Source organism: Hevea brasiliensis, chromosome 5 (genome assembly GCF_030052815.1).
Source record: "Hevea brasiliensis isolate MT/VB/25A 57/8 chromosome 5, ASM3005281v1, whole genome shotgun sequence".
In the NCBI taxonomy this organism is placed as follows: Eukaryota; Viridiplantae; Streptophyta; class Magnoliopsida; order Malpighiales; family Euphorbiaceae; genus Hevea; species Hevea brasiliensis.
This window is the reverse complement of record NC_079497.1, coordinates 103,489,940-103,562,028: the sequence shown is the minus strand read 5'-3', so window position 1 is coordinate 103,562,028 and position 72,089 is coordinate 103,489,940. Positions and strand designations below refer to the sequence as shown.

At 33.4% G+C, this 72,089-nt stretch overlaps 1 protein-coding gene across 1 annotated transcript; it reads right to left on the bottom strand.

Moving 5' to 3' along the window:
* Positions 1–26,785: 26,785 nt before the first annotated feature.
* On the bottom strand, positions 26,786–47,439 carry LOC110649610 (S-formylglutathione hydrolase). Its single transcript, XM_021804256.2, has 7 exons — positions 47,111–47,439; positions 46,403–46,520; positions 45,018–45,065; positions 31,765–31,961; positions 31,241–31,339; positions 31,095–31,160; positions 26,786–27,240 (listed from the first exon to the last, which is right to left on the bottom strand). The coding sequence occupies exons 1-7, from the start codon at positions 47,402–47,404 to the stop codon at positions 27,061–27,063; spliced, it is 1,002 nt and encodes a 333-aa protein (XP_021659948.2). The 5' UTR covers positions 47,405–47,439; the 3' UTR covers positions 26,786–27,060.
* Positions 47,440–72,089: the final 24,650 nt, after the last annotated feature.

Here is a 72,089-nt window from a genome sequence, read left to right as displayed (position 1 = left end):
GGAGGATTCGGATGCCTTGTCCTAATGCCAAGTAAACCTACAATACGGAAAAAAAATGAGGTGGATGGCCTTCTGGTAGGCCACTTCGACGCTTAAGTCAGAGAATTACTTTGGAGAATGTTTAGAGAGCCAGTAATGAGAATTATAGAATGAGAGTATGCTACCTATTTTTGGTCACTTGATTGGTATTTATAGGCCTTTTAAGGAAATAGATGTTGCTTCTTTTTATGGAGGTGATCTTGGCTAAATTTTTGAGATTTTGTCCTAGAAATTCGCTTTTTGCTTGATTACTGGTGTGATTATTACTCGGTTTGTGAGATCCAGGCTCTGCTTGATTATTGGCATGGTTGCTACTCGATATAACTTTTGTTCATGTTGTTGGGCAAACGAAGGTTTTGTTCAGTTTGGTTTTTGTTTGGCTCATTTGACCTCTTGACCATCTAAATATTGTCCAATTTTTTGACTGCCACGCTGGACACGGAGGTTTGAACATTCGATCCTATGGTTTTGCACAAAAATAAATGCGATAGTATATACAAAAGGAACAAACTTTCATTCATAATAAAAATTTTACTAAGTTTTTAGGTAGAGTGGCCTATATCATTGCTTGCACCCCCCTGCCCATCCTTTTTTTCTCCTTCTCCACCTCTAAGTTTTTCTAGCCAGGAGAAATCATCTTCTGGGTAGCACTTATGCAACTCGATGACCATGTTATTTTGGGATTTAACATAAATTTCAGCTATCTGGTCATTGGTTATAGCCATCTCCCCCTTTAACACCTCAATCTTTTTTGTTAAATCAGCTTGCATGGACGAGTGACTCTCCCGAGTGGTAGCCAATTCATTCTAAAGAGCAGCAAATTATTCTTTCATCTGTTGAAGTTTGCCCTCCAAGTCTTTAGCTCTCTTCTTTAAAGCAGCCATAGCATTAGCAAGCAAATTCAACTTGGTCTCCTAAGAACTGATCTGACCATGCAATGCCCAGTTCTTTTCCTGCAAGATCTAAGTACACGCCAGTTGCTCCATCAGTAAAGAAACCAAGAGAAGGGTCAAGTCATCATGATGCTCCCCCTCCAGCCAAGCTATCTGCGGATGGGCTAAGCACACTTAAATCTTAAAAAGATGTCCAAAGAATTCTTTTATTGATAGTATTTATGAAGATTACAGATATTCCAAGTTTGGGGTAGTGTTTTCGCACTTGCCTAGGCTGGCTTGTAAGTCCCTGGGCAGATAACTTTAAAGATAATACAAGGTCCAATCCAATTGCATCCTAGCTTTTCTGCTTTTGCTAGTCCTCCTACGACATCATCTCTTTTAAGGACTAAGTCTCCCACCATGAATGCTCAATTTTTTACTTTCCTATTATGCATACTAATCATTTTTTACCTATATTGTGCCATCCGAATGAAGGCTATTTCTCTCAGCTCTTCTGCCACATGAAGATTAAATCATAGATCTTCCTTTTACAAGGCTTCCTAGAGGTGTTTTGTTTGGGTTGATGGAACGTTGACTTCTGCTAGTATTACTACTTTAGAGCCATATGCAAGTGAAAATGGCATTTCTCCTATTATCAATCTTGGTGTAGTTTGATAGGCTCATAAGACATTCCATAGATGGTTGGGCCATGCTCTTTTTGCTTCGACTAATCGTCCTTTAAGTCCATGAAGAATTGTGTTGTTCGTGACCTCGGTCATTCCGTTCATCCGAGGGTGGTAAGTTGAGGTGAAGTGGAGGTTGATCCCCCATTCGGTACATAGCTTTTTGAATTTTTTGCTGACAAACTATGTGCCATTGTCTGTTATGATGACTTTGGGAACTCCAAACCTACAAAAATATTTTCTCTGATAAAGGTGATTGCTCAGTTTGCTGTTACATTCTATGATGTTTCTACCTCTAGCCATTTAGTGAAGTGATCAATGGCAACGATGATGTATTTGCGGGATCCTAATGCCTTGGAAAATGGTCCGAGGATGTCTATGCCCCATTGACAGAAGGGCTAAGGGCTGTCGATGGCTGAAAGTTTTTCTGCTGGCTGCCGAGGAATATTACTGTGTGCTTGGCACTTCTTGCATTTCTGAACAAACTCTTTGGCATCCTGTACTATGGTGGGCCAGAAGAATCTTTGCTTGAATGCTTTCGTAGCAATCATTCTTGCTCCTTCATGGGCACTGCATAAACCTTCGTGAATCTCGAGTAAGATTAATAAATCGTCTTCTCTGCTGATGCATGTTAGTCATGGTTAGAGATAGGACATTCTTTATAGCCAGCTGTCGAGTATGTTGTATCTTGCTTATCTTTGTACTATCTTTTTGGCTTCAAGTTGATCTTCTAGAAGTGTGCCTTGGTCGAGGCAGAGGAAAATTAGCATCATCCATGTCTCTCCAATTTCAATTAGGAAAGCTTCTTCCTTTCTATCTACAGTTGGTGTTGTTATCTCTTCTAGAGGGATTGGTTGTGAGAAGTGCTGCTTGCCTACTATCGCTGCTTTAGCCAAACTATCAGCTTCTTGATTTTCCTCCCTTGGTATCTGGAGGATATTTACCTCCTCCATTTACTTGGATTTGTGCTAGCATTTCTTGTATACATAGCTCGTATTTTCCTAAGTTATTGAAGGAACGGAAGCGTGAAAAACACAAATTTATACCATTGAATTCAAAAATTTTCACCTAGGGTCACATGCATCATGCAAGATTTATTTTATCTATTTGATTTCAATGATAAACAACATAATAAAAACTCTTTCAATATGTTTTTGGATCTGTATTTTCCATTTAAGATTTTAAAATTAATCAGATTAATTTTAGAACCCTAGATTAAATCAAGAACGATTAGACTAACCTCTTGATGCACTGCAATGTGTCTGCGCCTTTGAGATTCGTCTTCAGGACACCAGATGTTGTCCCTCTAGCTTGTCCACACCAAGAACACCTATGGCAGCCCTTGAAAAGCTTCTAAAGCTTTTTCTATTAATTAGAAATTCAAGTTCTGCCTTTTAAGAGATTAGAGATGTAAACAGGACACTAGAAACAATTTCTAGTGTTCTTAATTCAAGAGATTGATGGCTAATCTCTTTGAATTGATGAGAGATGAAGAAGAATAGATGAAAAGCCTTAAGGTGGCGTGACAAAGGAGAGGAGTGGCTGCTGGTTATTTTTTCTTTTCATAACCACACTTAAATAGCTAGGTTAACACATTAAACCCTTGCCACATGTCACCCTTTGATTAGCTCTAGGTTTAAGTGACCCAATCACATTATGCCAAGTGTCAAACCTATATTTAATCTTGATTTTAATCATCTTACATGATTAAAAAATATTTGGCAAGTTTACGTGTAATCCCATGTGTCACCATCTCATGGTGCCACGTGTCACACTGTGAAATGACCAAAATACCCCTGTGTCTTAATTTTGAGTTCTTAACCCAAAATAATTATTTTTCTTCTTTTAATTAATTTATATCAAATATAAATTAATTAATTAATCTCTATTAATTAATTTCTCATTAATTAAATTCATATTTAAACACTTTAAATATAAATTTAATTTATACTACACATCCAATAATCTAGATTTGGTTTCAAGTCATGCTAGGGACTTTGCAATTTAATTGCAAACCAAACATATTTAATTAATCAATTAAACTCTTTAATTAATTAATTAAATCATATTTAAATAGGTGATAACTTGTGTATGTGTGTGACTTACTAGGCTCATCACTAATTGGCAATGAGACATGATATCAACTCTTAATATCATCAGAACTCTTTCTTACCATAACTGATTTCTCTAAATCATTTTATGAACCTCATAGACCATGGTTAATACCTAGTATAGCATGCCATGGCCACCCAATTAGTAATAAGGTTTATCTTAAATGAACCTATAATCATATGTTACCATGCACTAGAATCTCTCTGTTACAAAATCCCAACTCAAGCTGGAGTCATGGTTTATGTCAAACTCCATTTGCTATGAATATTATGTTCTCTTTTAATTCCAGTTCTTGATTAAAAAGATTTTCTCATCAGAAACTCTTTTCTGAATAAATCTATCTGTCTCGGCCAGGAACTTGAAACATCAAGAACAATTAAATGAACATAGGATTTTATCTCTATTTACTTAGAGGAACAGATTCCATCTTGATCAACACCAACCTCCATATATAACTAGTAGGAGCCAACACATGCCCATATACCCATACATAGTACAAGTATGAAAGCAGTATCAAACTCAAACTACCTATATACAAGATAAGCGTGCTATCTCGTGTCTAAAGATTATATGCCTCGATATAATTTATGACAAAACATTGACAAGAGTAAACTCCATGTGCTTGTCATAAGTGTCACTGGTTCGGCCTACTTATCATTTATAAGTGCCTATCATGTTTGTTATATGGCATGAGACTCACCATTCCATCTTATTTATATCTCATATAAATAACTTGGGAACAAACATGAATACAATCTTTCTGGATAAGTCATGTCCTTATTATGAAGTATCCTCGATTGTGAACCTATTTATGATACTTTATGCTAGAAATATTGTCACTCATATTCTTAAAAACTTAAGAATAATATTTCTAACAAAATATCAATGGACCTTTTCTATTACACATAAATATATTATGTAAACGGAAAAGTGGAAATGCCTTTTATTAATAAAAATATGTACAAGATACATACTAAATGATATGCTCTAAGGCATACTACTAACAATCTCCCACTAGCACTAGAGCCATTCATTACAATATCTTAGACCTATCTTCTCAAGATCTCGGTCTAACTGAGTCTGTGACATAGGCTTAGTGAATGGATCAGCTAGATTTTCAGCTGATGCTATTTTCTGCATGGCTACATCGCCTTGCCCAACTATTTCTCTGATAATGTGGTAGCGCCTTTCTATGTGTTTGGATTTCTGGTGAGACCTTGGTTCCTTAGCTCAGACGATTTGCTCCATTATTGTCACGGTGTAGTGGGCTGACTCAATGGAAGGAACTCTGTAAGTTCTGTCACAAACTTCTTTATCCAAGCGACTTCCTTTGCAAAGATTCGATGCGAAGAATATACTCGACCTCTGTAGTGGAATCTGCAATGTGCTCGCTTGGAACTCTTCCAACCGATCGCACCTCCATTACAGATGAACACATATCGGTAGACTTTCTATCATCGATATCGATTGGAAATCGAATCGATAACCATCCAATTGCAAGTCTCCACCTCCATAAATCAAGAATAAATCATTAGTTCTTCTCAAGTACTTAAGGATATTCTTGACTATCGATGTTCCAAACACGATTGGATTGATACCTGCTAGTCAAACTAACAGCATATGCGATATCCGGCCTAATACACAACATTGCATACATTAAACTTCCAATAGCCGAAGCATATGGAATCCTGGCCATCTTATCTCTTTCTTCAGGTGTCTGTGGCGACATCTCTTTAGAAAGGTGGATACCATGTCTCACTGGTAACAATCCTCTCTTGGAATCAAGCATGTTAAACCTCTTTAACACCTTTTCCAAGTATAGACTTTGAGATAAATCAATTATTCTTTTCGCTCTATCTCTATAGATGCGAATCCCAAGAATATAGGTTGCCTCCCCTAAGTCTTTCATGGAGAATGTATTTGACAACCATACCTTTATAGTCGTCAACATACCTGTGTCATTACCCATCAACAGTATGTCATCCACATATAAGACAAGGAAAGTGATAGCACTGTCACTAACCTTCTTATATACACATGGCTCATCCTCATTTTTGATAAAACCAAAGGATTTAATGGCTTCATCAAAACGGATGTTCCAACTCCTCGAAGCTTGTTTTAACCCATAAATGGATCGCTTTAGCTTGCATACCTTGGAACCATCTTGGGATTCAAATCCCCTAGGTTGTTCCATGAAAATGTTTTCTTCAATGTATCCATTGAGAAAAGCTGTTTTGACATCCATCTGCCAAATCTCATAATCATAGTATGCAGCTATTGCTAATAAAATCCTAACTGATTTAAGCATGGTAACAGGTGAGAAAGTCTCCTCATAGTCGATTCCTTTCCTTTGGCGAAACCCTTTCGCTACTAGCCTTGCCTTATAGGTCTCTACCTTTCCATCAGAACCAATTTTCTTCTTGAAAACCCATTTGTTCCCTATAGGTACAATACCTTCAGGTGGGTCAACAAGATCCCAAACTTGATTCTTATACATGGAATCAATCTCGGATTTCATAGTATCAATCCATTTTGAAGAGTCTATATCTGATATAGCTTCTTCATAAATAAGTGGATCATCTCCATGATCTACTTCTTCATGAGTAGACAACTCTTGTTCTTCTTCATGAAGAAAACCATATCTCACTGGTGGGTGAGATACCCTGGTTGTTCTATGAGGAACAGCTGTAGATGTTTTATCAACGGGTATAGGTTGACTAGATGGATCTACATCCATCTGATCTGTTGGTTGGTCAGAATTCTCCAATTCTAACTCTATTTGCCTTCCTTTGCCTCCTTCTTGAACAACCTATTGTTCAAGAAATGTGGCATCTCTACTTATCACAACCTTTTATGAAGTAGGCAAATAAAAATAATATCCAAAACTATCTTTTGGATATCCAACAAATCGACCTTTTTCTGATCTGGTCTCCAATTTATCAGTGTTCAGCTTTTTAGTATAAGCTGGACTACCCCAAATCTTAACATGCTTAAGACTTGGTTTTCTTCCATGCCATATCTCATAAGGTGTGGAAGAAACTGATTTTGATGGAATCCTATTCAGAATATACAAAGCTGATTCTAATGCAAATCCCCAAAAGAAGATTGGCATATCAGTATAGCTCATCATACTACGTACCATATCCAATAGGGTACGATTTCTCCTTTCAGATACACCATTCAGCTGTGGCGTTCCTGGAGGAGTCAGCTGAGAAACAATGCCATGCTCTCTCAAGTATTCATCAAATTCAGTACTCAAATATTCACCTCCACGATCTAATCGAAGAGCTTTAATACTCTTTCCTGTTTGATTTTCTACTTCAGATTTAAATTCTTTGAACTTTTCAAAAGATTCATGCTTGTATTTCATCAAATACAAATACCCAAACCTTGATTTATCATCAGTAAAGGTAATAAAATAATGAAAACCCCCTCTTGCCATTTCTTTAAATGGACCACATACATCACTATGTATTAGCTCCAAAATATTTTCAGCTCTTAGCCCTTGTCCAACAAAGGGTGATCTAGTCATTTTGCCTTGAAGGCAAGATTCACAAGTTGGAGTAGGCTCAGAGCCCAATGAGGATAGAATCCCCATTTTCTCCAGTTTTGCAATCCTATCTTCTGCAACATGATATAACCTTAAGTGCCAAATATATTTTGAACTTGAGTTAGTTTTCACCATGGCATTGCATTCTTTTAGATCACTTGCATTCAATTTGTGTTTGTCATTATTATCCAAATAATAAAGACCATCATTCATATAACCCGAACCAACATATTTATTTCCAAAATAAATATTACAAACATCATCTGTGAACTGAAATTCATAGCCATTTCTAGTCAAACTAGATATAGAAATGATGTTCTTAAAAGCATCAGGTACATATAAAATATTATCTAAACACAAAACATGTCCAAACATATAAAAAGATTTAGATCCTATGGCTAAAGCTTCAACAGTTGAGCCATTGCCAATCCGGACTCTAATATCTTGAGAACGCAAGCTGCTACTATTTGCTAGTTCCTGCATATCATTAGAAATGTGAGAATCGCACCAAGATCTAAAACCCAAGCTGTAGATGAACTATGAGTATCATCAGAATCTAAATAACAAGATATGGACATACCTTCCGAAGGTGTATCCTTCTTGTCCTTCAGAGAAGCAAGATACTCTGGGCAGTTCCTTTTCCAGTGCCTATCCTTTTGGTAGTGGAAACACTTTCCTTTGCCTCCATCAACTTTAGTCTTCCTTTTCTATTTAGCTATTTTCTTGGAAGGACTAGGAATCTGAGATTTCTTTTTCTTATTGCCCTTCTTCTTGTTGGACTTTCCAGTAGAAGAAGATGCAACCAAAGCTACCTCTTTTCCTTTATTGCCTGACATATTCTTTTGGGCAATAACCAGCATGTTGAGTAAACCAGCTAAGGTGCATTCCTGTTTAGTCATATGGAAATTTGTCACAAAATTCCCAAAGGACTCAGAAAGGGACTGAAGGATCAAATCCGTCTGTAGTTGGAAATCCATGTTGAAGTCAAGGTGTTCCAACTGCTCAATCAGCCGAATCATCTTATGGACATGATCCCCAACATTTTGTCCCTCAGACATACTCATACGGAATAGCTGTTTAGATATCTCATACCTAGCATTCCTGCTGTGCTCACCATACAACTCTTGTAGGTGAAGGAGGATCTCACTCGCACTCTGCATGTTCTCATGTTGCTTCTGTAACTCATTACTCATAGAAGCAAGCATGTAACACTTAGCTCTCATATTCATGCTCCTTCCACTTGTCCAAAGTTTCATGTTCCTCTTGTGTGGCCTCTAGAGGTAAGGGACCAGGAACATTTGAATCTAGAACATATCCTATATGTTTAAGGTTCAGGACAAGTTTCAAATTTCTTAGCCAATCAGACAGATTAGGTCCTGTCAACCTATTGTGATCAAGTATGCTTGCAAGGATATTGGATGGTGGTGGTTGTTTTGTGCTCATTTTTATCAGAAAATTAACTGCAGAAAATAACCAGATTTATTAGTAAATGTATCATGTAATTAACCAAAATGATTATGGTCTTTTAATCAAATTGGTCCTCCCACTAACTTAGCGAATCCTACACTTCCAAAGTAGAAAACGGAAATCCTAGTTGGATGGATTTCTAGTGGGTGATTGAATTCTTATAATTCTATTGATCATCCTCAGGTACATCCATTATTGGAATTACAATAAACTATAAGTGAGCAACTCCTTGCCCATCACATCTCATGTGAGGTTAAATCCTTTACCTAGCCCCTAATACTCAAAATCTCAGGTACATCCATTATTGGAATTACAATAAACTATAAGTGAGCAGCTCCTTGCCCATCACATCTCATGTGAGGTTCAATCCTTTACCTAGCCCCTAATGCTCAAAATCTCAGGTACATCCATTATTGACGTATCTTGCATTAGTTAAGTTGATCCCATTGAGCCAGTAATTATGCAAATAATTTTAATGTCCTCAGGTACATCCAATATTGGCCACTAAACCATTTACATATTTACAACATGCTTAACAATTATTCTTAAGAAAATCTCTTAAATTAATTGCATCTTATGCAACTATTTAAAATTTCTTAAAATAACTGCCCTAATGGAGGGCCTATGTTATAATTACTTTAATTATAGCATTTCCAACTTAATCATTTGTTTGGAAGATTTTATGGTCATTCTAATTACTATTAAGGTCTCACTTTGCACATTATCCAATTAGCATGCATATATTATATAATAGCATACATTCCCATACATCTCATGCATTCATGGATAAGCAATAAATATGGTATGATCATGGACTTTCTAAGGGATTCAATTCTGAGCCACTAAGAATTGAATCATAGCATTCCTAGGTGCATTTCATTCATTCATTCATTTTACAAGAGTTGCTGAAGGAGTACATAATCAACACTTGATCTTGAATTCCTCCCACTGGTCCCACCAATGCTCTTGACCTCCTTGAACTTCTTGCAATCCAATATTACATGGTAATCCTTGGCATACCAAGGCGAATTTACAAGAACTTAAATAAATGAAATTACAATCCAAAAATTATTACAAACTTAATAATACATGCCCAAAATAAATTAAAATAAATTAATTAATTTACAATCCCAAAGAAACATAAAAGAAATAAATCCAATCACATTGGTCTTTTATAGTCCATGATCATCCATCATGCATATCACAATTTAACAATTAAATAAAACATACATACTTAAATTAAATTGAATATCTCATATTCAACTTAAAAATCCAGATTTGAATACGATTCAAATAAATTTAAAAATTCATATTTGAATCTCATTCAAACAAATTTAAAAATTCATATTTGAATCACATTCAAACAACTTTAAAAAATTCAGATTTGAATCATATTCAAACATTTTTTTAAAAAATCAGATTTGAATCACATTCAAACATTTTTTAAAAAATCAGATCTGAATTTTATTCAATCAATTTTAAAAAATCATATTTAAATATGATTCAAACAACTTTAAAAATTCAGATTTGAATCACATTCAAACAACTTTTAAAATTCAGATTTGAATCACATTCAAACAATTTTTAAAATTCTGATTTGAATCATAATTTAATTTTGTGATTAAAATTACTAATTAAACACTTTAATTAGTCAAAGAATAGGCCTTAGATCATACAACAATTGCAGAATTAAAAGCCAAACCTTGAACCACCCATGGTAGCCAAACCATGCGCACCATTGATGGTGTTTTTTTTAAATATGCCGCCACCTTGCTTTGCAACCAGCAATGATCTTTTGATCTCATGATCAAACACACAATTAAATCATATAATCAACAATCTAAATGGCAAATATAGTGGCTCTGATACCAATTGAAGGAACGGAAGTGTGAAAAACACAAGTTTATACCATTGAATTCAAAAATTTTCACCTAGGGTCGCATGCATCATGCAAGATTTATTTTATCTATTTGATTTATTGAATGAACGGAAGCGTGAAAAACATTTGGCAAGTTTATGTGTAATCCCATGTGTCACCATCTCATGGTGCCACGTGTCACACTGTGAAATGACCAAAATACCCCTGTGTCTTAATTTTGAGTTCTTGACCCAAAATAATTATTTTTCTTCTTCTAATTAATTTATATCAAATATAAATTAATTAATTAATCTCTATTAATTAATTTCTCATTAATTAAATTCATATTTAAACACTTTAAATATAAATTTAATTTATACTACACATCCAATAATCTAGATTTGGTTTCAAGTCATGCTAGGGACTTTGCAATTTAATTGCAAACTAAACCTATTTAATTAATCAATTAAACTCTTTAATTAATTAATTAAATCATATTTAAATAGGTGATAACTTGTGTATGTGTGTGACTTACTAGGCTCATCACTAATTGGCAATGAGACATGATATCAACTCTTAATATCATCAGAACTCTTTCTTACCATAAATGATTTCTCTAAATCATTTTATGAACCTCATAGACCATGATTAACACCTAGCATAGCATGCCATGGCCACCCAATTAGTAATAAGGTTTATCTTAAATGAACCTATAATCGTATGTTACCATGCACTAGAATCTCTCTGTTACAAAATCCCAACTCAAGCTGGAGTCATGGTTTATGTCAAACTCCATTTGCTATGAATATTATGTTCTCTTTTAATTCCAGTTCTTGATTAAAAGATTTTCTCATCGAAACTCTTTTACAATAAATCTATCTGTCCTGGCCAGGAACTTGAAACATCAAGAACAATTAAATGAACATAGGATTTTAACTCTATTTACTTAGAGGAACAGATTCTATCTTGATCAACACCTACCTCCATATATAACTAGTAGGAGCCAACACATGCCCATATACCCATACATAGTACAAGTATGAAAGCAGTATCAAACTCAAACTACCTATATACAAGATAACTATGCTATCTCAGGTCTAAAGATTATATGCACTGATATGATTTATGACAAAACATTGACAAGAGTAAACTCTATGTGCTTGTCATAAGTGTCACTGGTTCGGCCTACTTATCATTTATAAGTGCCTATCATATTTGTTATATGGCATGAGACTCACCATTCTATCTTATTTATATCTCATATAAATAACTTGGGAACAAACATGAATACAATCTTTCTGGATAAGTCATGTCCTTATTATGAAGTATCCTCGATTGTGAACCTATTTATGATACTTTGTGCTAAAAATATTGTCACTCATATTCTTAACAACTTAAGAATAATATTTCTAACAAAATATCAATGGACCTTTTCTATTACACATAAATATATTATGTAAACGGAAAAGTGGAAATGCCTTTTATCAATAAAAATATGTACAAGATACATACTAAATGATATGCTCTAGGGCATACTACTAACAGTTCTAGTCTTGTACTTGGAAATTTCCCTGCAGTTGATTAACGATAAGTTGTGAGTTGCAATAAAGGTTAACCTTTTGGGCTTTTACCTCTTTTATGATTTGGAGGGCCATGAGGGTAGCTTCATATTCGTCCACATTATTTGTTGCTTAGAACATTAGTTTTTCCATGTACTTCAGCTTTACTTTGTGTGGTCGTTCTAGTATCACTCCTATCCGATGCCAAAGGAGCTTGATGCTCTTTCTCACCATACATTTCCATTGTTCATTGAATTTATCTTCTCTTTCAGGAATTGGAGTTAGCTCAGCCATAAAATCTATGAATACCTTTGCCTTTAGTGCTATCCTCGGCACGTATCTGATATCGTAAGCTCCTAAGATAACTGACCATGCTGCTAGTCATTTGAATGTCTCTGGTCTATGTAAGATCTTCCATAGTGGGTAATTTGTTCATACTTCAACAGTGTGGGCTTCGAAGTATGGCTTTAATTTGGTTGCTACTGATAAGACTGCATAGGCGAGCTTTTTTAAGATTAGGTAATTTAGTTTTGACCCTTTCAATATTTGACTGGTGTAGTATATCGGTCTCTGCTAGCCTTCTTCTTCTCTTACAAGGACCAAGCTGATGGTCTCTTTAGTGACTGCAAGATAAAGAAAAAGTATCTCATTCAGTTTTAGTGAATGAAGTAATGGGGGTAAAGATAAAAATTATTTTAGTTGGTCGAAGCTACCTGGCATTCGTCAACCCATTTGAAGTTCATCCTTGTTTTTAGAGCTTAGAAGAATGGTAGACACTTCTTAACTGAGCAACTTATGAATCTGCTAAGTGTCGTGATTCATTCGTTTAATCGCTGTACTTCCTTAGCTCAGAGGCTGCATGTTGAGGATTGCTCAGATTTTTTCTGGATTCGCCTATATCCCTCATTCAAAAATCATGAAATCGAGGAACTTCTCTGATTTTACTTTAAATGTGCATTTGTCCAGATTCAGCTTCATTCCTACTTTGTCTAGCACATGAAATGCTTCGGCTATGTCTTTGGCATGATCCTCCATTCTTTTTGATTTTATAATCATGTCATCAATGTATACCTCCACTGTTCTTCCTTTTGATTCTTTGAACATCTAGTCCATGAGCCTCTAATATATTGCTCCAGCATTTTTTAATCCAAATGGCATTGCTTTGTAGCAGAAAACTCCCGATTCTATAAAGAATGTAGTATTTTCTTCATCTTTTGGGTCCATCCTTATTTGGTGATATCCTGATATAGCATCGACTAGGGACACCACTGCGTGCCTAGCTATTGTATCTACCAGCTTGTCAATGCTTGGCAGTGGGTAATGATCCTTCGGACATGCTCTGTTGAGGTCTGTGTAGTCGATGCACATTCGCTATATTCCGTTTGCCTTTTTCACTAAGATGACATCGGCTACCTAGGTTGGGTATTTAACTTCTCGGATTAGACCTACATCTAATAATTTAGTAACCTCAATTTTGATTACCTGTTGACGCTCTAGTGTGAAGTGTCTCTTCTTCTATTGGATCGATTTTGTTTCTGGATCAACATTCAGCCTATGAGTTATTATGGTTAGATCTACTCCTTTAATGTCCTTTGCCTTCCAAGGGAACATTGCAATTCTATTTTTTAGCGTTAGGATGGCTGCTTCTCTACTTGCTTCGCTGAGTGTTGCTCCAAAACATACTTTCTTTCCCTCTTCTAATTCTTCTTCTGTTATTGGATCAACCGATTCAAGTGAAATTAGGCTTTTTGGCTTCTCCAGTAACTCAATTGGTAGGGTAACTTCTATAACTACCTCTGTTGATTTTTTGTAACATTCTTGTGCTGATTTTTGACTCCCTCAAACTCTGGCTATCCCCCCAAGAGTAGGCAACTTCATACATAGCCATTACATGCTGATTACTATGTTGTTATCATTTAAGACTGGTCGGTCGAGGATAATGTTGTATGATAAAGGAATATCTATTACTGCAAACTCTATGTAAATTTCCCTCTTGTATTTTTCATCACCTAGAACCACGGTTAAATTTATAGATTCGAGTACTAGAACTGTCTTGTTGCCTAGGCCGACCAGGGGGTACATGACTTTAGTTAGGTTTTCTGTTTTGTGTCCGAGTTTCTCCATGACTTCTTTCATCAGGAGGTTTACCGAGCTGCCTGTGTTAATGAGCACTCTCCGAACTATATGCCTGTTTATCTACACAGATACAACCAAAGGATCAAAATGCGATTGTTTTATCTCATAATCTTTCGACCCTACGGTGATGGCTTCCTTACTTAATTTGTTTTTGTCAACCGAGAGGATTAAGCCTCTAGCATTGCTCGATTCAGTTAGCCTCTTATTGCTCACCTTGCCTGTGTTTGGACCACCAACGATTACATTAATTATTTCAATCAGACTTTCGTCCTTCTCGATGATGATTTCCTTATTTCTAAAAGTGGTTGCTCTTCTCTCATCCCGACCATCCCTAGCAAATTTTCTGAGCCGATCATCTCTGACTAACCGCTTTATTTCATCTTTGAGTTGCCTATATTCATCAGTGGTGTGGCCATGATCCTCATGAAACCTATAAAATTTTCCCTTCTCTTTCTTTCCTGCTATATCAGGGTTAAGCTTCTTTAGCCATTTGACCTGTTCACCATTTTTTTGTATCCATATGAGTACTCTGGACCTAGGCTTGTTCAAAGGCATATAATTATGGAATCTTATTTTGCTTCATTCTTCATTTCTATCTGAAAGGTAAGTCTAATCCGAGTTGTAGTTTTTCTTATTTTGTCTATTGCCATTGTTTTGCTTGGATTTCCTCTCTTCCCTAAGAGCTTGTCATTCATCGTCCAATCTGATGTACTTCTAGGCCCTCTACATCAACTGGTAATAGTCTACTGCTAGATTTTTTATGAGTGGGTCTAAAAATTTTACATTACTTGTGCTTTTCTTTAAAGCTTCACATGCTATTTCATTGTTTAAATTCTCAATTTGTATTGCTTTTGTGTTAAATTGGGCAATATATTCTCTGAGAGATTCACCCTCATATTGCTTGATTTTTTGAAGGTCTGAGGATAGCTTCTTTAGAGGGATGGAAGAGATGAACTTATTCTTGAATTTGGTGGTGAGCTAATAGAAGTTCTGGATCGATCTAGGCCTGAGGTGTTGGTACCATTTTTGTGCCAACCTAGTCAGCACTGTTAGGAACACTCGACATAGGCAGTAGTTATTCACATTTTGGAGCATCATTGTTGTTCGAAAATTCACCATGTAGCTCTTCAGGTATGTTCTTCCATCATATTTGTCTAGCACAAGCAATATGAATTTCGAAGGGAACTGCTCGACTAAGATTGGCTCTAATAATGGAGATTCATCTCCCATTCCGAAGTTTTCCTCCTCCACTTGTTTGTGGCATTTCTAAACTGCTCTTATCAAACCCCAATTTACCTTTGGTTGGGTTGATTCATCAGACTGCTCCTCTAGTTTGCTCATTGTGACCCGCTCATTTTTTCTACTGAAATTATTTATCTATCGGGTGATTTCCTGTCTGGTTTCCTTAGTCTTGGCTAGAACTACTTCTACAACCTTTCTAATTTCTAGGGCAGATGTGCCTAATGGGGCATTGGTTCCTGGGATTAAACCTTTGAGGAAAGCGATCTGGGCCTCCATCTCCTGGATGTGCTAGTACACTTGATCTAGTGCCATCCCTTGGAAAGGGTTTTTTTTTAATCTGGGATGATGACATAGTGTGGTGGAATTTGTGCATTAGATGGGATTGTCGATGTGGCCATATTTGGAATCATTGTTATCACAGGCGGGTCTCCTCCTAGTGTGGGGATAATGGCAATGATATCTTTATTTGGGGTCCTCAAATTTGCAACCATTAAGAAAGAAAAACACAAACAACGAGGAAACAATTAGGACCAAGGATTAGAGACTCACTGGTAGCACAAAAAGTGTTAAAAAGAAAAGGAATGATCTCGGATGTAAGTCTTTAGCCGGTAATCTAAGTTTGCCACAGACAGCACCACTGATGCTACCAGAGGATTCGGATGCGTTATCCTAATGCCACATAAACTTGCAATACAGAAAAAAGATGAGGTGGATGGCCTTCTGGCAGGCCACTCCGACACTTAGGTTGGAGGATTATTTTCAAGAATGTTTAGAGAGCAAGTAATGAGAACTATAAAATGAGAGTATGTGTACTTGTTTCTGGTCACTTGGTTGATATTTACAGGCCTTTTAGGAAAATAGTCATTGCTTCATTTATGGAGATGATCTTGATTGAATTTTCGAGATTATCTCTAAAAAATCCGCTCTTTGCTTGATTACTGGCGTGATTATTGCTCAGTCTGTAAGATCTGGGCTCTGCCTGATTATTGGCATGATTGCTGCTCAGTATAACTTTTATTCACCTTGTTGGACGAATTAAGATTTTGTTCGGTCTAGTTTTTCTTTGGCTCATTTGACCTCTTGACCATCTAAATGTTGTTTGACTTTTTTACTGTCATGTTGGACATGGATTTTGACTTTTTGACTTTTTGACTTGGATTTTGACCTGGTAGTATGAGCCTTTTTTATTTAAAAAAAAAAAAGAAAAATAGCTGCTTGTTTTAATGGGAAATTCTTACATAAACCCAATCTATCATAGATGTAAAATATAAATATATGAAACTCATGTATTTAATATGTGGTCCCGTCATATATTTTTTATTTTGAATCTATAATAAATCAGGTTTAAATAAGAAAAATATTATATTTAGATTAGAATCAAGTCACAAATCTAAGGTAAACAATTTTTTTATTATTTTTTTTATATATTATACCATAATTAGCAATTGTATCACTATATTTCAGAAAAAAAAAAAAGTTCCTAAATTTTAATTCCGTTATACATTTTTGTTGCTTCATCTATTTCTCTCAACTTTGCCAATGATGATCATTGAAAATACTTTAATATCTTTCCGTATAAATTATTATATTTCGTCCATAAATTTTACCATTATAACACTTTACTCTATGAATTATTATCATGTTTAAAACTTTTGTCTCTAATTAATTACCTTTTAGCCCATTGACTAATGATTAATAAATTGATAAAAATGGATGAAAAAATGAAAGCATATAAAGGAACCAAAACTTAGGAATGTTTTCATTTATTTTCTAAAAGTAGGGATCTAAATGTTAATTATTGCATAATACAGAGACGAAATATAATTTATTATTTTTGAATGATGATATCATATTTTATTTTTTTCATAAATCATATTTTTAAAAATTAATTATTAGATTTATGTCATGTAAATTATGCATTTCCAAAGAATTATTAAAATTAAAAAATATATTTTATTAAATATAATTGAGGACAAAACAAATTATTGTATTACATATAAAACAAGTTTCTAAAATCTAAATTATAAGGAAAAACCACGCATGCTTTCCAAAGATTTGGAATTTTTTTTTGGCTACTAAAACAAAAATTGCATATGCTAGCAATTGGCTTTATGGGTAAAACTGACGAGCACAAAAGTTTTTATTAGAATAAAATAATTTTTTTATACAAATGAAAAAACACGTCATTAACTAGAAATAAAGTAATATATATATATATATATAATCAATCATAAAAAAAAATAATATGAAAAATTTTAAAAATTTAATAGTGTTAACAAAGCATATAACTTAATTAATAGATGGGTTGTGCGCTTCTCTCTTTGATTATATAGTCTTTGTATGAGCCCATCAAATAACCATCAAATTTAAATCTATGCACCCCATAGAGTACTTAACAAAAATAAAATAAAAAAACTTTAATAATAAAAATACATGATAGTTCCATTAAAAAGGATAACACATCACAAAAACTCTAGATTTATCAATAAGGAAAAATATAATAATTTATTCACTTAAAATCTATCAATAATGATGAATCTAAAAATATATACTCAAAATCTATTTTAAATAGAAATAAATATGAGAATTATTAAAAAAAAAAAAAAAGAAGAAGATTATCATCAATAAAAATAATCATGGATACATTCTAAAGGATATTAAAAGAAGAAAGAAAAAAATTCAAAAGAGAATATAGAATATAAAATAATTTATAAAATGCCTATCAATATGGTAAAAAAATATAAAATGCCCATCAATAGGAGAGAGGGTGACGAGCATGATGCACAAAGTCAATGCAGCATTATGTTTGTGAGATACCACTTTGTCCCATCTATTTGGAAATATATATATATATATATATATATATATATATATATATATATATATATATATATATATATATTCTTGTTTTCTAATTGAAAGTATCATTTTAATATCATTTCCGTGCAACTCTTATAAAACTATATTTAACTATTCTCCATTTATTTTTTAATATTTAAAAAAATTTGAAAGATTAAATTTTTTAATTTATTTTTATATTACAATATAAATATTCAACCATTCAATTATTGAAAATAAAATTAAAATATCTAGTCTAAGTTACACAGACACATATATATATTCTCTTGTTTTCTAATTGACAATATCATTTTAATATATGATAATTGATATTAACCATAATTGATGCTACTTTATATAATTAATCACCATTACATAATTCTAAAACCAATAAATTGTTTTGACCCAACAAAATTAGTCTTATTAAGAATTATAAGGAAAATGGATCGGATTTAACTCCACCCAAAAAACTAACTCAAAAATTATATATATTAAAAATTTTCAAATATGATTTGATTATTGAATTAATAAAAATAAAAAATTAAAGTTTTAATTACCATTACATAATTCTAAAATCAATAAATTATTTAGACCCAACAAAATTAGTCTTGTTAAAAATTATAAGGAAAATAGATCGAATTTAACTCCACCTAAAAAACTAACTCAAGAATTATATATATTAAAATTTTTCAAATATGATTTGATTATTGAATTAATAAAAATAAAAAATTAAAGTTTTAATTACCATTACATAATTCTAAAATCAATAAATTATTTTGACCCAACAAAATTAGTCTTGTTAAAAATTATAAGGAAAATGGATCGAATTTAACTCCACCTAAAAAACTAACTCAAGAATTATATATATTAAAATTTTTCAAATATGATTTGATTATTGAATTAATAAAAATAAAAAAAATTAAAGATTTAAATTTAGTCAAAGCTTAATAATAATAATAATAATAATAATAATAATAATAATAATAATAATAATAATAATAATAATATCACATTTATTTGATATATTTTATATATTATTAAAATAAAACTAGTTAAATTTTAATATATAATTTTTTTAAAAATAATTTAAATTTTATATTTTAATTAATAATATTTTTATAATATAAACAAAATAAATTTTCAAAATAATAAATTTATTTATATTAATAAAAATAAACTTTAATATATTAAAATTTTATAATAAAACAAATAAAGAAAATTTTATATTCTTGTTATTATATAAAAGATTATAAAAGTAAAAAAAATAATTTTAATTAACACATTAATAAAATAAATTATTGACATAATTAGTATTCATATTACAATTTAACAAAATAAATAAACACTGGTTCTTTGTAAAATAAAAAAAAATTAAAGATTTAAATTTAGCTAAAACTTAATAATAATAATAATAATAATAATAATAATAATATTATTATTATTATTATTATTATTATTATTATTATTATTATTATTAAATTAATTTTATATATTTTATAAACTATTATTGAAACAAACTAGTAAAATTTTAATATATAATTTTTTAAAAAATAATTTAAAATTTAATTAAAATTTTAGATTTTAAATAATAATATTTTTGCAATAAAACAAAATAAACTTTCTAAATAATAAATTTATTTATATTAATAAAAATTAATTTTAATATATTAAAATTTTATAATACAACAAATAAAGAAAATTTCATGTACTTGTTATTATATAAAAGATTTTAAAATAAAATAAAAATTTTGAGTAACACACTAATAAAATAAATTATTGAGATAACTAATTATTCATATATCACAATTTAACAAAATAAATAAACATAGGTTCTTTTTAATTGTCATAGATTAATATTATTAATTATTTTAATATTAATATTATTTTATTAATGTATTTTATGTAAAAATTTAATAGATGTATATACAAAGGAGAGGTGTTGTTCAATTGACAACAAGCCATACACACGTTACTCAGAGTAATCATGGGAAATTACGGGTAATTCTTATCTGTATTCAGATCTCACTACTTATATTATATCTTGAATTTATAATAAATTAAATATATACAAGAAAAAATTTAAAATCATAAAATCGTGTTCATGAGCAGCATAATTGTTGTGCAATTCTAATGATGTCGTTTCACTTGAATTGGAGATCGAATTTCTGGTATAATGTGCCTTAGTTCCACAATAAATTAGGTTTAGGCAAGAATTTTATGACACCCTCACCCGACTACAGTGTAGACTAGCAAGGTATGTTACACTCGATGCCGGAGCACCTTATTTTATCTTACTTTATTCCTTTAAAAATTTTGTTCTTGTTATATTTTAATATTAATTATTTTTCTATAAAGAAATCAGCGGAGTTTTCCCTGTTTCTATTATCATTTGGCGTATTTTACTATTTACCTGCTTGAAATTTTAACAATATTTTCACAATAAAATCTCATCAGTTATTTTCATAATCATCTCATCACACATTCAATTCTTGCAACTCATTTGCATACATGTCCATTCATACTCAATTTATATATCAAAATTTCCAAACTTTATAATTTACATGATTTACAAGCTAATTTCATAAATTCATAATTTACATGATATACAATTAATTATAATACCATAGTTTATATTACAATTAATAACTAATTGTAAATACATAAAATAACTTTTGTGAGCCCTATCTACATGCATTGCTGAGGAGGTGACAACTTGAACACTTCTGATACTTCTGTAGATCTAGACTCCAAAAATCCCAGTCAAATATCCACAGGGTTTTAGCTTCATTACCTGCACGAAGGAAACAAATCCAAACAAATCCATCGTGCTAAGCATTTCTACTTAGTAGTATAATAATATAATAAGAAAATAACATATATAAATAAGAAAGACTGATGTATAATTTCTAAAGTATAATTTAGATCATCGGGTATCAATTAAATTTGGCATAATATTCCTAATATCAACTATCTTATATTCTATTTTGTCCCTCTTTGGAAGTGCTGAGTTTATATAGTAATAATATTCGATATACAGATTAATTCTAGGAGTATTGTATTTTCGGTTCTTACAATTCTGAAAATTTCATTTGTACTACTTGATTCAGTTATGTTTCCATTGTTAATCTTTTTTCTCATTTCATTCAACACTTTCTAATGTTTTTAATTACTAATATTATTAAATAATTTCAATAATTTACACTGCCCAAGTAATCTATGACAGGCTAACTAAACTGGATAACGAGTCATTGATACTGGACATCGCGTCGCCTCGGTCCGTCATACCATAGGACGCAAAACGTAAACCACGTATGCAGTCAATATGGCTAAAAAGTCATGATAACATATAATCGGGCATAAAAGCCGTGAGTGCGGGCCTAAAGCCATGAGTGCAGGCATAAAGCCATAAATACAAGCCTAAAGCCTTATGCAGTACTGCTAAAATAATACCCTATTGGTATGCCAATCTATCTAATCTGACACACGTGTCTAGACAATACATAGGCACATAGTACCATTAAATGTTAATATATTGTGTTTTATGACTTCATTATTTCATGACAAATTTCAATTATAATTTATAACATTTTAATTCTATTCCTAACAGAAGTACAAATTTTTAAAATACATTTCTACATAAATTTTACCTTTATCATAATTCATATATTTATTCATTATATCATTTATGTCGATCACAATTCATAACAATAGTTCTCATATACCATTGTACTCAAAGTACTTTTCCTTTCTACAATAATGAGAACTAATGTCTCATTCATACATTATCATGATTCATTTATTCATTCATTATGTCATTCATATAATCACAATTTATAACAATTATTTTATTATATATTCCTTTATATATATTTGTTGTAACATTCTAAACTTTATTTCCTAGTGGAAATACAATATCTAGACTCATTTTCATCTAATGCATATATTTATGAATATCATTTATATAATTCACAATTTATCAATTATATCATCTATTTTTCCTTTCTAATTCTTTATCTAATTTATTACATCATTTTACATGTCCCTAGGTTCAACATTTTCATTTATATTGATTTCCAAACCACATTTCAAAATATATTAACAATGTCTCCTAAGTTCTATTTGTGATGAAAATACAAACATCATCTACACATTTACATAATTTAAACATTCATTAAATCATTTAAGTGAGATACCTTTCACTCCATTAATTTTGGTTGTTACTATTCACTTGGCCATTCCTACACAAAAGTTGACTTTTTAATTCATAATAGATTTGTTAAGTCTAAGTTTACCAAGATACTACATTTTGCATTTTATTTTTGTTGGCATTAATTGCTAATACCATTTCAAAGCTTATTTTATGTTATTCAAAATTTTCAGATTTCATACCTTAAGTTTACTATTCTATTGGTCATTGTTACAGTGGAAATTTGACAAAATTTTCTTCATCAAAATTGTTTCTTTATGTGTCTTCTTTAATTTCCTTTTTGAATCACTCCATTTACAATTTTGTAGCTCAAGTTATGGTCAATTTACCATAACTGGCCGAATTGACCTATACTCAGAATTTCTGGGTAATTTGATTCTGCCAGATTTGGTGTCCTAATTTAGACTAGCAATTTGAATTGGTTAGGTTCAAAATTTGAGTTTATATTCTTCATGAAAGTTATTCTAAATTGTCTAATCTTTCTATTGATATAAAATTCAGATCATTTGGATATTTCTATATTGAGTTACGGCCAAATGAATAAACACTGTTTATTTGGTCACTTTTACCAGGGTAGTATGTGTGTTACCCGGATTAGGTCAATTTTTAGAGCAACTTAGATTAGTTTTCTGGGCATGATTTCTTCACCAAAAATGTGGCTTAAGATCTTAAATTTCATTTCCAATTGGCATCACACCAATTAAAGCCGTCTAGCTCTACTTATGTTCATTTAAACACACTGGACTCATAGATCCAGAATTCCCTGCACAAAAATAACACTTTCAATACCACCTTCCCACACTACTACCATCCACAAATCACATTCCATGCACTTTAATTAGTCCATAATTGGTCTCAACATCAATCATTTATCAACATATCATTGAATTCCTAATTTTTATATCAAACCCTAGCTCCAATTCAAGATTTACACAAAACATATCACATTAGGCATACTAATCAATTTCTAATTGATGTCTACACATCAAACATCATTTCTAAACCATTCAAATCCATCAAAACCCTCAAACTCTCACTCCCATAAGGCTGGCCAAAATTCCATGAAACCTAAGCATGCATATTTACTTCATTTTTCATCAATTTCTAACCTAACTAAACTTAAATTCATGCTTAAAAGGGAATAAAGGCAAGAAATATGGCACTAACCTCTTTGTGAGTAATTCCCAACTTTCAAAACTTCTTAATTTCCAATTCTTTTTGCTGTCCAAGTCTTGCTCTAGTGGTAAGGGTCAATTTTTGTGAAGACAAGATGAGGTTTTATGGTGGTTTTGGGTGGAAAGCAAGCTTGGGATCAAGGCTTCCATGGAGGTTTTCTCTCTTCTCTCTCTCTTCCTATGTTGGCCGGCTAGTTTGGAGATTAAGGAGTAGATTTGTGTTTTTATTTCAATTTATCTCTTTTTATTTGATTTATAATGGCTTATTGAGTTGTGATTGGTGGAGGGCATTTTAATGACATCATGGTGATGTCATAAGTCCCATTTAATTCATTTTCTTTTCTTTTCTTTTCTACTCATTTTCAATTTAATTTTTAGCAATATTTATTCACATTTTATATCATATAAATTATTTATTTAACTAGACAAGTTGGCCAAAAATCATCTCTAAAGACGAAATGACCAAAATGCCCTTCGTTTTGCTTAATAGACTAAAATTCTCTGTACCAATCTAAAAATTTTTCTAAGCATTTCCTTGGCATTCTAATGCCATCGAAACCTCAATGACTCTTCTCTGGAGTCTCAAAAATTAATTCACGGGATTCCCCTCGGGTTTAGGGCTACTAGCTATGAAGACAGTAACTTCCCATTAGGGTCACCAATCACCGAGTCACCGACTCATTTAACTTTATTGTATTTCATTCATAAAATTTTTCCTTAATTTTTCTTACACTTAATTGAATTATTTATGACTCCTCACTCTAATCTAATTATAGTTCCAGACATTCTGCTGTCCGGTCAGACATTGATCATCAAAACAGTAGAACATACGGACTATTTAAAGCGAGGATACTACAAATTTCATATATGATAGGATTCACCTTTACTCCTTGTGAGTTTTCCTTCGGTCTATAAGTGATGCGAATATTATTTGTACCATTGTATTGATTATGTCCTATTCATTGAATTTTTTCCCTCGTTGTTTGTTGCACTTATTATACTTGCAATACTTATGATGTTATTCCTAGTTGCCTTTTCAAGTTTCATTATGATACAATCACTTAAAACTCTCAAACCTTAACTCTAATGTGTTTCTCGAATATCTCACAAATCTATCGCAAATAACAGAAAATACAATTTTTATATTGATCTATATTACCCTTTCGCTATCACCACAGACCTCATTTTCTATTCTAATCGAGTCATAACGCAAAACTTTTAAATCAAGTCATAATTTGAGTTCATAAAGATATATTCAAAATTTAAATCACAAAATAAAATAAATGAATTAAAAAAAAAAGTTTTTTAAGTCATTCGCGAATCTATTATGATCGATATAAAATATATTTTGATAATTTATTAGGGTTTGATAGTTGATTCATTCCCCAGGGATAACAATGGAATGAATTATTACATTAATTTTTTTGATACAGATATGTGAGTATGTTTGTTAATAGTTAAATATTTATTATGTATAAGATTTTTTTAATGATGTAAAAAATTATAATTTTTTAATTTTATTTTTAAGAGTAATTTAGTAAATAAAGATAAATAGATTTCAATTATAGAATTATATCCCAAATGATAGAAAATTGAGAAATTTGCTAAAAACAAACGGAGTCTAAATGAAATCTTTGCAGGAATTAAGAATTTCTTAAATAGGGGATTTATTGGAAAGATTAAGAAAAAAAAAAATTGCAAGTCTAGTTATTGCGGCTTGAACAAACAGTTGATTGCACCTAAAAACAAAGCTTAACAAGTCAAGAAAAGTTTGGCTCATTGATTGTTTGATTAGATAGTACCTTCAAGTTGGAATTGATTAGTTGGATATAGACATTAATTTTTCTTTTTAATGTGGTAATTGATGTACCTAATTTATAATGATGTTATTTTGTAATGGCAATTTGGCTGAATGAGTAGTTAGATATAAAATTTTAAAGTTACTTTGATTTATTATTACAATCATTAAAGCAAAAGGAGAATATATATATATATATATATATATATATATATATATATATATATATATATATATATATATATATATGAATAAGACCAACTCAAAATAAAAGGCAATTACATTAAATATCTTGTATCTCTTAGATTATAAAATCTCAAGTTTGAGTTTCAGTTAGAGTCAAATTGTCACATACGTCATGTTCGGTAATAGTTTTTAAAATAACATTTAGTATTTTAACTCTTTATATTATTCGATAGAATATTATTTATACTAATGTTTAGAGATTGAGAAGATAATTCATGAAACGTTGCCTGAGATTAAGGAAGTGTTTTGACTAGAATTAAAAAAATATATCATTATTTTTACATCTAACAGCTAATTCAATCATTATTTTCACTAAATAATTTTACTTTAAATTACTATATAAATAACTAACCACTAACTTATAACTAGTAAAATAATTGTTAGCTACTAAAATAACTAACAATTAATAAATCAGCTAATATTGCTGAACAGACTCAAAATCTTGGTCTAGATTGTTATCAATGTCAAAACCTTGTTTGGCATATCAACATCATAAAGAACTTAGCCTCATATGTAAATGAAATAGCAACTGTAGCTGGCAATAAGGTTTCTTGTTTTCTCAACTGCACAAATCAACCCTGCCAGAGGCTCTTTCAGCACCTTTTATAATTCTAATGATGGTTCATAAATTTTATAGTAAAATCATGCAATCACTTAACCAATATAAGTAGAAATTTCAAAATTAGCTTCTAATAAAATTATAACTTACTCTATTTAGCATATAGTCAATGGAGATAATGACAGCACTGTTTTTTTTTTTTTTTTTTTTAACAATCGATTCCAATTAAAACTCAAACTCGATATTTCCCGCCAGCCCCAATGACCTATTTTCCTATTGAATTTAGTAAGAACTCGTTGAGAGGTCTTCAATGCTTCATTTTTTATGACCTCTTGACTGTCTTCTATTTATTTTTTATATATCATTTATGTACCTAATATTCATTGCTTTAGATGTCAATATGCATCAAACATTCTAAAGTAAAACTCAATGCAATAATAATAATAATAATAATAACACCACCACCACCATTATCATTGGGCATGGACACTAAATGCATATAGAAAGCAACACCAAGGTCCCCAGAACAGGTATCAAGTGAATGATAAGGAAACAAAGTGTTGTCAGTTTTCAAAAGAAGAGGAAAATATATACATTTTCCCCCATTTTTGGTGAACCCTGGGGAAATCAAGCAAGCTTTATTTAAGGATCACCATAGCATTGGAGCCACATTAGCACACCCACTTGTTGCATTACCCATAGTTTACCAGAGTGAATTACAGATTAAGAGCTTGAGCATGGTGGCTGATATGATCATCAATGAAAGTGGAAACGAAATGGTAGGAGTGCTCATAACCAGGTTGAATTCGCAATAGAAGTGGAACATTAGCACTTCTGCATGCCTCCTCAAAGTTATCAGGCAACAACTGATCATGCAAGAACTTGTCATCCTCTCCCTGACCAAACACAGCAGTAAAACATAAGAGGACAAAGCAAAAACCTGAAGCAAGGAAGAAATGCATAATAAAACTATATATATGATTAGAAAATGAATATCTACATAATCCTTTCTCTCTCTCTCTCTCTCTCTCTCTCTCTCTCTCTCTCTTGACAAAAGATAAAAGATTATCATTAATGAAAAGATACATCATTTACAAGTGGTTTCAACTAGTTTAGAGGGGTTTCTAACCAAAGTGATAGCAAAGAAAGACTTTTAAGTAACACCTTTCACCATTTAGGACTTAAAAAACTTCTATTTGTAGCTAGTGATTTTATCTGCATTTTTTGTCTACCTAGTATTTAAAAAGGTAATGGAATTGAAAAACTCATTGATTATATAAAACTTCATAAAGCCCTTGTTAAAATATCTGCTCAACTCAACTCAACTAAGCCTTTATCCCAAAAATTTAGAGTCGGCTATATGAATTCTCTTTTTCCACACTAAACGATTTTGGTTAAATCTTCATAAATGTGTAATGCTTCTAGGTCATGTTGTACTACTCTCCTCCAAGTTAGTTTAGGTCTACCCCTTCTTTTCTTTCTATCCTCTAACCTAATGTGCTCTACTTGTCTAACTAGAGCCTCCTACCTTTTCTCTAATACTCTCATTACGGACTTTATCTAGTCTAGTATGGCCACTCATCTACCTTAATATTCTCATCTCCGCAACTCTTATCTCAGACACATACGACTCCTTCAGTGTTCAACACTCACTACCATATAACATGGTCGATTGTATGGCTGTACGGTAAAATTTTCCTTTCAACTTATTGGAAATCTTACAATCACATAAAAATCTCGTAACACGTCTCCACTTCAACCATCCGACTTTAATCCTATGACTAACATCCTCCTCACATCCCCCATCTCCTTGACGGACTAATCCGAGATATTTAAAGCGATTACTTTGGGACAGTACCACTCCATCCAAACTAACTCCTACCCTATCACCAGTTCGGCCTTCACTGAACTTGCAATGCATTTATTATGTCTTCGTTCTACTTAACTTAAAGCCCTAGCTTTCTATTGACTTCTTCTCGCATCTCATCTATCAGAACTATATCATCCACAAACATCACGCACCAAGGGATACTCTCTTGTATATGTTTCATCAATTCATCTAAAACTAATGAAAAAGGTAAGGGCTTACAGCTGAACCTTGGTGTAATCCAACTGAGATAGGAAAATCTCGTGTCCCCTCCCACTGTGTGCACAATAGTAGTTGCTCCTTCATACATATTTTTCAACACTTGTATGTACCTAATAGATATCCTCTTTTATTCTAACACTCTCCATAAGACATCTCTTGAAGCACTATCATAAGCCTTCTCCAAATCAAAAAAAACCACGTGTAGATCTTTCTTCACATCTCTATATTTCTCCATCAAGCTTATAATTAGAAAAATCGCTTCCATAGTTGAACGACCGGGCATGAAGCCAAATTGATTGGGAAAGATAGAAGTATCATGACGTAGTCAATGTTCCACAACTTCATAGTATGGCTCATGAGTTTAATTCCCCTATAGTTTTGAGCAACTCTGTATGTCTCCCTTATTTTTAAAAATAGGTACTAAAATATTCCTCCTCCATTCATCAGGCATTTTCTTTGAATTTAGAATTTTATTAAACAATTTAGTTAACTATGCCACTCTCATATCTCCCAAACACTTCCACACTTCAATTGGTATTCCATCGAGTCCACAGGCTTTACCTACTATCATTCTCTTAAGTGCTTCCTTTACTTCTCTAATCCTTCTAGCATAATTCACATTCTTCTCTATTGCTCTGTAGTCTATATTCATGCTATTATCATTTTGACTATTATTAAAGAGATCATCAAAATAATTTCTCCATCTTTTTTTAATGTCCTCATCTTTCACCAATGTTTTTCCTTCTTTATCCTTAATGCACCTAACTTGATTGAGATCTTGACATTTCTTTTATCTCCTCCTTGCTAATTTATAAATATCTTTCTCCCTTTCTTTAGTTCCAAGTTTCTCATATAACTTTTCAAAGGCCTGTACTCTTGTTTGACTAACTGTCTTTTTTGCCTCTTTCTTTGCTATCTTGTACTGCTCATATGCCTCATTATTATCACACTTAGGTAATTTCTTATACCATTCCCTCCTCTTCACTGCCCTTTGTACTTTCTCATTCCACCACCATCTCTCTTTTGAGGGTGGTCCATGTCCTCTAGACTCTCTAAGTACTTTTCTAACTACTTCTCTAATCTTTGATGCCCTTTTGTATCCACATACCATTGGCCTCCATATCCAGCTTTCATGCTTTGGACTCGAGAAACTCATTTTTGAACTTCACTTGCTTTATTCCTTTGAACTCCCACCACTTTGCTCGAGCTACACTATTTCTTCTAACCTTACTTGAATTGTTCCTAAACTTGACATCCAAGACCACTAACCGATGTTGACTTGTTAAAGTCTCTCCCGGAATGACCTTGCAATCCTTGTATAAAGCTTTATTTGTCTTCCTGGTTAAGAGGAAGTCAATTTGGCTTCTATGTTGCTCACTTTTGAAAGTCACTAAATGTGACTCTTTTTATAAAGTACGTATTTGCTAGTATTAGGTCGTATACCATTACAAAATCTAGGATGCTTTTTCCCTCCTCATTTCGGCTGCCAAAACCAAAACCTCCAGGAATATTCTCATAACCTTGCCTATCACTTCCTACATGTCCATTCAAATCTCCACCGATGAAACATTCTCTTTATTTGGTATGCTTTGCATTAGATCATCCATATTTTCCCAAAACCTTTGTTTACTCTCACTATATAGTCCTATTTGTGGAACATAAGCACTAACTACATTTATTGTTTCTCCTTCTAGTACTGGCTTTACTAGTATAATTCTATCTCCTACTCCTTTCACAGCTATTACAGCATCTTTCAATGTCCTGTCTATGACTATACCCACTCCGTTCTTGTTTCTCTCCTTTCCGGTAAACCACAGTTTGTACCCTGAATTACCCACTTCCTTGCTTTTCTCTCCTACCCATTTAGTCTCCTAAATGCAAGCAATATTCACCCTTCTCCTTTCCAAGGTATCCACAAGCTCCATTAATTTTTCTGTAAGTGATCCAACATTCTAAGTACCAACCCTGATTCTCCTCCATCCTATTCCTTCCTAATTGATCTCCTTCTATGATACCTTCTATTGTTCTCTATGCCTATCTTGTGTTCTCTTTCACTATCTGTTCTACTATTTGTCCTATGGACTAACTTCTTTACTCACACCCGTCCATGATGTGGAAACCCTTATTCATTTAACACCACACCCGGGCGCTAACAGGGCTCTAGCATGGCGCATCGCTTTCAGTGAACGCCCTACATCCTTGCATATTTCTCACTACACCCGGGCTCCGATGTAGCGTGTCATAAGTAGAGGACGCCCCAACGTTTATATCATTTGAATCCATATCATAAGGTTTGACGAAATTTTACGCTCGTTGAAACCTACTGCAACCGTCCTCCTTTATCCGGGCTTGGGACCGACTAAACGCAAACTACCCAGGCAGAGTTCCCTTGTTAAAATAACAACTGTGAAAAAAAGCATGTCCCATCTTTGGCAACTACAGAAACAATTATGTCCTTGAATAACAAGCAACAGTAATGAACAAGATATTACTTATTACCACTAAGGATACATCTCCATTCACACTTCTCTAGGCAACACCAACGTCCACTGAATTAGAAAGTAATGCAATCAGGAAAAACAAGACCTATAAATTCATTGCAAGTTTCCAAACATCATTTCATAAAATGCCAGATAACAAAAATGGAAAGGCAACTTTTACCTGATCAATTAAAATCGTAGCAGATACACCATGAAACTTTGAAGCTAGGGAAGTAGCATCATATTCCTGCATTTTTGCATTATCACAATTACATTGAAGGCACTTCAGAGGTATAAATTAAGATGTTTATTCTTCATGCCACATACCTCCCAATCAGCTTTGTCGCCACCAAGATAATTTGTGAAAGCCTTCTGGCCCCAGGGACAGTTTATAGGATTGGCAATTGGTGCAAAGGCAGAAACTGACTAGAAAATAAGCAAAAAGAAGAGGAACAAAAATGGAGACAAAAAAATTAAAAAAAAGAGGAAAAAGAATCATTAGTCAAAGTGAGAATAAATTATTGAAATCAGCTCTTCTCTTTGCTCTAACCAAGCCACACCCCCTCCCCATTACTTTCTTTCTTTTCTCTCTCTTCCTCATCCTCTTTATTCCCGCATGAAGAAAGCAAAGGAATTTCATCTAGTCCACTGAGAGTTTTCTCAACTCCAATTACATCCTACCTCAATGGAAAGAGCAGTACTTGGGTGGGTTGGGGAGGGTCATGGATTGAATTATATCAATAATAAAAAGAAAGACAAAAAAAAAAAAAATTATTGTTCATTGATGTAAAAAAACCCTGCACAACTAAGAACCTTCAAAAGCTTATAAAACAAAAATAATGATGAACTACCTTGTACTTATCAAGGTTCTTCAGATATATTGTTAAAGCACCATGGCCACCCATTGAATGACCAGATATAGATGCCCTTGATGTATCAAGCTGTGGAAAATTATCACTGAGAAGTTTAGGCAGTTCCTTGACAACATAGTCATACATTCGCCAATTTTTCCACTTCTCTTGAGTAGCATTAAGATAAAATCCAGCACCTAAAGGGTGAAAAAAAAAATAGAATAAGAAAATTAATGGAATTAAGCAAACTGAAGTCAAAGGCTTAATACTTAGATCTTGTTCTGAAAACTGTTTTTGGCAAGCTTGTATGCCAGTATTGTTGTGCATTATTGTAGAAAAATGATATAGCATTGGGCTTTGCTGCAAACTCTGATCCTAATGAAGAAAAGATTTTTTTGCTGGTGAAGAAGTGAAAACAAGAATATTCCATATCAACTTTGCATCAACAGGAAGCAAAGTGATGTAGAACCAAGAACACTTAAAAGGGGAAAGAAATAAACTCTCAAATTTGATTAATTCTCCATTATCAATAATAATAAGCTCTTTAGCAAAATACCTAAATTACATATATATTTATGGACTAATAACTAATCCCAATACTACTAGGATTACGAATCTTAAAATAAGAAAATACTAAACCAATCTAACTAGGAATATCAAACCAACACTAACTAGGAAATTCTAAACAATAGAATTCCTAAATAATTAAAATACCACTTCCCAATTAAATTTCTAAATAACAAAACATATAGTTCTTAATTGTACTAGAAAATTTGAATTAAAATCTTAATTTGACAATGAAAAAGTTAATAAAAAAATTCCTAAATTTAGTTTTCCTTCGCTGTGTCATTCTCCCATGGTTAGAGGAAACTTGACGTCGAGTTTTGTAGTGCTGAAGAATCAAAAACTGAATTGAAGAACAAGCAACTCTATCTTCTTGGATGGTAGCAATAAGATGAAAAGGATGAACTCCACTCTTTCCTTCACACCTCCAAGAACATCTATAGTCAACTACAGTTGAAAAGTTCTTCAATTCACCATGAGCAAGAGAATTGGATAAATTTTCAATTCCCATTGTCTTCTACCGTAGAGATGAGCAAAATAAGGTTCAAATCCAAAAAAAAAAAAAACTAACGGATTTAATTCAAGAATTCTATTTGGTTTATTACGTAAGTTGATTTGGTTTATATATTAAAATTTCTGATATATTAGATTCAGATTTCTAAAAATGAAAAAACTGTGAAGAGAAATGTAGTTTTTCTGTATTTCTTCAACTAAGAGTGCACGAGTATTTATATACAAAGATTACTACATTAGATAGGAAACCTATACTAGTTAGGAATCCTCACAAACCAAGAAAATTTCTGTATATAGGACTCTTCACAGGATAGACTTATATAAAACTACCCCTCAAGTTTAAGCATAAATATCAATCATACCCAACTTGTTACAAATGCAGTCAACCCGAGCTCCATTTAGAGTTTTTGTAAACGTATCTCCTAACTGCTCTCCTATTTTAACATGTCCTGTTGAGATGATCTTTTATTGAATTTTTTCACAAACGAACTGACAATCAATCTCAATATATTTGGTCCATTCATGAAACACAGAATTAGAGGCAATATGGAGAGCAGCTTGATTATCACACCATAACTACACGGGCAAAGGGACCTTAAGACCCACTTCATCGAATAATTAAAGTATCCACACTATTTCACATACTGATCGTACCATAACTCTGTATTCTGATTCAGCACTAGATTGAAAGACTACATTTTGCTTTTGACTTCTCGATGAAGCCAGGTTTCCCCCCATAAAGGCATAATACCCAGTAATTGATCTTCTATCAGCCTTAAATCCTGCCCAATCTACATCTAAAAAACACTCGACATTCAAATGCCCATGATTATTATATAATAAGCCTCGTCCTATAGCTCCCTTCAAATAGCACAAGATTTATCTCAAAGCTTCCCGATGAGTAACAGTTGGGGAAGTAATAAACTGACTCACCACACTGAGTATGCAATATCAAGGCAAATTAATGTGAGGTAGTTCAATTTACCCACTAGTATCGTATACTTTTCTGGATCATCAAACAATCCACCATCCTCTGCTACAAGTTATAAAATTAGAGTCATTGGCGCACTACAAGGCTTAGCATCTAATTTTTCCATTTCTGCTAGTAAATCCAAGACATACTTTCTCTAAGACAAGAAGATACCTTTCTTACTTCTCATACCTCAATACCTAAGAAATACTTTAATAGACCCAAGTCTTTCATCTAGAACTGGGTTTGAAGAAAGGATTTGAGGGATGAAATACCTGCAGAATTACTTCCTATGATAACAATATCATCCACATAAACTACTAACAGAATTAAACCAGCTTCAGACTGTCTATAGGAAACTGAATGATCACACTTACTCTTCTTCAGACCATACCCCTATACCACTTCATTGAATCTCCCAAACCAAGTTTGAGGACTTTATTTCAGGCCATAAAGAGATATTCAAAGCCTACAAACTTTACCCGACTACCCCTGAGTAACAAATCCAGGTCGTTGCTCTATGTAAACCTCCTCCTGAAAGTCACCATGAAGGAACGCATTCTTGATATCTAGCTAATGCAAAGGCCAATCATATGTAGCTGCTAAAGAGATAAATATCCGAACAAAGCAAGTTTAGCTACAGGAGAACTACAGGAGAAAAAGTGTCTGAGTAGTCAACCCCAAATGTCTGAACATATTCTTTGGCTACAAGGCAGACTTTTAATCTTGCCATAAAATCGTCAGGATTCACTTTCACTGCAAACACCCATTTGCAACCAATTGCTTTCTTACCAATGGACAAAGTCACCAATTCCCAAGTACCATTAGTATCTAAAGTTTCCATTTCCTCTTGAATAGCAGCACACTAACCAAGATGAGCTAATGCCTCAATAATAGTATTAGGAAGAGGAATAAATTCTAAAGAGCTAACAAAACATCTAGAAGGAAAGGACAAATGATTATAAGAAACAAAAAAGGAAATAGGGTAGGTGCATGTATGTTTACCTTTACGAAGGGCAATAGGGAGGTCTAATTCAGATGCATGATCAATGGTGGGAACAAGATCTTTTGATGAAGAAGTAGTGGAGGGTCTGAGTCAGGGATCTCTAGTCTTCTAGAATAAACATGAACAGCAGGAGGTTGAATTGTTGGTGGAGCAAGAGGAGCAGGAGCAAAAGCAGGAGACCATGAAGGGCTAGATATTGGTTGTTGAATGGTGTATATTAAGAGATCATCTTCCTTCCCTTGTTTTTCATACACAGAAAATTGTGGAAAGAATAGAGTAGACTCAAAAAAACGCAACATCTACAGGCACAATACAACGATTAAGAGTTGGAGAGACACCTACACCCTTTTTGGAGCCAAGAATACCCAAGAAAGACATATTTCAGGGATTTCGGATCCAGCTTAGTAACCTGTGGACGAACGTCACGCACAAAATAAATACAGCAAAAAATATGAAGTTCAATAGGAAACAAAGATTTAGAAGGAAACAAAATAGTATAAGGAATATTCCCATCAAGAACAGAAGATGGCATACGATTAATAAAAAAATATGCTGTAGTAATGGCATCAGCCTAAAATTGTTTAGGGACCTTCATTTGAAAAGAAGAGCTCTAGCTACCTCAAGAAGATGCCGATTTTTTTCTTTCGACAACACCATTTTGGGATGGTGTATCAACACGAGGATAGATGGAGAATATCATTGTGTCATATGAGACTGAAAATTTTCTGAAAAATATTCTTTTGCATTATCACTTCTCAACATGCGTACAAAAACATTAAATTTAGTTTTAATTTTAGTACAGAAGGCACAGAAGATAGAAAATAACTCAGAATGATTCTTCATTAAATATAACCAAGTAACACGAGAGTAACTATCAACAAAAGTAAAAAAATATCTAAATTTAGTTTTAGAAGTAATGGAACAAGGACCCCGAACATCAGAATTAACTAACTCAAATAGGAACGATGCTCGCTTATTGACTCTAGGTATAAAAGGTAATCGATGATGCTTAGCAAACTGACATGACTCACATTCTAAGATTGACAAAGACTGAAACTGAGGACATAACTTCTTCAAACTAGCCAAAGATGCATAGCCCAATCCACTGTGGACTTCAACAGGGGTTAAGGTACTTGAGCAAGCAAGAGTTCACGATATATGATTTTCCAGGATGTAGAGAGCACCAGACTCATATTCCCTACTAGTAATCTGCTTTATCGAAAGATCCTAAAATAGATAATAACCAGGAAAAAAAAAAAAAAAGAAACAGAACAATATAAGGTGAGAGTAAGTTTACTAACAGAAAGTAAGTTAAAAGAGAATTTAAATAGACACAAAACAAATGACAAAGAAATAGATAAAGTTGAGTTTGCAGTGCCTGAACCCATGACACAAGAATTAGAACCATTAGCTAAAGTAACAGTGGAGGGGGTGGAATGAGACTGAAAAGTGGTTAAAAGACTAGAATTACCTATCCTATGATCTGTAGCACCAAAATCAATAACCCATTTGGATGAGGAAGATACTAAGCATGTGGTAGATTTAACTGACTCAGCAATGACAGTGACAGGGGCACTGGAAGACTTTAGAGATGCCTAGTACTGGAAAAATTGTGCATACTCTGTAGATACCAAGACAGTTTTCTCAGAGAAAGAAAAAATATCTGTTGCCACATTCGCCATCTGAGATCGCTAATTTTTGTTTGAAACTTCAAACAATTATATTTTGTATGACCAGGCTCACGACAGTAATAGCAAATGATTCCCTTTGAGTCTTGATTAGAACTCACCTCTCCTTTACGTTGATTACTTTTATTGCTTATGTCCCCTCTCGTTCCTCCTCTATTACCTTGTTGTCCATTCATATTGCAGCTAACAAGAGCACTATTTGCAAGTTGTTGGGAAAACTGAGTACTTTCTGTACAAAGGACATGTGTGAACATATCACGCAAGGAGGAAATCTCAAAACTGGATAGAATTTAAAATTTAACAATCTCACACTCAGAAGGAAGGCCTGCAAGAAAACTCATTATAGCCATTTGCTCCCATTGTTCCTGTTGAACTTTCACATCATGACTAAAAGGCATAAAGACATTAAGCTCTTCATATACCTGTTTAAAATCCATAAAATAGGCTGTGAGAGACCTATCTTGGTTCTCAGCATAGTAAAATGCCTTACACACATCATAAATGCGTGAGATATTCCTTTTACCAGAATACAGAAAATCCAAATGATCCATCAATTCCTTAACAAATTTACAGTAATTAATTAGATTGATTATCACACTGTGAATCGAATTTCGGAGTTGCAAAAACAATCAAGCATCCTCCCTAAGCCAAGCCTGCCTCATACCATCAGTGGGTGGATCCGTAGTAAGGCTATCATCCTTATCGATGTTTCGTAAATAAACCCTGACAGTCTTACTCCATTCAAGGCAATTTAGACCATTAAGTTTGTGTTCCGTAATCTTAATCATCACCGGAATCACATCAGAAATAATAGCCTTATTATCCACCATTAAACAAAATTAACAAAATTCTAACACAAATTAATAACCAACTCTATCCCAATTATTGATAAAATAAAGCAAACTCAATGCGTACCAATAAACCAAACACCAACACTATCCAATCCTCAAACAAACTCAATAAAACTTAGAAACAAAAGGATTCCATGAAACAAAACCTGAAATTGCTCAACATTAGAACTGCCCGAAAGAGAGAAACCTTTGAGATCCAAAAAAAAAAAATGCCCCAAATTGAACAACGAACCATGGGAATAGAATCACCAAGTCGAGGTGATGCTGAGACAAGAAGCGCAACTACCAGACATTGCCAGAGGACGGCACACATGCAGTCACACGCTGACGCGTGGAACAAAGGCTAGAAATTAAAAATGGCGCGTGAAGGCCACACGCCTCAAGTCCGGTCACCGAACTTCCAGAGATGGTCGGTCTGCACCTAGGTCTTCTCCTGAAGCAGGCAGTGAGACACTATGATAACCTTATTGGGTTCTCCTAGGGGACAATAGTCATCGGAGGAAAAACAGGGAAGAAAAAAATTTCAGGAAAAAAAAAAGGATCATTTTCAAGCCAGGGGACCTGCTCTGATACCATGAAGAGAAAAGAAGTTTTTCTGCATCTCTTCAACTAAGAGCTGTGTAGTATTTATATACAAAGATTACTACATTAGATAGGAAACCTATACTAGTTAGGAATCCTCACAAACTAAGAAAATTTCTCTATACATAACTTTTTACAGGATAGACTTCTATAACAAACTAAACTGAATCAAATTAATTAAATGCAACGTTTTACAAGTTACTTTTAGGATTACTTCACTTTCCCTTTCTCATTTCACAATTCATTCAGGATGCCACCCTCATTGCGCACTGACTCTCTCAATCTATCTCTCAAGTTCCATCTCTGATTCTTTTCCTTGCCCCTCCCCATTTCTTGTCATTGCCCCTCTATTTTTCTTTTCCTTTCTCCTCCTTGTTTAGATTTCTTGTCCTTGCTCCTCTTTTTTTCCTTTCCTTTCTCCTCCCTATTTTGATTTCTCGTCCCTACCCACCTACGCTCTATGCAATCTCAATTTCATTTAGAAATTGTAGAAACTTGACATTCTTTCAGCTCCTAAAACATTTTGCATTATAATCCCCTCTTTTCCCATTTATTAAAAGCCATTGGGTAGATATATATATTTGTTTGTTTAATGAGTTTTCCCTAATTTTTTTGATCAAGTTAAATTCCCCACATGCAGAAAGTGATTTCAAGTTCAAGCAACAACTTTGTGAGAAAATGAGAAATCAGTATAATAGGAAAATTTTCAACCCAAAACTTTTACTGACGATGAGAAGGAGGCTGTGACGAGCCACCATAAGGTTTGCCATTCAGTAATTTAGAGACATGGGCCATCAAGCTTGAATAATCGATTAATGTCTTTCTCATGGCAAGTTATATCTCCTATTCATTATCTTTTTGTTTATGATCCATTTTGATGATTGATCTGGCACATTAGTGTGTAATTGCCTCCTTCTATTTTTCAAAACTTGCAAGTTTGGTATTAGGGTCATTGAGTTGTCCCAAAAAAAAAAAAAAATTGTTCAAGTCTACTTTGAACGTTATAGAAAATTGTGTTTAGTATTTACTAGTAGTAGTCTTTTGACCTTTGATAAGCCCAAAATGCAGTTCAACTTTGATAAATAGTGTTTGATTTATTTAGTTTTGCTCATTTTCAAACCGTACCACACCGACCAATGCTCACCCCCTATTCTCCATAGTTTGTTTATCTTCTTTCCCTAGGATCAATTCCTCAAACTTTTCTTACTCATTCTCATCAACTTTTCTTTAGAAGCTGCTGCTCAAATTTTCCTAACTCAGTCTAATCATCTTGGATTTCAAAATGTGAAGGCTCAACAATCACAACTTTAGATTATCTTGTTGGAATCATGTCTGTCAATTCCTGTTTTGTAGGATTTTTTTTTCTTTTCTTCTTATAGTTATTTTCTTCCTTTTCTTTAGTTTCCTAGTTAGTCAAGAATTCCTATTGTATCTAGATTTCTAGTAAATGAATAGAAAGAGTGTATAAAGCATATTCATACTGAAATATAGAGTTTTTCTCTCCAAATACCTATTGCAACATGACATCAGAACACTAGCATTCATTATTGGCGTGAGTTTACTTGCAAACAGAATTAGGGTTGCTAGGGTCAAGCTTCTAGGCAACAAGCTCAGAGCGAGTTGATCTACACCGCCAGTCCTAGAAGAAAGAAGAGTCGCTGACTAGCCTCTTCCAATAATTTTTCCGTCACCCAGCATCGCACATGATCACACACACTGTTTCAAGCTTTGCCGTCGATCCCACACGCCGATGCAGTTTCCGAGTGTTTTTTCTAGCCGATTCTTCCTCCAGTGGTCTTCCCACAGTGTGGCGCCTCTGCCCAGCTGATCTTCCCATCTGGTTTGCACTTTTTGGTTCCTGGATTTTTTTGTTCTTTTTCCTGCTACTGCAATGGCATTTTTACCTCTGCCCAACCTGTTTCTTGCCACTATGTTGTTGGTTTGATATTAAAAATGGCTGAAGGAAAAAGGGTGATTTCAGAAACTGACCAACAAATCCATCTTTACAAATCAGTCCTGTAAACGATGCTAATTATCTTGCGTGGTCAAATCTTATTTGTTGTTTATTCAGGCTAGAGGACTGCAAGGATATGTCACCAGGGATAAATCAAAACCGAAAGCTTAGTACCACTCATAGTCAATAGGAATCAGAGAATTCCCTTGTAATGTCTTGGCTTATTAATTTCATACAACCTCATATAGCCGGTCGATATTTGCTGATGAATAGTGTAGCAACTATTTGGAATGCAGTTTTCCAAATTTACTCTCAAATGGGCAATAACGCACAAATTTATGAGCTTTGAAATGAGGTTCATAATACAAAACAAGGCGAGAACAAAAGACCATTGCTCAGTGCTTCACCAAATTAAGTAGTTTACGGCAAGAACTAGACTATTATCAAGATTTCAGGCCATATGTACTGTTAATGCTATTAAATTCCAAATGTTGATTGAAAAAGAACAAGTCTATGATTTTCTTGCTGGGTTAAATATAAAATATGATCAGATTCAGGTACAAGTGCTTGGAAAGGACCCAATGCCTTCCTTTAGGCAAACTTATTCATATGTGCAATAGGAGGAGAGGTGAAGAAGTGTCATGATACACTTTTTGTCTGCTGACAAGGCAGGGTTGGTAGCTGCTTCCCCCTAAAAACAGTCACTTAATGGTCCATTAGATAAGGATAATTTACATTGTGATTATTGTGGAGCAAACCTTGAATAGGACCTACAACAGTTTGATGTTAAAAATACTTTTTTGCATGGAGATTCAGAAGATGAGATATACATGGAGATTCCTCCAAGATTTGAGAATGAAAAAACCAAGGGAAAAGCTTGTAAATTGAAGAAGGCATTATATGGTTTGAAGCAGTCACCAGGAGCATGGTTTAACATATTCAATAAAGGCATGATTTCCTTTGGTTTCTATCAAAGCAATATCGATCATACTCTATTTATAAAACATCATAGAAGTAAGATTACACAGCTTATTATCTATGTTGATGACATAGTCGTGACAAAAGATGATAAGGAATAGATTGTCCATTTTAAGGAACGATTGGCTCAGGAATTTGAGATTAAGGACTTAGGTAAGTTGAGGTACTTCCTTGGAATACAAATTCCTAGATCAGACAAAGGGATTTTCGTGTCTCAAAGCAAGTACATATTGGATCTCCTCGATGAGATTGGCACACTGAGCTGTAAACAAGTAGAATCTCCTCTTGAAACTAATCACAAGCTACAAAAAAGAGTTGGGAATCGGTTGACATAGGGAGATATCAGAGGTTGGTACAACAAAGCTACTATCAATATAATTCATAATCCAGTTCAACATTATTGAACCAAGCATATAGAGATTGATCGACACTTCATGAAATAGAAAATAGTGAATGGGTCTTCAAGTGTTTCTCATGTGACTTCAAAGGAATAAGTAATCGACGTGTTCACTGAAGGATTAAGTAACAATATATTTCATATCTAGTTTGCAAGTTAGGCATGTGTGATATACATAAACCAACTTGAGGGAAAGTGTTGAAATCACATCTATCAATCCCTATTTTGTAAGATTTTTATTTCTTTCCTTCTTATAGTTATTTTCTTCCTTTTCTTTAATTTCCTAGTTAAGGGTGAGCACTATTCGGTTTAAACAAAATAAACTGAATCGAACCGAACCGCCTTAATTCAATAATTTAATTCAATTTTTAAGATAATTTCGTTTAGTTCGATTTTACATTTTAAGAACTTCAGTTATTTTGGTTCAGTTCAATTTTGAAGAAAAAAAAATCAATTGAACCAAACCCAATCGAATTACTTTATTGATTTTTAAATTGATTTATTTTTATAGGAAATTTATGAATTGTATGTAATTTTATATATATAAATTGTTTAATTTTATTGATTAATGATTATTAGGTTAAAATCAAGATCAAAATTAAACCAAATAACTTGAAAATCGAGTTTAAATTAAAAAATCCATCCAAACTCAGTAACCACTCGATTCAAACCGAACCGAACCGAAATAGAACAATTCGGTTCAATTCGGTTTTTCATTTATTTCGGTTCGGTTTGGTTTGATTTCTAAAATATAGTAATTCGATTAATTCAGTTTTGATGGTTCGGTTCGGTTCGATTAGATTTAAAACGAATACTCAACTCTATTCCTAGTTATTCTAGAATTCCTGCTGTATCTATATTCTTGTATACAAATAGGAAGATTGTATAAACTATATTCACACTAAAATATAGAGTTTTTCTCTGCAAATACCTATTACAACAATTCTTTTAAGTTATAATTACATCTTTAAGAACTTCTGATAATGCTTCCAACTTTCCTCAAACTTTTCTTACTCATTCTCATTAGCTTTTCCTTAGAAGCTGTTACTCAAATTTTCCTAACTCAATCTAATCATTTTGGATTTCAAAATGTGAAGGCTCAACAATCACAACTTTGGATTCTTCAAGTGGCAATTTTCTTGCTCTTCATTATGAAATTCTCCCCTTACATCCTTTTAAGTTATAGTGACATCTTTAAGAACTTCTGATAATGCTTCCAACTTTGCTTCAATCCTATCCAAAGTTTCTTCAAGGCACTTCTCACCTTTTTGTTGAGATTGAATATTTGGGCAAAACTTATCAGCAAAAATCTTAGAACTTATTTGTGGCCGAGTAAAAGAAGCTTTCCAATATGCTTGTTGAAACATATAAGTTTCTTCCATGTGTCAAGTTCTCTCTCCCTAGCTTGTACAAGATGTTTGAAAATTTGAAATTCATAAAATAAGTCAGGGTTACAAAATTCAGCACCACCATATGTCAGATAATAGAACTCATCTAATTGTAGATTGTAAGAATTGACTTCAGTTTGTAAGAATCGATTTCAGCTTGTAATCTTAGAATTTCAGGCCACATAAAATCTCACTAAAGGCACAATTCAGAGCTTTGATTGTGCCTCAAATAATAGTTTCTGCCTACAACTAATGTCAAAAATGGGGACATTGAAATTAGAAGGGAAGGATTCTACCAAAATTTGTTGACATTACAAATACACTGACATGGAGAAAGCAAAACATAAGGAGCAAATAGGCATAGAACAACTAGCGTGGGAGCAGTGAGTGAGTGGGCTGGATCCGACCCGACTCATTGGAGTGCATGATGGAGAGTCTAATGGGTGATCATCAACGGGAATGCATCAATCAATGGCTGTCAAGACTCCAATGAGGTGAAGAAACTAGGTTTTGTGGTGGCTTATAGTGGTCAGAGTTACACCGGAAGTGTTGTCCAATGATGGGTAGTTGATCAATGGTGGCGGTGTAGCAATTTGATGATCGAACAGTGGTGGATTATGGATGACAATAGCAAGGACTCAACAGAGGAACAAAAAATTGGACACTGAAAAACCAGTAACACTAAAGAAGTCTGCAAAACAAAAGCAAAATCTGTTCTCCACAAGCAATACAAATCCAAAATGGTTCTGATAACAAATCAATGTAGAACCAAGAACAATCAAAAGGGAAAAAGAAATAAATCCTCAATTTGAATAATTTTCCATTGTCAATAATAATCTCTCTAGCAAAATACCTAAATTACATAGGTATATATAAACTAGTAACTAATTTTACTAGAATTAGGAATCCCAAATAAGAAAATATTAAACCAACCTAACCAGGAAGATCAAACCAACAATAACTAGGAAATTCTAAATCTACACAATAGATTTCCTAAATAATTAAAATACTAATTCCTAATTAAATTTCCTAATAAAAGAAATAGAAAGTTATACTTCCTAATTGTACTAGAAAATCTAAATTAAAGATCTTAATTTTACAATGAAAAATTAAATCAAAATAATTCCTAAATTTTGCTTTTCTTGACTGCATCACAATTCAGAAAGTCATTCTATTCTTGAACTAAAAGCTTTTCTCTTCTTTTTGCGCCTTTTAAAACTTATTCCTTATAGCTTAACATGTGTTGAGGCTGCCTTTTCTTTTATTTCTTTATCTTGTTTCTTCTTTCCATGCCATAAAAGCAAAACCAACATATAGATATGTATGGACAACATTTAGCATGATCTAAATAATCCTCTTTCTTTCTAACATGTGCACACATGAAGACATACACTGAAAGATAATAAATAACTCAGAATAAACAAATTACACAACAAAAGTGCAAAAGAAAAATAAAAGTTGTCATGCAGTTATGGCTACCAATATCTCATTTGAAGAAACAAGAAATTCACCCATCTATACACGTTTAAGCTAGAGCTCTCTATTAGCTGACCTGAACCAACTTATGTGACAATATATTACTTTTAAATTTCACACAACTTCAAAATATCACATACATGTAGAGTTTGATTTTACTGTTTCCCTATATATATATATATATAAATAATATGACTCCTTAACCAATTTTTCCATTGATTCATTACAAAATTTCTAAAATTTTTATTTTTTAATTTGGAATTAAATAGCCCTTGGGCTATAAAAAAAATCCTTTATGTTATTCTTCAGAAAAAGGCTATGATATTCAAAGACATGGGGGCAAAAAAAGGGGATCCTATCAACTTGTTCCAACCTAGGATAATAAGCTCATGAGCTTGGTCTTACTTCACCGTCGAGTCATAGAATTTCTCAATTCTGACACAAGGTACTTATCAAATCGAAAAAGTACATTAGATCTAATAGAATTATTTTGATCTTGCCACCTACAAGTCAATTATTTAGAAAATTGACACCAAGTGACTTAGATGTCCAGGATTTATCACTAGAATGTAAACGAGATGCATTGCATGATAAGACAATCCAAATCCTAACAAATAGCCAGAAGTGATTAGAAAACCCTTAACCACTTAACTTACTGGTTTAACACTCCTCCATAGTCATTAGAATAATCAAAGATTTAATAAGTCAATAGTTAGCATAGCCTTGCATAAATCTCACATGAAAACTAAACTAATATAAGGAAGACAACAAAAAAACAAAATTTAAAAGAAAAAATTGGGATGCACTTGCCAAGTACTACTATTTTCAACAAGTAAACACTATCTGCAAATTTCAGGAGCTGAAATTTATCAGCTCAAGCCCTTACCTACACCAAAATCCCAGCTGTCTGACTCTCCTTCCACATTCAGGCCTCCTACGATAGACGAAGAAATAACAAATTGTCAGCAAAACAGATATTGGAATATAACTACCAACGTAATTAGATTTAAAATTTATAATACAGTGGTAATTGGTAAGTCTTAACAATAAAAAATGACAACCATCAAGTGAAATGATATTGAAGCTCACTCAACAACAGCAAACAATTATGTTTCCATGCTCATCAAGATTTCAATAAATGCAAGATTAAGGTCTACACAGTGTTCAAATATGTGTCACTTTGTACTTAGTTTCACATTATCTCTCTCTTTATCTCTCCATGGCCTATAGAAAGGATTAAATCAAGACTAGTATTTTTAAAACATCAAGGATTGGTAACAAAAATCCTACATAAGGAGTTTTGGTTCAACTTTTGAGACTTGGGAGTAACTGTTAGTTGTTTAGTCCCAAACAACTGGCCTAAATGTGTTTGGTTAGCAAATTGAATAAACAATAACCTGTTAAGAGTCACCAACTCACCAGGATTCCAAATGCTCAATTTTGGAACTTTTACCCTTCAGCTAGTAGTCGCTGGGGTCTTTTTTAATAGTTGGACGAAATTATCCCTTCCAAAATTTCCATAACAATTCATATTTACAGTTCTTTTCCAAGACAAAAAATATATGGACATCCAAAGAAAACCAACTCTAATTTATTTATTAGCAGTAATTTTTTTAAATTAATATAACCAATTAGAGTAAAGAAATATCAATGAATAATACATTACTTTTCAATATTCAACAAGCAATAATAGCTAAAGCATAATTCATCAAAGAATTAACGTCCATTAGCATCAGCAACCAAACATCAATAACAGCTATAAACTATAAACTACTACTAGCAGTTAAATAGATCAGACCATTGGAATCAACAATTGTTGGATATCCTCACATCTAACAACAACTGATTTTTAAGAGCACCAAACAAGTTGAGGGTCAAATAGCTATTTGTTAACCACCAACACTTAAAAGAAACACCCCCAAGTCATAACAATAACTCTATTGTTCAGTTCCTAAATAGAGAAATACAAACTCAACATACTCTAGTAAATGAAAATAAGGAAGAAACCCTCGAACATGTCAAATGGAAGAAAAAAAATACTTTAATCTAGATTTACTTTTAAAGGTAAAGAACCAAAACTTAAATAGAGAGATCCATAAGCCTAACTTAGTGTCTTATTAATTTGAATGCTCCCCAACAAAGTTTCTCATGGTGTCAGGAAAAGCAGAGTGAACTTTTAATAGAATTATGAATCTATAAATGAATGTTCAAACCATACATAGCTAAGAAAGGCATGCCAAAAGATAGTTCTAAAAGGTTTTGTAACCTTACTTGGAGATGTATCAGGGACAATCAGTGCAACACCCTTAGTTGAGGCAGCACGTTGAGCTCCTGACTTAATTACAAAGTTCTCATCAGTGCAGGTAAGGCCTGAGAGCCAATAAAGGACCTATTCAACCATGAAAGCAATGTCATATGGATTTACATATATAGTATTGCAGCAACAGTCATAGTCATGAATAAAGCAAAAAAAATTAATCAATAGGTAAACTATCCATAAGGATAATGAGAGGGCTATAGTTTTGTCTAGTCTAATACTAAGAAACTGCATGATTACCTATGAAATAATTGAATTCAGTTACGAAGAGACTAAAAACATTTGATAGCAAATGAGCAATAGAATCACTATTAATTTGGATTAAATTTCGGACAAACAATCACAGAGTTAGCTGATTGATCATGTAAATAAAAAATTAAAAATTTAAAAATTAAAAAAAAAAAAACTGAAATCAGAATTAGATTTCACCATTACTTACCTACCCACTAATAACCCCTCAGCAAAACATGGATTATAAGAGAATTCCATCTCACTGACACAACTGATAATTTAAAAAATTGAACAAAAAATCCTATAATATAAAAAAAAATAGAAGCAAAAAAATATTAAAATTGGAACTTGGGAAACAAACTATGGTAAAAAAAAAAAAAAGGAAATGGGTATCATGAAAAGAGAAAAAAAAAATAGGGGAGAAGACATACGGGGAATTTGTGAGAAGAGGAAATGGAAGGAGGGAAATAAATGTGGAAAGTCATGGAGCAGCCAAGTGTTGGACTAAAATGCTTGTATCTCTTGTTGTACCCTCCAAACATCTTTGAGCTACTGATCTCAGTTGGCTTTGCTTCCATTTTTTGTTGTTTTCCACAACAAAACTCTCTGAGTCTTCTTCCTTTCGCGAAAAATCTATCTGCAAATTTTTTGCTCGGAAGTGCTAGTGACTGAGCTTTTCCATGAAAAGGTTTTTGTAGCTGATGGACGTTGCTATTTCTGTCCATTTCTGGGCCTCCATGGCACCCGCGCCCTCACTTGGTAGTTGTCTTCTTTTGCTTTATAATTTTTTTCTTCTAATTATGTACATTGTTTTAATTTAACTATCACCGACACTGAGGTAATTTTTATTCCCTCTACCAATTTAGAAGATGAGTAAATTTCACCGATAATCTCTAAATTTATATAATTATTTTATATGAATTATATAATTATTTTAAATTAAAATTTTTTAATTTTAATTTTATTTTAAAAAAATTTCTCTTAACTTGTAATAATTAGTTTTTAATTTTTTTAATTAATATTTAATTAAAATAAATTTATAAATTATGATTTATATGTTTGTTATTTTATATAAAAATTAAAATATTGATAAAATATCATATATTAATAAATATTATTTTAAATTTAAAATTTCTATTCTTATACTATTAATTTTCCAAATTATTACTAAATAAATTTTAATTTATAACATAAATATATATAATTAGTAATTTTATTAATAAATTTAGTAAAAATAAAATAATTTTATTGATAATAATTATTCATTAACCTAATCATAAAGGTAAAAAAGAGAAAAAGATGCAAAAAAAGGCAAAAGGATAATTACATTTTTTTTAATTTGGAAACATGTTATTACAAGTTAAGAAGTTTTTCTGAAATAAAATTAAAATTATTTTGTTTTAACATATTAAAATTGAGTAACTAAAATAAAATAATTATGTAAGTTCACAAACTATTGGTGTAATTTACCTCTTAGATAATTATTTCCCAACTTTAGTGTCTTTCTTAAAAATCCATCAACTTTCATTTAAAACATGGAGTCGACACCATATTTTGGCCGACCTCCAAAGTTAAGGGACTTTAAAATCGACTTCATCATCCGCTCTCAACCGATGTCCTTCGATCATAAATGTAACAACCAGAAAAAAAAAAGGAATGGGACTTTGGCGTGTGACAGTGAATTTCCATTGTCACTGCCAACTTTAAAATAAAAATAAAAATAAAAAAAAAACCTTCAAAAATCGAGAGGACCCCCCCCCCCAACTTCTCTTCTCTCCTCTTCTTCTTTCTTTCTCCGGTGACCAGCCAGCGACCTTCCAAGCGGCTCCCCACCCCGCCGGCGACCCTCCGGCGACAGCCAGACACCAGAAAACGGTGGCAAGAGAGGGAGAAGAGAGAGAAAACGCGCACACAGTGGGCAGCGACTTTCCAGCGTGATTCCGGCTTCATTCGACGTCCGATCGAGGCGATTCAGGTGGCGTTGAAAAGCTTGTTCCGAGAACTTTCTTTTGATACCAATTTTGCAGCAAATGGAGGTCGGATGAGTGAGATATGGAGGATAGAAGTTTCGAGTTTTTTAAGCTTTTTCATCAGATCTAGGACGATCTGACCGTTGGATCGACGATCCGAGACCACCTATGGACTGAGGAAGAGGAGAGGAACATGGTGGTATGATCAGATCCGGCAAATATCGCCGGCGACCGACGGCCGGCCACCATGCGCGGTGGTTCTGGCGGTGGCTTCGGTGGGCTTTGGAGATAACTCAACTTCCAGAGGCTTTCTCATAAATTTTTGAAATTTTTGAGACACAGATAAACTTCGGGTAAGATTATTTTCATTATTTCTCTGTCTGTGGAGCATAAATACAGTGTTTCTTAAACAAAAAAAATTGGAGAAAAATTCTAAGAAAAATATATGATGAAAGTAAAATTATTTGGAGATATTCTATGGTGTTTGTTGAATTTTTGAGTAATTGTAGAATATTTTTGAAAAATATAGATGGATTTTAGTTAAATTTTTAGCATATGGGCATATAAGATTATTTGAAATTAAGATATTTAAATTTTATATGATTGGTTGAAGCTTGAGGATGGAGGTTTAAATATGTGAATATTGAATTGGATTGAATTAAAAATATGTTAGCTGTTGGAAACTTATAGACTTGAGTAAAATTCTTGAATAAAATATTCATGGGTGATTAGAAAATTACAATTCATTTTGCAATAGCCTTATAATATTATTAAAGACCGCGGGACAAAATTTTAGAATTTTTAAAGTATGTTTGAGTAGATTTTTATAAAATGTCAATTATAGGGACTAAAATGTAATTTTTAAGGTTTTGAGTATTGCTTGGTTTGGAGGGCCAAGGAGGGGCCATATAATGATAATGAGATATGAGTTGAATTTAGAAGTGTTATTTGAGCCTTTTTGCAGGTTGGGTAGGTCTCAGGTATAGGGGAAACTCTGCCGGATTTCCGGCATAAATTAGGTTGTCTATTGCCTCTTTAGAGTTTTATCTTAACTTAGTGCTAATAAATTTATAATTTAATTATTAGGTGATCGAGGTCAGCTATTTTTCTGCATCCAGCAGCCACAATAGTCATCGGTGTACTGTGAGTAAAATATTAATTTTAATTGTAATTTCACTATTATTATATGTTCAAGCATGCCCATGCATCACTTATATGTATGTATCTATGTATGTATCTATGTAGTTAAACTCTAGGCACGTTTTATGTTGCATTCATAACTATTAAACTGCCATGGATGTTGTTGTGATAATTTGGAGCAGTGTGCGTGCGTTGGCGTGCGTGTGATGTGGTGTTGACTATGGATAGGACGGGTAGACACGGCTTGAGATCTTCGCTGGGACCCGGTCCTTCGGGGTAGACACGGCTTGAGTTCTTCGCTGGGACCCCGATTTGGTTTATTAAGCGAAAGTCCGACTTGAGTTCTTCGCTGGCACAGGTTGGATTTAAGAGAGCTGTATAGGGGATCAGCTCCCATATATTATGATTGATATTACTAGGTGTGTGAGTGCTCCAAATTACCTTTTTGATGTTATGATGTGAAATTATTGCTGGTGTTGCATTTCACTCTACATGGTGCATTAGTTTTAGATAGTTATAGAAATTATGGTTAAAATTGATATTTTACTCTCTGAGTCGAACGCTCACTCCTATTCACCATATTTTTTCAGGCTACAGGAGGAGACATTTTTCAGTATAACCTGTCCCTTTCCTCTCAGGTTATGAAAAGATTACTTAATTGTATCATTATTCTCTAAATTTGTAATTTAGGACTCCGCATGTACTAGTAGTAGTATTAAGCCTGTCAGGGACTGCATGAACTTAAGTTTTTGTACTTAACAAATGAAAAATTTTTATGAGTTATAAATAGTTGTAAATGAGGTAACAGGGTTGAGCTGGGCTCCCCTAATTTTAGTTTTTGTTAATTACTGGGTTAAGTTGGCCCAAACTATAATTATAACAGTTTAATTTAAATTATTTTATATGCATATTGGGCCTAAATTGTGGGCCTAGTCATGGGTTGAGGAATAGTTAGGCTTACTACGGGCCTCGGGGGCTTTAGGCTGGCCCAGGTCCTAGTGCCGGTCCGACCCATAGGTTGGATCGTGACAAAGTTGGTATCAGAGCTTAGGCTCTAGATTCATGGGAAATAATATACTTAGGAGTGTAAAAAAGAGTCTTGTTAGGATGTTACATGCGAAGTATAGGATCCTGTTTTGTCTTTTCTATAATTCTTTGTTTCTAGATTCTGCGTTATACCTCAGGAAATATAAAAGTGCCTCATTAGTGTCTTAATTTTCGTGGAGTACATAGAAATGTGAAATAGAGTTAGCAGACATGTTGAGATCTATCATGAGGATACGTACTCCAAGAAATGCTATGTTTCTGTTTATATGGGTTTAAATGGTGTGCCCATTTCGTGCAAGGCACGAATACATAAGGTGAGTCTTGAAAGTACAGTTGCCCTGGAAAAGGATGAGGATACCACTACTGGCAGTTATCAGTAGATGACCCAGTCAGAATAAGTTTATGATAATAGAAGATTCAAGAGAGATAAGAAATTAGGAGACCTATTCTGTCAGAACGTATCGTAGTAACTATACAATGTTCCCAATGTTTGCTCTGTAAGCTGCAGATTACAGTACTGACATGGGATTATTGTGTAGAGCTGCGTGCATACCCATGGTACTCCATAATGAGGGTGTTTGCGGATGACCTCTGCTTTGGTACAGTTATGCCAGAACAGAGTTCTATATCTGCCGAGGAGTTGGGAACTCTTGGTTAGGGGTCTAGAGTTAGAATATTGAAAGGTCACAGTTGAGTGATAACTAGAGTCAGTGACTCAGTTACCCTAGCATGAGCTAGAGTTACATCAAGAGTTGCCATCAGACCAAAGGTTTCGGATTAGTTGCAAAGTAAACGTGACACTTATAGAGTGAGATCATCTAGTCTTCAGTATGGAATTTTGGATCATTTTTGTAGTACGACAGATGTTTTGCTTAGAGTTTATTGAGAATAATATACCTTGTGTGCGTCAGTAAGGTGTAAAGTACAACTCTACTACCTAGAGAAGGTCGATACTATGAATTAATGATTTACAGAGCTATGATATGATAAGAGAGACATTAATTTGACATGGTTTTGGGCAAGGTGGTAAATGTAGTACCTTTGTTGTAGCAAGTTAGGGTATAGACCTATCTTTTTAGAAGGGATCAAAGGTTATTGCTGATAATGATGACTTATAGAATAGTGTCCAAGATGGGACTGTAGAGTGTGGTAGAGAGTAGTTGGCTCGGGTATCTTACGGAGGATGCAAGTTTTATTATAGGAATCATATATAATCAGATCACGATGGATGTAAATCCTTTGAATTGGATGACGGGTTTGGGTGCCCGGAATCTTAAGTTTTGGCTAATTGAGTAAACATGGAAAATAATAATAATAACAAATAAATAAAATTACTGCAGAATCAATTCTCGAGATAGTAAGGGTATTATGTAAGCTAAAGGATAAGAATAGAAATCATACGATAAAGGTATGACTGCAATTTCCTGAGTTCCTTTCTAACTTCATATTGTTCAAAACAATAGTATAATCTAATTATAATAGTGTTAAGAGAAATAAATTAGCAAAGATAAAATCATAGAAGGCCAATGGATAAAGAAAGTGCAAAATGAAAGTTTGGACAATTGATTGCAGATGCAATATAATCTAAATGCCAGTGGAATTACTAGCTAGAGTGGTCAGAGGACCAAATCTGAGTAGCACAGACATATGATAACGCGATAGAGACCCTGAAAGATATAGTTAGCAAGTACAGCTGTCATGTTAGGAAGAAGAATGGAACCAGGGGTAGAATAGTCAAGTTTTATTTTGGGTAAGACAAAAGAAATAAATGAAAGGACAATCTGAAGGGCGCATAATAGAAGGAACAAAGTTAAGATATAGGGTAAGCTAATTGTTATTATTGGCAAGGTGAATAACAAGGATGGAGAACTCAAAATGGGACCATATTAGTGAGAATAGTGATAGAGGTGTGGAATCTAGTAATGTGATACTCATAGCATGATGTAGTTGAGGTAGTGTCAGGAGCTAAATTATAGAGCTTGGAGTTTCATGATTTGATCATACTCTATCTATTCTCTATTTCTAAAGTAAAGTGGATAGCAATGGGGCAAGATTCTTTTAATTTGTTAACAGTATCAAGAAGATTAGGCGAGGAATATAATAATAATGAGCAAAAGCTAGAAGGTGTGCAGTGGTATTGCGGACTATCTAATTAGGCAGAGACAAAAGAGTTAGTAAGTAGTAAGTAGAATAAAAGTCAATCTAAGGGATCAAATAGGTATTATGAGAGGAAAAGAATGATAGACAATGACACATAGGCTTTAGGTTAGACCTTTGAGATAGTGAGAAGGTAGTTAGAGGTTTGTTATGAATGATAGGCAAACATTTTTAGTGTGATCAACAGAATCACTTTGCAGTGAAGCAATAACAACAGAACAACAGTAGGGGTAGAACGAAAAGTGACAAGTCTGAGTGGTTATAAATCACTAGAAAGTTCAAGGATCAAATTAATGACCATAGATAAGAGTGGAATTAGTGTTGGAAAAACCTATTAGTGAGAGAAATCTTTCAGGAATCAACAAAAGTTAAGGGCACAATATAAACGATAATAGATATGAATCATAGGTCGAGTATAAGTAAAGTTAATAAAATTATAAAGTATTATGTCAGGAAGGACAATGGTACGATAAAGGGTTCATGCAGATGATACCTTATAGGTAGAGCACAATTGTGTTAGGAGATAATGAAATTTGGAGAGAAAAACCAAGAAACATAGGTTAAACATTATTATATGGACAATCGAGCGTAGTGGAATATAAGAGAATATTTTTCTTTCTTTTCAAGTTTAGCTCGTGTTTTTTATTCTAGAGCGTTATATAAGGAACAGAAACTGAGTCAAGGAGACCTAGTTATTTAAGAGTTTGGCAGGCACCGATCCATACGCAATTTCCCGATATGAGAATGACAGTAAGTGCATACTTAGTGTTAAGTATGAAAGAACGATCAGAGTAATAACAGGTGTTAAATCAAGCTAGTTACTAGGGCTTACAACCATTTTGAACTATAAGCTGGAGGAAGTGCTAATTGCTAATGAGTTACAGTGAATAGAATTGTTGCTAATGGGAAAAGTTGAGACTGAAGTTTGGAAAGCTATGGGCAGTATATGTGATTATATTGAGGAGAATGAACACATGAAGTATTTTGTTTAGAATTAAGGCATGGCACACATTTCCTACAGCTGTGTTAGTTCAAATGGAACTTATAGTTTTATGGGCTCCTATCCATCCAGGATGAGCAATTTCCTACTAAGGCCGGTAGGGAATGATAATGTTCTGATAGTTAGTTGGAAAAAAAAAGGGGATACAAAAAGAATTTTCTATTATTAATTATAAGTGTTACGTAATGTGAAGAATGTGCTGGTAGGAGTCAATCGTAAAGTTAGAATTCTCGAAGTAATGGAACTAGTAATCAAGATAAGGCTAAAAAGAGAATAAAGTTAAAGTTGATGATGGGATGGACATCCTTGAAGGAAAAAGAATAAGAATGAGAGGAAACTAAGATTAAGGAATAAGTATAGCATGTTGAAAAGATATCAAAGATAGCAGAAATAGGAAAAGAAAGTGGATAAGATTCAAAGGATAAGAAAAGAGCTTAATAGATTTAGTTACAGTGGTGAGAATAAGAAGGAATAAGCCTGCTAGTGACACACCAAGAGATATTTGAAACAAGTTATTGTGAGATGATAGATTAAAGGAGTAGTGGAGCCTTGACTTAAGTACCAGTGTGTCAGAAGTAGGCCACACACTAAGAAGTTTTAGGAAGAAGTCTAGATATTTCCATTCCAGAGAAGGAGTGGGAAACGATAAAGTTGCATTAACTGGGTTGTCAGAGAATACAAATACAATTGTCCTATAAGGAAAGAGACCCAGTTTGCTTTCCAAAGTTGATAAAGGGTACACTTGGCCCTTGGAGGAGACTCTACCTGACTAGTTACATAAGATGGACAGAGATTAGTCCAAGTACCTTAGTAATAACACAAATAGATTGGAAATTTGAAGTATCATGAAAGTGAGAAGATGCATTGGTACTAACCGTTAAGGTCAAAAGGATAAGTAAATGTTTCGAACAAGATGCCTAGATTAGGTGCTACAGGAAAGCTACTCATAGGATATCATGGAATAAGGAACATAAGTTATGTCATTAAGGAAACAGAGATTATTGAAACAAAGGAATAAGGACTAAAGTCACTAAGAGACTTGTTGGGGCGTAATAAAAGTGAGGTAAGCACCAAAGTTGATTGAAGTTATGAGACATCAAGTCAAGAACAGTGAGGTATAACGAATACTTGAAATGTCAGAAAAATGGTCAATGAATAGTTACAAGATAAAAGCCCTCTAGAAGGAGATGATGACAAATAGGACACTATAGTAGAATCAGAGAGCGGTATAATGTTATATATAATATACGAAGAGTTTGAAGAATAAATGTTTTACCAATCTCTGTATAGCTGGAGGAGTAATGATCGCACTTATTATAATAATCTTCTTTTCCTTATTTCTTGTTTATTCGAAAATTCGAGGATGAATTTTTCTTAAGGGGGGAAGAATGTAACAACCAGAAAAAAAAAAAAAAAGAGGGGGAATGGGACTTTGGCGTGTGGCAGTGGATTTCCACTGTCACTGCCAACTTAAAAAAAAAAAAAAAAAAACAAAAAAAAAAAAACTTCAAAAATCGGGAGGACCCCCCCCCCCCCCCCAACTTCTCTTCTCTCCTCTCCTCCCCTCTCTTCTTCTTCTTTCTTTCTCCGGTGACCGGCCGGCAACCTCCCAAGCGGCTCCCAACCCGGCCGGCGACCCTCCGGCGACGACCAGACACCAGAAACGGCGGCAAGAGAGGGAGAAGAGAGAGAAAATGCACGCACAGTGGGCAGAGGCTTTCCGGCGCGATTTCGGCGTCATCCAAAGTCCGATCGAGGCGATTCAGGTGGCGTTGGAAAGCTTGTTCCGAGAACTTTCTTTTGATACCAATTTTGCAGCAAATGGAGGTCGGATGAGTGAGATATGGAGGAGAGAAGTTTCGAGTTTTTCAAACTTTTTCGTCAGATCTAGGACGATCCGACCGTTGGATCGACGATCCGAGACCACCTATGGATTGAGGAAGAGGAGAGGAACATGGTGGTATGATCAGATCCAGCAAATGTCACCGGCGACAGGCGGCCGGCCACTGTGCGTGGTGGTTCCGGCGATAGCTCCGGTGGGCTTTGGAGATGACTCAACTTCCAGAGGCTTTCTCATAAAATTTTGAAATTTTTGAAACACAGATAAACTTCAGGTAAGATTATTTTCATTATTTCTCTGTCTGTGGAGCATAAATACAGTGTTTCTTAAACAGGAAAAATTGGAGAAAAATTCTAAGAAAAATATATGATGAAAGTAAAATTATTTGGAGATATTCTATGGTGTTTGTTGATATTTTTGAAAAATATAGATGGATTGTAGTTAGATTTTTAGCATATGGGCATATAAGATTATTTGAAATTAAGATATTTAAATTTTATATGATTGGTTGAAACTTGAGGATGGAGGTTTAAATATGTGAATATTGAATTGGATTGAATTAAAAATATGTTAGCTGTTGGAAACTTATAGACTTGAGTAAAATTCTTGAATAAAATATTCATGGGTGATTAGAAAATTACAATTCATTTTGCAATAGCCTTATAATATTATTAAAGACCGCGGGATAAAATTTTAGAATTTTTAAAGTATGTTTGAGTAGATTTTTATAAAATGTCAATTATAGGGACTAAAATGTAATTTTTAAGGTTTTGAGTATTGCTTGGTTTGGAGGGCCCAGGAGGGGCCATATAATGATGATGAGATATGAGTTGAATTTAGAAGTGTTATTTGAGCTATTTTGCAGGTTGGGTAGGTCTCAGGTATAGGGGAAACTCTGCCGAATTTCCGGCATAAATTAGGTTGTCTATTGCCTCTTTAGAGTTTTATCTTAACTTAGTACTAATAAATTTATAATTTAATTATTAGGTGATCGAGGTCAGCTATTTTTCTGCATCCAGCAGCCACAATAGTCATCGGTGTACTGTGAGTAAAATATTAATTTTAATTGTAATTTCACTATTATTATATGTTCAAGCATGCCCATGTATCACTTATATGTATGTATCTATGTAGTTAAACTCTAAGCACGTTTTATGTTGCATTCATAACTATTAAACTGCCATGGATGTTGTTGTGGTAATTTGGAGCAGTGTGCGTGCGTTGGCGTGCGTGTGATGTGGTGTTGACTATGGATAGGACGGGTAGACACAGCTTGAGATCTTCGCTGGGACCCGGTCCTTCGGGGTAGACACGGCTTGAGTTCTTCGCTGGGACCCCGATTTGGTTTATTAAGCGAAAGTCCGACTTGAGTTCTTCGCTGGCACAGGTTGGATTTAAGAGAGCTGTATAGGTGATCAGCTCCCATATATTATGATTGATATTACTGGGTGTGTGAGTGCTCCAAATTACCTTTTTGATGTTATGATGTGAAATTATTGCTGGTGTTTCATTTCACTCTACATGGTGCATTAGTTTTAGATAGTTATAGAAATTATGGTTAAAATTGATATTTTACTCTCTGAGTCGAATGCTCACTCCTGTTCACCATATTTTTCCAGGCTACAGGAGGAGACATTTTTCAGTATAACCTGTCCCTTTCCTCTCAGGTTATGAAAAGATTACTTAATTGTATTATTATTCTCTAAATTTATAATTTAAGACTCCGCATGTACTAGTAGTAGTATTAAGCCTGTCAGGGACTGCATGAACTTAAGTTTTTGTACTTAACAAATGAAAAATTTTTATGAGTTATAAATAGTTGTAAATGAGGTAACAGGGTTGAGCTGGGCTCTCCTAATTTTAGTTTCTATTAATTACTGGGTTAAGTTGGCCCAAAATATAATTATAAAAGTTTAATTTAAATTATTTTATATGCATATTGGGCCTAAATTGTGGACCTAGTCATGGGTTGAGGAATAGTTAGGCTTACTACGGGCCTCGGGGGCTTTAGGCTGGCCTAGGTCCTAGTGCCAGTCCGGCCCATAGGTTGGGCCGTGACAATAAATGACTTTTCTAAACTCATCGATTGCTCGACCATGGAATAAACCGATCCCATACTTAGTTAATAGTTTTCTGATCTCTTATCAAAAGGTTTCGAATCAAAAATGGATCTCCGAACCATCCAGTCTCGCTTTCGATCTCTTCTTACAAATATTGTGGAACTTCATTTGGCCAATGTCAGGATCGGGTTCTCACTTGAATGCCTTAGATATTAAAGTGAAGTTAAGGTCTCTATCCGGTCTAATGACGATCCCGATCTTTAGAATTCAAATCAATGTCCAATCTTTCCAATTCTAATGTTTTAAAGTCTTACCCGGTGTTTGGTCATAGCTTAGTCCGATTTCAAGCTTATGTGTAATGTTTTTCCAATCTTTTATACTTAGGTTAATGGTTGCTTTTAAGTTTACTGTCCAACACATTCAAAACAATTAAGTACTCATACAATTTGGACACTTTCCGATCTCATTAAGAAATTGAACAAAAAAGACTTCATTTCATCTCAAAATAAAATTTCCAAGTCATTCGGCTGGAGGGTCTTCCCCAGCCTGTTCTCCAAGTGCATTATCGTTTCTCTCATTTTCTCTCTCTCTCTCGGGCTCCTCCTTGCTCCCCTCGTCATCTTTAGGAGCAAGATCCACCATCCAGGAGAAGTCTTCCCCAGGATAACGCCTCTCGAGCTAGGCCAGAAGATCGCTATGTGCATTCACATAAGCACCAGCTTCCCTCATCACAGCCTCTTCTTCTTTCACTTTGAGCTCTTCGGTAAGGCGAGTGACATCGGCAGTTCGGAGCGCCCGAGCTTCTCCAAGTTCACACTCCTGTTCGATCAACTTATCCTCATAGGATTTCATCCGACCCTCGATCTTAGCAATATAGTACTGGGCGGACGAAAGTTGGGCTTGGGCGGAAGCAGCATCCTGGACCGCCTTTAGAATTTCCTACCTCAGGAGATGAGCTTTTCCCCTGATTATGTGTTGGTTCACCAGGCTCTCTACGCTCAAGCTCATCGTCTAAGCCAAGAGATTATCAAGGCTATCTGGGGTCAGCCTGTTCTGATCATCCTGAAGGCATATGGTGGCACCCAGAACTTTGGCCAAGTCTGGAATTCCCCGAACTGAGTGGTTCTTCTTGAGAGAGTGAATGAGGACCTGGGCACCACGAGAAAGGGTCCTCACAGTAGGTTGAGAAGACCCCCCCCCCCCCCTTCCGCACTTAAAGAAACAGGTGGAGGTGGTAGTTCTTCTTATCGAGGAGGGGAAGGAGCTACCTCTACTTCTGGGTTCGACTATCCTGAAGGTCGAGACGAGGAGCCCGGCACTTCTCTCGAATCTCGCCTTGGCATCTGTGATACCACGGTGATCTTCGGGAGACCTCTCTTTGTCGCTTGCGGCTCTCCTTTGTGCCTTCGCTTCCAGCCATTTCTGCACGAAAAAACAGTTAGTGAGATTACCTAAGTTAGGAGACTAAATATTTAAGTTATATCGATCCCGGGTCTGAGGTCAGAGAGCTGCAGTTCGTAATCCTCATTGGCGATCATCTGCATTAGCCACCACCTCAGTTCAGCCATAACGGCATATAAGCATGAATACTTGTGAGTGGCCGCCTGATCCTTTAATTCCATTACCATGGCACTCTCGTCCCTATTTAGGGCGACCTTCTTAGGAATTGATGGGACCAGATATTGCCAACTGTGTCGAAAACCCTCGAAACTGTTCGAAATCTTACTCCTCAACATAGAGAAGCAGTTCTTCCAATTCTTCAGTGAAGAGGGGAGGTCGGTAAAAAGTCCACAGTGCGGTTTAGCTTGGAAGAACCAGTACTCGTCGTCCTTTCGACGAGTGAGCCTATGCAACTCAGCAAAAACCTTCGTTGCAGGCTCGACCTTCTTGGCTCGGCATAAGCCTCTAAAAGCCACCAAAATCCACTATGAGTTCGGATGAACTTGGGCTACACATACATGGTGGAACTTCAGAACGGCCTTAAAGAAGTCGCCAAGCGGGAACCGAAGCCTGGCTTTTAATTGCTCTTCATACACCATGATCACGTCATTTTCTTCAAAAAAGTGATCAGCTCGGAGATCGCCATGGCATCTGATAAGCTCGTAAGAGTCAATCCGAAGGTTGTACTCTTGACTAATGGACTGCAGATAAGTTTCCTAGAGGACCGACGGTAACTCATCCATGGGAAGATTCTCTCTCCTTGAGGAAGATGTCTGTCTTAATTGGGCCACTCGACCGTGGGCTGAAGCAGAGGTCGTAGGAGGCTCAGGTCGCCCACTTGGCCTAACCACCTCTACTTCATCCGACGTCCACAAAATGTGAACGGAAGACGGGCTAGCCGCTCTCTGACCCTCGGCTCCACTCATTTTCACAGAAAATAAAAGAAATTAACCGAGAAGAGAATCAAAAACCTTACCGGAATGTGATCGGTGCCGGGAAACTTGAGAAAACGAGAGGAAACATTGAGAGTGCTAAGGAAAGTTTTGAAATTGACATGAGGAAATGACTGACTCACTTCACCCCTATTTATACCCGTCTGGGCATTAAATGCTTGCGAAGTCCCAAGCGACGCATCGATTAGCAAAATCGGTTTGCTTCCTCGACACGTTGTAAGAAGATTGTAGAAACATAATAAAAATTCAAACAAATGAGATCGGTTTACTAAAGTCAATTTTCAAACTCAGGGATCGGCAAATAGCGACCAGATTGGATGCACTTATCAAAGATCGAAAAATAAATAGTGCGATAATAAAACAAGATATTTAAATAAAATTTCATTTCATTTTAAAAGATTGGATTACATCAGTGGGGCGATCTCAAAAGATCGGATTACATTATTTGGGTGATCTCTAAAGATCAGCACATCTTACCTAGTAGCGACTTATGTCAAAGCCTAGTCTTGTGGCTGAATCAAAAGACGTGTTTGATCAAAAAGACAGCCACAAGTGTTAGATAGATGTGCAGCTTAGATAGGGTGACTATGACTCTCATGATGGTGAGCGGAGTCATCGTCGATGTTATCGACCAGAACTGAGCTGCAGTCGGGACGCCCGATGTGGTGAGGGGCTAAATGAACTTTAAGAGGCGGTCATCGACATTAAGATTGAAATTAGCAGTTCTCTTGCCCGAGGTTGGTTCACCGATTATATCAGTAGATAGATTTGAGATCAGCACAATCGTCACTTTCGATCTTGATCGGTAAATTAGTCTGGTTCCCTCACTGTCATCGGATGTTGTCCTCATGGTTTTTCGATCACCGGGATCATAAATTTTCAGGCGAAGGGCAAAGAAAACAGTCGAAAAAAGATCAAAAGCAGTCACCATAGTCAAAATTATTACCGGAGAAGCTAGAATAGGAGAAATGGAGAAATAGAAGGAGGAGAAGTGAAGTGTGAAGGAGCTTTCTCGCTGGTGCATATATATAGGGCCTGAGCATTTATTGCATCTGAGCAGAGGCGGATGCATCGATGAGAAGAATTAATTGCTTTGACTAAGGCAGGTCGGATAAAGAGGAAAAATCTAGAATGGGAGAGATCGGGAAGTGATGAGGGACCCGATATGAGAAAGATTGGAAAAGGAGAGGGCCATAATAAAGAGATCGGAAGGAATAGAGATCGGAAAGCATGAAGAGGATAAAATGACTTTCAATCAACTCTCTTCATAATCAGTGCCGAGCTAATTAAAGCGTTGCAGGCGGATCAAATCTTCACCGCACGCCTCATCTGCAGAAAAGCCCACCTAGCTGACAGACGCCAAAACAGTTACGACAATCCTGTACACCTTGATCTCCACCGTTGATCATACTTGTAAGGACGGACCCGGAGCCCTTGGATCAAAAAGCAGACGATAGGTCCGACACTTTTTATTCCCAGCCCTCAGATCCATCTTGTAAGGTAAGACCCTGAGCCGTTGGATTAAGAGGAGAAAGAATAGATATTCTGAATAGGATCCCAGCCGTCCATTTTGATTCTCTTTAATTCTCAGACATCGAATCATGTCCCTTTGAATCTAAACCCTCAGTCTCCCCTGCGGAGATCCTAACCCTTCATTAAGAGCACCTGCTCCCTATAAATACATGCATGCAATACTGTAGAAGGGACGAACGAAAAAGGTGGTGGTGATTATAGTGAAAAGGCTCTGAAATTTAATTCAGTCTTGCTACTTTGCCATTCTGAGCTTTCAAGAAACTTTAGAAACCAGTTTTCTTAAGTATCTTCATCGAAGGAGTTCTGAACCCTAAAATCTCTATTTTCAGTGCCTGTTCATCGCTCCAAAAGGCCATTTTCTTTACTCAGTTTCATTCCCACTTTCTCGATATCGGTATATTACTCTCCTCATTTAACTTCATTTCGACCTGGTTCCTGCTACTTTGAGTAAGTTTTAGTCTTTTGGCCGTTAGTTTCCACCTCTACAAGATTTGTGAACACCAGAGTTAGCTCAACAGTCTCAACCTCCCACAGGTAAGTGTCTAGACTGTCATTTTGCCGAATGCTCGTGTTTCATTTTATCTGTTTTTATTCTTCAAATTTCCATTATGTTCAGTAGCACTAAAATCCCAACGTAGATTATTCAGGCCGATAGTTATTTCCCGATGTCTACTTCTTCCATTCATTCGTAAACTTTATTTATTTCTTCTTAGTTTTCATTTCCTTCGAAAATAGGTGTTCTGGTTGTGGGCAACTCGTAGGTAACTTAAAAGATATTGGTAGAAGTATCTTAACGTGAAAGTTTTTTTCAAACTAATAAAAATAATAAAAGGTTAAATAGTAGGTCAGAGGAATAAGTAATAAGGTCAGGTTACGAAACGAGCCCAGGAGACAACATAATAGAGCGGGAATCGAGATGAGATCGGGTCCCGGACTGGTAACGAAAAGAGATCGGGGAGAGTTCTTACCTGATTCTCATTTAAATAAAACATGGAGATCGGAGGAGAGTTCTTATCCGAGATCCTTCACTTCAAATTTTAAATTAAACACTCTAAGAGATCAAGGGAGAGTTCTTACCTGATTCTCATTTAAATAAAAACACGGAGATCGGAGGAGAGTTCTTATCCGAAATCCTTTACTTAAAATTTTAAATTAAACACTCTAGGAGATCAGGGGAGAGTTCTTACCTGATTCTCATTTAAATAAAAACACGGAGATCGAAGGAGAATTCTTATCCGAGATCCTTCACTTAAAGTTTTAAACCAAACACTTTAAGAGATCGGAGAAGAGTTCTTACCTGATTCTCATTGAAATAAAAACACAGAGATCGGAGGAGAGTTCTTATCCGAGATCCTTCACTTAAAGTTTTAAACTAAACACTTTAAGAGATCAGGGGAGAGTTCTTACCTGATTCTCATTTAAATAAAAAAACACGGAGATCGGAGGAGAGTTCTTATCCGAGATCCTTCACTTAAAATTTTAAATTAAACACTCTAAGAGATCGGGGGAGAGCTCTTACCTGATTCTCATTTAAATAAAAACACAGAGATCGGAGGAGAGTTCTTATCCGAGATCCTTCACTTAAAGTTTTAAATTAAACACTCTAAGAGATCGAGGATAAAAACATGGAGATCGGAGGAGAGTTCTTATCCGAGATCCTTCACTTAAAATTTTAAACTGAACACTCTAAGAGATCGGGGGAGGGTTCTTACCTGATTCTCATTTAAATAAAACACAGAAATCGGAGGAGAGTTCTTATCCGAGATCCTCCACTTAAAAAAAACTTTAAACCGAATACTTTAAGAGATCGGGGGAGAGTTCTTACCCGATTCTCAGCCAAAACCTTAACAAAATATGTGAAGATTGGAGGAGAGTTCTTATCCAAAATCTCTTGCTTAAAACTCTTAATAAAACATATCTAGAGATCGGGAGAAGCTCCTCATCCGAGCTCTCTTAACAAAATCCAAATTAAAATAATACAACTCCAATACACAAGATAACTTTACTCGATACCTATTCACTAAAGGGCCATCTCGTGAACTCATGTTCTTGGGCAACCCAAAATAAGTGAAATATCAAATATCTCTTTATGTCGCACAAAGGATTAATATTATCACTATCCCGACCCTCTAATTATCTTTTTAACTTATGAAGAGCATAACATTAAATCTGTTTATCCTCGTTGAGGGATGAGGTGGGGTGCCTAACACCTTCCCCACCCATATACGGACCCCGAACCTAGAATCTCTGTCTTCGAAGTTGTTGCTTTTTAATTTACCTTCACAAATAGTTTTCTTTAATTTCCCTCAAAATTAAAGTGGCGACTTCTCACTTTTCCCACTTCGGTGAAGAGCTTCGTCTAGGCGACCGCAAATTACCTTGCGACACATGGTATAGTCCCATTACCTAACATAATATGTTAGGTTTTTTTTTATTATTTTTTTTTATGAAAAAGATTCAAATCATTTGATAGTAGGAGAGAGCAGATTTCGGTTTTAATCGAAAAATCGAATCAAATCAAGTTAATTTTGTTCAATCGATTCGGTTTTAGAATTCAATCAGTTCGGTTTATAAATTTTGATAATTTCGATTAATCGGTTCAGTTATTTTCATAAAAAAATCAAAACAAATCGAATCGAACCTAAATTACTAATATATATATATATATATATATATATATATATATATATATATATATATCAAGGAAACCCTAAGATTTTTAGTTTTGAATTCTAAGTTTTTTTTTATGTTTTTGTTATTGAGATTTAATGTTAAAAATATGAAAGTTTACAAAATTCAGTTTGATCAGTTTAAATCCGAACTGAACCAATATTTATCGGTTTGATTCGATTCAATTTTCTCTTAATAATCGATTTAGTTCGATTATTAAAATTTTTTATTTTTGATTTTTAATTTTATCAGTTCGGTTTGGTTCAAAATCGAACCAACTATTTGCACACTCCTATTTGATAGCCTATGTAGGCAAAGAAATAGATACATAGGCCGGATCTTTAAAAAATGTATATATTGTTAATTAAATTTATATATATATATATATATATATATATATATATATATATATATATATATATATATATATATATATATATATTGTTACAAAAATGTGTCACTTAAATAATAAAGATCTTTAAAAAAAATCACCAGACACCAAAAAATGACTTACAAGAGTGTGCCACCTAACTTAATTAATTATTTATTTCAAAATTTAAAGTTAAATAATACATATCTATATATTTTTTATCAAATATAAAATTATATCAGCTGTTATCAACATAAATTTTATCAAATCAAATAACATATTTGCTGCAATTAAAAGTTCACTGCATGACATTAATCAATTTAAAAAAATAATATAATTATATCAACAATTATTAAAAAATTATATAAGTTGTTATTTAAAAATTATATCAAATACAAAATTAAATCAACAATTATTACTAAATTACAGTAACTGCTATTACTTAATTATATTAACTGCTATTAAAAAATTATATCAGATAAAAAAATTTTAATAGCTATTATTATAAAATTATATTAACTGCTATTAAAAAAATAAAAAAATTATATCAGCTGCTATTAAAAAATCACCGTATCGCATAATAATTAACTTAAAAAATTACCACATGGCATATTAACTTACTTAAAAAATTATATAAGTTATTATTAAAAAATTATATATAATACAAAATTATATTTGCTATTATTATAAAATTTTTTTAGCTGCTATTAAAAAATCACAACGTGACATATTAATTAACTTAAAAATCTTATAATAATATAATTATATCGGCTGTTATTATAAAATTATAATAACTGTCACGATAAAATTATATCAGTTGCTATTAAAAGTTTATCGCATGCCACATTAATTAACTTAAAAATGTCACGTGGCATATTAACCAACTTAACAAGTAATGTTAGCTGCTATTGAAAAATATATCAACTATAAAATTATAACAGCTGCCATTAAAAATTATATAAGCTACAATTAAAAAGTTAAGTAAAATATAAAATTATGTCAGCTATTATTACAAAATTATATTAATTGTTATTAAAAAATTGTCACTTGTCATATTAATTAACTTAAAAAAAATTACACGGCATATTAATCAAGTTAAAAAATTAAATTAAAAAATTATATCAACTGCTATTAAAAAAATATTAATTAACATTTGAAATTGAATTCATTACTCATTTCTCTTGAATATTGGGTATAGTGATTATTAAAATTTGCCTCTTTTTTAATTATCAAAATTCCAATCATCGACGTATTTTTTTAATTATACTAGATCCTTTTGTAATTGCAATTATAATATAAAAATATTATATTATTGTTTTCTTATGACAGAATATTTAGAGAAAAATAATTAATAATTATTTAAGAAATAGAAATTTAATTTATTTTGATAGGTAATAATTATTTACAAATTTTGAGATAAATTTATATTGCATTTAACACAATTAATCAAGAATTTTATCATTAATGAAAGTTTATAATATAATTTTGTAAATATAAAATATAAAAATAAATATTAAATTATATAATTAAAATAAAATAATAAATAATTCACACATTGTAGACAATATAACTTGCAGAAATCTAATATGAGATTTTAATTTAGAGTTGATTTTTATAGAGGAAATAGAAAAATTAAAATCTTGCAATTTAATTTTTGGTGTAAATTAATTTTTATGCCATTTTAAATTGTATATTAATGAATTAAATATATTAATGAATTATATACGTGATCCACAAAAGATATGTGCTTTGCCAGTTGGGCCATCTAATGCATTAGCGATGATGATGATGATGATGATGATGATGATGATGATGATGATGATGATGATGATGATGAATATAGTGGAGTCCAAAAATCAAATTCCATGAATTCGGCTCAATCATGCCTAAGTCCAAACTTTTTTTAAAGTTCGGACTCAAAATTGGTCTCTCAATTTGAATAACAATACAAAGATCGACATCTTGAGAAATCGAAATAAATGATAATCACGCTGAAGATTTCAGCTGCGATCAAACATTATAATGAATATATGTTTCGTTAGGCTATAAAAGAAAATGATAGAGATCCAGCTGAGATTTCAGAAAGATTGCCCTTCATATCTTTATGAAGACAAAGATAGGACGAGCTAAGTGAACAAACTCTCTGAAAAGTCAATTACATTTTCATTCTTCTTTTAGCAAATTTTCGTGACTGACTTGAGCGTTGAAGGGGTTATAAGTTGATTACCGGCCCTCACTTGTTTTTTTGTTCTCAGGTGACTCAAGGACTAATTAACAGGAGCAAATCAAGTATCGAGAAGTTTCATTACAACTTCAATAATAATAATAATAATAATAATAATAAATAAATAAAAAGATATGTGCTTCATGATATATATTTAAAAAAAAAAATAGGCTAACTACTTGGAAGGTTAATTGAAATTAATGAAGTTATAATACTTAATTTATTTTGTGTTTGACAGTGATTATTGAAGAAAGTGATAGCGCTAGCCTTGGATTTGGACTTGTCACCATACTTCCCACAAGAGACATTATTTGAAGGGGAAGGTAGATTATGCAGCATAATTATTCTACGGACTCGGTGTATATATATTCAATAAAAGGTTGATAAATTATAATTTTAAATAAATTTTATTCTGATAAATTTGTAATTTAAAATTTTTAATATCACTTTCACACTAATTTATAGTATTACTAATTTATAGTATTATTAAGTATGATGTTGTATATATTATTTATTATTTTATATGTTACGTTAATATTTTATATTAATATTATTTATAACTTTAATGTCATCTATAAAATGATATTAAAAAAATATTATTAAATTTTAAATTTATTATAGTGCTTGAAATCAAAATTGAAAATTTTATTAGATTAAATATTAAAATCAAATAAAATCATAAAAGTTTCAAAACAATTAATTATTTTTAATTTGAATTAAAGATACCTCAATCTTATAGGCAATTTCATTGCATTGCTTTGATTAATGGGCTTTAGAGTAAAATTCTATGGGCCTTAAGTAACTAAGGACAATATAGAGGAACAATAAAAGGCTTGATTAAGATTTTCGCAGAAAAAATATTTTGAAAATATTATTCATTATGCCTTTTTTTTAGTAATTTAAATATTTATCACATCAAATTTTTTCTCATTATTTTTATGCAAACTACATATTTCCTACATACATACATATTATTATTATTATTATTATTATTATTAAACTTCTAAAATTGGCTCAATCATAAAATAAATTCAAATTTTGTACATATTTTCAATTTATTTAAAAATTATAATTTTATCAATTTAATATTTAATCTTTGACACTTATTGTAATTTTAATAATCAAGTTATGTTTTGACTTTTAAAATATGATAATAATAATAATAACAATAATAATTATTTATACTTAAAACTTCTTAATCATATTTATAAGTAATTAAAAATATAAAAATTATATTTACTTTTAACCAAAAAAAAATCGTCAATGCATTTGCTACTATCATTCAGTTCTTAAATGAAAAGGTATTCAAATTAAACCATTATGATATGATGCTCTTACATAAACGGTACCCTTAAAGTTAGCTTAAGGGTTTAGTGTTTAGAGCCTTTCAAGGGGCACATTATCCTATTTTTAATTAATGTGAAACATTAACACATCCTTTTCATAAATAGAATTAAACACTTAAAACTTTAAACACTTATGAGAGGTCTAAACATTTGTTAAAAAGACTCTGATACAATTCTAAAAAAATGGACTAGCCCTAACTCATTCCAAAACCTAACTCAAAGAGGAGAAGTGTCCAAAACCAAATAAGGGAGACATCCTATCCTAAACAAATTTGGGACATTACAACATTAAAAGTCCATAAAACTAAATCCTAGCAATAATGTGCACAATCACTTAAAAACATGTAGAATTACTAATAACTTTAGTTTAGTAGTATTAGAGTCATTTTCAAGATTGTAAAGTTTTGAGTTTAAATTTCAATTGGAATGACTTGGTTTAATGGCTGAAAGCATATTACTAACCTAAAAGACCTAGGTTTGAGTCTTCATTCCCTCAATACCTTATAATAATAATAATAATAATAATAATAATAATAATAATAATAATAATAATAATAATAATAATAATAATAATAATGCGTAGAAATCACCTGAAAAAATAATAATGGTTTTGAAGGTTAATTGAGGGGTAGCTCATGGAGTTTCATTTTCAGGAGGATTGTGATAGAGAGTTTTAATTCTATTATATTTCTTTAATTTTTGGGGTTTCAATTAAGTGAAGAGTTTAAAGACATTTCAAAGTTTTACTTTTCTTTTTTAGGTGATATGGACATTATTACCTTTGTTCACTTTTATTTATCACTTTTTAAAAATTATTTTGTCTAAAATTATCTGTTACTTTGAGGATATTAATATTTATTAATTAATTTTTTTTATAATTTTACCTTTATATCTATTAAGTATAATAATGTCACGATTCAAATTATGGGTCGGACAAGCACTAGGACTTAGATCAGCATAAGACCTTTAAAGCTCGTAGTAAGCCTAAACTATTCTTTAGCCCAACTTAAAAGTCCATATTTGAGCCCATTTCAAGAAACCAATTAAACAGAGTCCGACCATAACCTGGACCATCAAACGGAGAGCTATTAACTCACTTGACCTGTAATCTCAATAAAAATACATTTGGGGAGCTCAACTCACCCATACAATATAACACCTCTATTTGCATAGCCTGGTATATTTCACTATTCTGATGACTGGTGTTGGTCAGGATAATTAAGGGGATTAGAACCACATCTAAGACAACTAGATAAGCCTTGAATACAAATAATTAGTAATTGTCAATTAGTTAAGTATAAATAAGAAAAACAGAATATGAGAAGTTAAATGAGCCGAGAGTCACAGCGATGGGTGACCTTCGCGGGAAGTGACTGCGAGGTCAGTCTAAACTCAAATTTCAAACCGTAAAATATGACGCTGCGATCCTTAAAACTATTGCGAACACAGTGGAAAAGAGAAAATCACAAAAAAGAATTGTTAAGCCAGTCAAATAATTAGGTCAAAAATCCAAAAGAAATATTGAATTATTTGCAAACTGAATCGAACTGGCGAAGGGCAATTTGGTCAATTGACCCCTAGAGCTGACTCCTGACCTAACTGTCAAATAAAATCAGAGAAAAGAAAATTTTGGGATCAAGAATTAAATTAAAGAACTAAAAAAAATAAAAAAAAGTGCAAAAGTGAAAAAGTTTATTAGATCATGCATGACATCATGCATAATGCAATAAACTTAATAATTAAAAATTTGAAATTATCATTGGATAATTGTGAATTAAATTAGATTAAAAACACATAAAAGAAAAGAAAAAAAAAATAAAACAAAAGTCTTCTTCTTCCTCACCAAGCCGGTCAACTCTCTCTCTCCCTCTCCATTTTTAAAACCTCCATGAAAGCTCATTTTTGAGCTTGAAGAAACCATAATTCAGCCATAGAAAAAAGGGAAACTCCTTAGTTAAACCTTGTTAAACTCACTTGAGAAGAAGATTGATCAAGAAAAAAAGGAAGAAAAGAAGAGGAAAATTGACGATTGAACATCAAAGTGAGGTTAGTTCTTTTAATTGAAATTTTAGTTTATTAGTTGTGTTTGTGGTTTGAGTAACCTAGAAATTAACTTACAATCAAAAGAAAACATCTTTGGAGGACCGAAGGGAAATTCGGACAGCCTAGGTGGGGGTATGATTTGCATGAGTTTGATTGAATTAAAAGTGTACATGAGCTTGAATGAGTTGAGAAATTATGTTTATATATTTTGATTTAGTAAAATGTAACAAAATTTGTGAGTTAGGGTTTTGGACCTAGGGTTTTGAGAGACAAAATTTTGAGAATTGGTCAAATGGTGTGTTTGACCTTGTTTGAGCTGAAAAATAGTCATGTATGACCAATTGTGATATGTTGGAAGTGTTGAAATCAAATGGAAATTCAGATTGATTATGGACATTCTGCAGGCAGCAAAACCAAGGTCTCTTTCAGGGACCAAAACTAAAAATTTATCAACCCAATTGGTGTAAGGCCAATTGGGAATGAAACTAGACACAAAATGATACATTTTTTTTATTTAGGAACCATGCCTAGAAAGTTACCATAGCATAGTGAACAAATTGGGCAAATCCGGATTAGGTAAACTGACCTGTACAAAAATGACCAAATGAATAGTATTTGTTCATTTGGCCATAACTTGGGCTAGGCAGGTTCAAATGACCTGAAATTTTACCAGTAGAAAGCTGAGACATAGCCCTACAACTTTCATGAAGAACACAAACCAAAATTATGCCCTTAACCAAGTCATTTAGCCACCCAAAATTAGTGACCTAAAACTGTCAGAACCCAGAAATTGCCCAGAATTCTGGGTAAAACCAAATCTGGTCAGCCATGTTCAAATGGCTATAACTTGAGCTACAAAACTCCAAATGAAGTGATTCCAAAGGGCAAATAAATTTAAGACAATAAGGAACAACTTCTATGAAGAAAACTTAGCTAAATTCTAACAGCAACATAACCAATGGAACAGTGAAAAACAGGACACCAAAACTGAAAATTTGAAATTTGTGCCTAAAAGACTTAAGATTAGAGAAAATGACCAAAACCAACAAGTTAGATAACCAATATATGGTATGTGGGTATAGTTGGATTTCCCATACCTTTTAAAGATAAGAAAGTCAATATTTTGACTTGTATAGTACCATAAATAGTAACCTCAACATGAAAATTTTCAAGAATATAAGTTTAAGCATATTGGGGCTAGAATTGAACATATATAAATTAATTATTAGAATTATTGTGAGGCAAAGATACTGAGACGCTATAAATTTCGTGTTTCAGCTAAAAAAGACCTAGAAGGTCTAAAAGACTGAGTCAAGGCCTAGAGGCGACTCACGTTAGGTTTGTGCACAATAAATTTATGTAATTATTTTCTAAGTGAAAAGTTGAATTGTTATGCTTTATAAAATCGTTGTGTTGTTTATAAATTGTGTTGCCATTTTGTGACTGCAAAAATGACTTTAAAAATTGTTTAGGATCATTCCTAAATTATTTGAGTACTTTGTTTTGAATAGATTTTGTGTTCACACTTAGCATGATAGTACCACATTCTTCCTCCATTTATGAGGTTGAGATCGTTTATTTTCCTCCCTCTCTGGCTTACCAGTCGAGGTTGTAGAT

What these genes read in the sequence shown, in the direction of transcription:
- LOC110649610 (XM_021804256.2), bottom strand. Translation starts at nt 47,404, where the DNA reads ATGGACAGAAATAGCAACGTCCATCAGCTACAAAAACCTTTTCATGGA. An exon ending in CCTCTTCTCACAAATTCCCC is followed by an intron (nt 46,521 to 47,110) that starts GTATGTCTTCTC and finishes ATGGTTGAATAG; the next exon opens with GTCCTTTATTGGCTCTCAGG. An exon ending in AGAACCTTGATAAGTACAAG is followed by an intron (nt 31,340 to 31,764) that starts GTAGTTCATCAT and finishes CTTATTTTCTAG; the next exon opens with TCAGTTTCTGCCTTTGCACC.